The 72,089-nt window shown below is 38.7% G+C and overlaps 2 protein-coding genes, 1 non-coding gene and 1 pseudogene across 3 annotated transcripts in view; 1 reads left to right on the top strand and 3 right to left on the bottom strand.

Annotated features, from left to right (window-relative positions):
* LOC133795459 (uncharacterized) overlaps positions 1-3,733 on the bottom strand; it is a 3,759-nt gene extending 26 nt beyond the window's left edge. The window contains exons 1-4 of the mRNA XM_062232909.1: positions 3,374-3,733; positions 3,219-3,293; positions 2,689-2,750; positions 49-1,971 (exon numbers count right to left, since the gene is read on the bottom strand). Coding sequence (XP_062088893.1) covers positions 49-1,425 — 1,377 coding nt within the window. The 5' untranslated portion in view covers positions 1,426-1,971; positions 2,689-2,750; positions 3,219-3,293; positions 3,374-3,733. The remainder of the gene's footprint in view (positions 1-48; positions 1,972-2,688; positions 2,751-3,218; positions 3,294-3,373) is intronic.
* Positions 3,734-17,042: 13,309 nt separating this feature from the next.
* LOC133797404 (cathecol O-methyltransferase 1-like) lies at positions 17,043-18,751 on the bottom strand. The gene is made up of 4 exons (XM_062235292.1): positions 18,279-18,751; positions 17,877-18,187; positions 17,720-17,784; positions 17,043-17,601 (listed from the first exon to the last, which is right to left on the bottom strand). The coding sequence occupies exons 1-4, from the start codon at positions 18,692-18,694 to the stop codon at positions 17,305-17,307; spliced, it is 1,089 nt and encodes a 362-aa protein (XP_062091276.1). The 5' UTR covers positions 18,695-18,751; the 3' UTR covers positions 17,043-17,304.
* A 2,795-nt stretch (positions 18,752-21,546) lies between these two features.
* LOC133793819 (cathecol O-methyltransferase 1-like) lies at positions 21,547-56,884 on the bottom strand (annotated as a pseudogene).
* On the top strand, positions 51,732-51,838 carry LOC133798816 (small nucleolar RNA R71). Its single transcript, XR_009876034.1, has one exon. It is a non-coding gene; the product is annotated as a small nucleolar RNA R71 (small nucleolar RNA).
* Positions 56,885-72,089: the final 15,205 nt, after the last annotated feature.

Genomic DNA, 72,089 nt, shown 5'->3' with positions numbered 1-72,089 from the left:
ATCAATAGTGGCATTATACTTTGAAAGCCAATCCATACCCAAAATCACCTCATAATCGGCCATCTCTAACATTATTAGATCAGCATATAATTCCCTACCATCAATGCAAATAGGAACCCCCCTCAACCAATGAGTAGAATACAGAATCTCTCCAGATGGTAACATTGTACTAAAAACTTCTGACAATTTTTCACACGATCTACCCAACCTTTTTACATATGTCAATGATGCAAATGAATGCGTGGCACCTGAATCTATTAATGCATGAGTGAGAATACCAGATGCAAAAATATCACCTGACACAACAGAGTTGTTGGTATCAGCATCAGCCTGAGTAATCGTGAACACCCTAGCATTTGTCCTCTGAGGTTCATCCTTCATTTGTTGGTTCTTCATCAATGGACAATCTTTGATAAAATGATCCCCCTTGCCACATTTGAAGCAGCTCTTAGTTAGAAGCATGCACTCCCCGAAATGATTCTTTCCACAAGTTTGACATCGTGGCATTTGTTGGAATCCAGGTTGCCTGTTTTGCTGACCTCCTTTAAATTTCTTATTCTGTCCTTGTCTAAATTGGAAATTTTGGGCCCCTCTTTTGTTGTCATTGTGAAAGCGGCTTTGTTCTTTGTTGAATGGAGTGTCTCTACGAGGCATGCTAGTAGCAGCTTTAGCTTTGGTTATCTTTTCTTCTCTGTGCTCAGCTCTCAAAGCTTTCTCCACAGCCTGAGCATAAGAAAGAGGCCCTGTACGTCCCATATCCACATCTCTAGCCAATTCTGGTTGCAGACCCTCCAGGAAGCGATTCACTCTACTGGTTTCAGTGTTAACCAAGTCTGGTGCAAACTTGGCTAACCGGTCAAATGTCCTGGCGTACTCAGCCACTGAAAGATTCCCCTGTTGCAATCTAGTGAACTCACTTACTTTAGCAGTCAACACAGCTTCATTATAAAACTTTTCGTTGAAGACCAGTTCAAATTCTGCCCAAGTCATCTGATTCACTTCTCTAGTCTGCTTAACCACTTCCCACCAGATCTTAGCATCCTTTTTAAGTGTATGTGCAGCACAAGAAACTTTTTCCCTGTCACTTAGTTGCATGAACTCAAAGATGTCTTCTAAAGAACTCTTCCAGTCTTGTGCGTCAAGTGGGTCAGTGCTACCTTCAAATACTGGTGGGCGTTGTTTTCGGAACCGTTCATATAATGGTTCCATGGGGTGCACTGCAGGTGGAGCTTGTGGAGGTGGAGCTTGTGGAGGTGTTGGAGTTTCAGTAGGTGGTGTTGGTGCTTGCCTTTGTCGTTGTTCTGCTAACAACTTCTCAATTTGTTCAGCCTGTCTATTCACCACCGCTCGAAGTTGAGCCATTTCTTGTTCATATTTATTGCTGCAAGAGCCTTCAGTAGCCCCCATTCCATGTTCATGATCCATCTGTATTATTATATATCTTTTAAGAAAAAATGTCCATAACTTATGTCATTTAGCCAATAAAGCACATGATGCATGCAACCAGCACATAATAAATGCACACATAAAACTTACAGATGAACTGAGCATTATCCTTTCCTCAATGTGTACATATGAACGGTCTACAAGAACATTTTAACCATGGCGCTCTGATACCAACTTGTAACACCCTCACTTATTTTAGTTAAAACCATATTTGAGGTGTTACGTTTTAAAACTATATCATAATTTATTTCTGCGGAAGTCTGGACATTTTTTTTTTTTTTTTTTTTTTAAACTTGAAAACTTATTTCACATTATTTACATTGAACATAAAGTGTGTCTCAAACATATTATACATAAGTATTAAATAACCCAATTTATTTTCAAAACATAACTTCACACTTTATTACAAACATCTCACTGATAACTGAAATAACCCACAAAAAGGTCGATGTGTTCATATGTACAAATCAGGGTCAGGACCATGCTTCAGTTCTCCTCATATCATTCACATATTTCTTTCTCTACCTGCAACACAAGACAACTGTGAGCCTAAATCTCAGTAAGCAAAGTAATGCATGCAATGCTAATGATTACCCAATATCAATGGTCATACACAACTTCTTTTTAAATTTTGGGCCCCTTAATATTGTGCACACTGTTTGAATTGGTCAATGCCTGCAGGGCTTGTTACACATACAATATAAAATCCCATGGGTTCTCCTCCGGCTATCCATCACCACAGTAGGGCACATTAAAAACCTTATTCCATCGTTGTCCCGTCAGGCTCAAGAGTTAAGGCGGCCACACACTGTGGTGTCAATACATATAACAATAACTCATATGGAGGAGAAATAAAAACGGAAATATGGCAAACAATATAATTGGTTCACTAAACCTAGCCCAAATTATTGGGCAGCCACTATAAGCCTACTATAGGCCTCCGTTTACACTTATTAACACTTTCATTTGCCTTTTCAAAACAGTGGCACTGAACTTAAACTTCTTATTACAACTTTCTTTTATGTTGCACAAAACTTGCAAAGGCATCATATAATTAATCATCATAATATCATGCATGGTCTTATATCATATAATAATTTACCATATCACTATTATGCCATGCATACAAATTTATGATGAAGTGTCACTGTATGTTAATACCACTTACTCACAAAATATTCATATAATGCATACTTTCACATAACACATAATTCTTGTGTTGCAGTTGAGTACTTTACTTACCTTTTGTCCACAATATATTTCACCGTGTAACAAGTGATGTCTTAGGTGTTGATATGCTTATCCTGACAATGGCATGGATTTCTCATCACAATGAAGGCAGTAAGACATTGAAATATCATTTAAAAATACCCATAAAACATCATATCAACTTTCATACCCAAAACATGCCTAAAACGCCTTAAACCACCTAGATCGAGCATTAGATTTATCTTAGACATTTGGGGAAATTTTGACAGAGTTTCCCCTTAATTTTAGCTATCCTCAAATATCAAAATCCACCAATAATCAACATCAATTAACCTGCCATAACCATATATCCCAAATACCAACATGATTCATCATAAAGTTATCATATACCGATTTTGATAAAATTCTTATCTCCTAGATCATCATCCAAATTAAATGAGTCTCCACATATATTAAAACCTTTATAAACATATATACTCTCTTATAAACTCAATCAAATAACCAAAAATCATCTTGTACTCCAAGAACCCCAAAAACCTCATAAAACACAAAATTTCACTTACCGAGCAACTTTTCGGCGAAAACAATCTCTTCAAGCTTTTCTAAACCTCAAACCACTTGGAAACGCCAAGAAATATCTTAAAAAGGATAAAACACCATATATAAGCTTTCAGAAAAATTCAAAAACATAGTTTAACTTCCAAGTACAAGAACTTACCATAAAAAGGCTAGAACTAAGCTTAATCTACTTCTTTGGCTTTGATTTCACTTGGATCTCCTTAGAATTTCTTCAAACCAGCCAAGAAATGGTTTTTGGTTTTCTTTTCTCTCTGTTTTTCAGAATAATGGTCGTGCAAAGTGATAAGGTTGATGAAAATTCCTTATTTTCAATGATTTAGCCTTATTGTCAAAAGTTGACACCTTTCATCTCATCATTTCACCTTTTGACTTATGAAAACCTTATCACTTCAATAATTTCGACTTAATCATCTGCTAGGCCTATTATCCTTATGTGTAAAACACTCACACCAAACCTTAGGTCCATATGACTTCATACCCAATAGTTATGCTTACCCGATCGAGCGTAGCGCACTTATGCTAAGCTCGTTTTGACTTTGCATCAATACCACTGATTATGTATACCTCCCATCAAGAATTGATCTAATGGTTCTAAAACCATTTTTACATCATCAATGAGACCTTAATCATACCTCGATTACATTCGGTAAATCCATAAATACTCAATTTTACACCGAAATACTAGTAATCAACATTGTACTATTTTTCACTACTTAACCTATTTTGCCTTCTATATCTCACTTTCATCACTTAATTCCATGCCTTGTCCATATTTTTCATACTTTCTTATATCTTGAGCACATCAAACACCCATAAAAGACAACTCAAATGCCACAAGGTTAATAATATTGAGCATACATATAGACATCACATACACAACTTTTATACTTATACATGAGAACACTTATAAGAATATGCATATGCTCAAATTATACATATTGTATGATATGTAATGCAATGCAATCATGTGATTATTGGCTATATTATATCAAAATAATGTGGGTGCTACATTCTCAGTGCGCCTAGGGACTTTGGATGGCCGATCGGATCTCCGCGAGCTTCTCGGGCGTTTACTCTTTTGAGCTCCCTCATCGTTGAAAAGCACGGCGTCAAGGTCGGGATCCATAGCACCTGCACAGTTCCAATCGAAGTTAAACATAATGCTAACAAACTTGGAAGATAAAAAAAAAAAAAAACAAGTAGAGAAGTACCTAACTGGCACTCTCCCCCGAGCTTGAGCTCGGAGACCATGAGATTCCTCCATCTTTAGAAGAGGCGGGGGGAGTACCTTCCCTATAGGTGGACGTCAACCTCGAAAGGTCCCTATAGTCATTGGTCCCATATTGGATGGCTATTCCGTCCCACACCTCATTCAGGCTGTACATAGTGTCATACTTCCCGAGCCAACTATCAAACCTATGAACCCGATCATCTACCCAAGTCCATATATAGAAATGGTCCCTATCGTTCTTGCATAATAATAACCTATCGGGTTTGTGTTTTAATAGGGTGGGGGACCACATTTTCGAACTTAGGATGACTGTACCTTGATCATCCGAGCCCGAGCTCGAGGCTTCGTCGTTGGCCTCGTTCCTCGACTGCGGGCTCCGTCGGCGAACCGGAGGCGGGGGCCTCACCTCTCTCCTTGGAGGGAGGATGCCTGTTGGCAAAGGCACGAGCTCCCAGAGGTCGTACTTTTTGTTGGACCAATCCGAGGTGGACTGGCCATCTCCCAAAAGCCTGCAAGCTTGGAGCTTACTCTCATGCAAAAGATATGAGAGAGACCTCCTGCCATAAGGGAGTTGGAGCAGAGTTTCTCTATGCTCCCTCATCTCGTCGGTGGGAGTGGAACGGTGATAGTTGGCTGGAAAATAAAACACATTTAAACTAAGTACAAGCCAACAGACAAAAGTCCGAGCACAGAGATAAAGAAGGTTAGGGCACTTACGAATCCGTCTGAATGAATAGTATCGAGACGGGGACAGGCCATCTGTCCAGAAGAAGGCCTTCTTAAAGTCAGGTGGATGGTTGGGAAGGTCCTCGAACACCTTTTTTTATTTGGGGTAGCTCAAAAGATAGTAGAAGCTGTCTCCTCCCCGAGCTCGGGAGGGATTGCTTTTCAGACAGAAGAGATACAAGATCTCCTTTGGTGAAGGTCCTTCCCACTTCAACTCGTGGTATAACGACCTCAGGGCAGACAGAACCCTGTAAGAATTAGTGTTGAGCTGGAATGGAGCCAACCCAACAAAGTCCGTGAAGTCCTTGAAGAATGACTTCAAAGGCAATAACGCTCCTGCCCTCATATGCTCCTGGCTCCAAGCCGCGTGCCTCAGTTTGTTATCAAGATTTCCATCTCCTGGGGCACGACAGCTTCACTCGCTGGAAGTAGGGGCTCGACACCTTAAGGAGCTTGACAGTCTGAGATCATGGAAGGTCAGGATATCAGTTATCTGGCCTAGCGAGGTAACCGAGCTCCAGTAGTGCTCGGCCTCGAAGAAATCCCTCCTCGTTTGCGAGGTAGAAGGCTCCCCCATCAGTGAGAATTGGAGCTCTCCCGGACTATACGCGATGGTCACTTTTAACTTAGGGTCGAGGGGGATCGGCCTGGGCCCTGAATCAGATTCTAGATAAAGAGCCTCTAAAAGGGTTCTCCTCTTCTTTTCTATGACCTCGACGATTTGGCGGCGATAGTGAGCTCGGGTTTCCTCCTGTTCGCACGTGAGATCGTATTCACAAATCAGACGTTGGTTCCGAGCTAACAGCGACTCTGGGCTCGGGGTTTTTGGTGAATACGGAATTGCCAGCAATGACCCCCACCGTCTTTCTAGATTTTGACATCTAGTGAGAAAGAAAAAATGGTGAGGGCCATGCATGCAAGGATTCAAGAATTGCGAGCTTGACAAGACAAACTCGGAGAGTGCTTGGGTATGAAACGAGCTCGATACTAAAAACCCGATTAAGAGTCAAAATGTGTATTCTACGAGAAAAAGGAGGGGAGTGGATAATTTTTTTGAAAATCCCGAAATATCAGGGAAAAAGGGTGATGGTTATTCAGAAATGGTAATCTTGGGTATCGTGCGTTCTTTAAAACCAAGACTTTGTACCCGATATTGTTGACCCACGATTTGGCCAACTGACACGGAGTCAGAATATGCTTGATATGAATGAAAGTAATGAGAAGAACGTAATGACAAAAGTAAATAAGACACAGTATTTTATAGTGGTTCGGCCCCAGGATCTGGTAATGACCTACGTCCACTTAGGTTGATATTGATATAAAAATCAGATGAGTGATCAAAGAACTAGGGTTCAATGAGTTTCACTAATCTCTGAAGAACAATACAATATTACTAGGAGAATTACTATAGTCTCAGATGATTCAAAAGCCAAAAGTCCCTCCCTTGAGCTATCTCTTGCTATTTATAGGCTCAAGGGGGATTACAAAAGATTGTTACATATATTCTTTTCTGAATAATCGGATACTCAGGAGATTGTGTGAGATAAATTCGGGATTCTACAAAGATCTTCCCACTAATGTTGCCTTGTATGCGGAGCTATTGACTAGACTGGTCGCAGGTAAGACTGGTTCGCACTGCTTCTAACGTGTCTTCTGGTCGATACTCTAGCAGAACGTTTCCAGGTGTCAGCCACGTGTCCAGGAATCACTTCCCACATCATCAATGCTAATTTTTTGGATAATAGATATCTTGGTGTGCAAGATATGTCTTTTAAATTTTGAAAACCCAGAAAAAAGAGACCTTGTTCTACATCAAAACTGGATTCGGAACCAGTGACTTAAACCTAGCATAGAGACTTAAACGTGAAAGCCTATCGGTCAGAGCTTCCTAGCGTGTCAAACTAAGAAAATAAACCAGTGCATTCCCAGAAATAAAAGAACAACACAGATAGAAACTGGCATAAAGGAAAACGAAAAGATAATCAGATACTTACACAATGATGGCGATTGCAGAGAAATCGTTGATTGAATGAGAGGCTGCAGGTATAACCTTACGGTCTCGAACAAACTGGCGGTCCTTTGTTTCTTTGGCAAGGAGAACATGCAAAAGCAAAAAGCTCTCTGGGATGGCTTCTGGTTTTGCCTCTTTTCTTTTTTCTCTCTGATGAGTGTAAAATAAGAGGAAGAAGATGACCAGGGCCTTATATATAGATGGTAAAAAGTGGTAAAAAAGGGATTAATCTGAGCCATTGGCCAGAATCCTTATAAAATCCGACGGTCAGAGACTAATGACATGATGGCACCGAAAAGGTGGCAGGCGAACGATCATGGGCGGATTTCCAAGGTAATCGAGTACCTTGGTTGAGCAATACCCGTTGACACGTGTCCACCCTCAAGTATGTGTGACGGTGCGGTTCCCGAAGATAGTAGTTCAAAAGTTCCCTTCTCATAGGATTCGAACAAATACTTTTGAGGGGGCAAAGTGTTACACCCAGATTTCGAGCCTTAAGAATTGTGATCTCGAAAGATGGATTTGTTAGGAATGGGCTCGTAATGTCTGGAACACGTGTCCGCAACCTAGGCACCGGACCTACAAGCAGCGGGCAACCTCGAAGATGGCAGCCTCGAAACCATTACAAGCTTGAAAGACAGACATCAAAGCACGTCTGTTCTTGGATGGCCTCGGATCAGGGGCTCCGAGCCTGACATAAGTATGAGCTCGAAGTCACATGATCTCGGGGAAATGCCATAGCTCGAAAGTCAGTAAGAGACCTGAGTGGGAACAGCACTGACAATGTAGATTGATAACTTTGAATATCCTAGTGAGTCATTTGGGAGAGACGCAGTCTACATTGATTGTTGTAAATCCCCTATAATAAATGGGTATTTATTATTCAGTTATAGGCCCCCTGATCTTCAGGGGACGTTTCCTTGTATATAGGATTACAAGCTTTTAATGCCATTAAATTTATTTGCACATACAGAATAACTTCCCGAAATGTGTGGGATAGTATTCTGAAATCTTCTCTATAAATAGAGAAGTCATGCACCATTGTAGAGGACCGAACTTTTGTAATCTTGAGAGAAAACTCTGGAGAATTCATTCTTGAAGAATTTCCAGAGATCATCTTAAGTTTTAATAACAAAGACTCGTGGACTAGGCAGAGTTAACTGCTGAACCACGTAAAAAATCCCATTTGTTTTATCGTATTTTCCTGGCCATAACTAATTATTGTTTTCGTGCTCTTATTTCACTGTTGACGAAAAACGGCGTCAACAAATATAATACACGATGAGATTAATATATACATTTTGTATTATGAGCGTATAATAATAACATATAATGTTTGCTATTATTATTGTTTTTTCATAATCATCACTATATATATATATAAAGAGAGAGAGAGAGAGAGAGAGAGAGAGAGATTTACGGAATACACTGTATAAAGCAAAAAAATTTAAAATATATGGTTTCCTACTTTTATACGGTTTTTTATACTAAATTTACAGTATTCATCCGTTATTATTTTGAAGCCTTTTTTAAACAAATTTTATATTAAATTAATCCCTGAAGCTTTTCTCCTTCCTTTTTGTCTTTTTTTTCGTTATATTTGATTTTCTTTCTCTCTCATCTCTTCATCTTCCCTTTTTTTCATTTTTCATTCTCTTCATCAAAAAACCTAAGTGGGTTTCTTATATTTTTTTTTCAAAATCATTTGCCATTGATTATTGAAACAATGGTTGTCACTCATGTGGGGTCTGCATCTCCTGCTCGGAGGGGTGGTGCGTTTTCTGGCTCAGGTGCCTCGAAGGAAGCCAAGAATCAAGAGTCTGCCGAGTCGAAGGGAGAAGCATTGAAGAGTAATCCTTCTCCGTTGTCTAAAGACAAAGCTGTTTTGAAGTATTCCTCAGATTCTTCCTTTCCTAATGCGAACAATGGTGATGTTGGTGGTTCAGATAAGTTGAAGGAGGCTGACATGCATGTGAGTGCTGAGTTAATTGGGAAATAGTTGAAGAGAAAATATGTTCCATTGTCAAAGAGCAAAGTTAGTGCAAATAAAGCAAAGAAACTAACGATTAGAGGCTCTAGTCGAGTAAAGTGCAAGGCTAACAAAAGATTTGAAGAAGAATGTTATTTTACTGGATAAACCGAAGGTATTTTTTGTTGTTTCATTTAATTTTTTTTTTGATGTTATCTGTTTTTTTATGGTTATGTAAATACATGTTATAATTTTTTTAATTATTTTCCCAAATTTGCTTGTTATTGTTTTATATAATATAGCAACAATGTGTTTCAGAGTTATTTACATGTTTTGTTGCTCTGTTTAAAACTATTTCAATTTTTTTTTTTAAATTTAATTGCTCTAGTTGGAAGATAATTGTAACGCCCTACTACCCAGGGACCGTTCCGGTGTGCATTTTAAATAGTGTTATACTCGCTAATCGAGTCATTGGGCCATAATCGTGTAACTAAGTATGATTAATGATTTAGGGTTAAAATTTTTGGTTAAGATACAACGTTTCACTAAAACGTTTACTGTATACATTGAGATCCCAAAAATATAATTTCAAGGTTAATTACAACAAAAGATTTACAACCAGTCGACCTAAGCGGCAAAATAGGGTTTAACCCTAGTTCCTCTTTGAACCCTTGGCCGTGGTGGTCGAGCAGCCGCATATGTACACATCGTCACCTAAGCTCTCCAACTCAAGGATGGTCTAGCTTTCTTTTGCCTTTACCTGCACCACATAGCACCCGTGAGAAAAATCTCAGCAAGAAAACTTAATATGCTCATGAACAAGTAATAGCATGTTACTAAGTCATAATTGGCATGTCTAGCAGTAATAACCCTACTCATGCATGCAAACAGGTACAAATAAATGTTTGTGGAGTCCTGCGCTCTAAGTAGATGACTAATAAGTCTCTCACTCTGAGGTAGATGACTAATAAGTCTCTCTGAAGTAAATGACTAATAAGTCTCTCTGAATAGTTGACTAATAAGTCACTTCCTGAGATAGGTGACTAATGAGTCACACTCTGAATAGGTGACTAATGAGTCATGCTTTGGATAGGTGACTAATGAGTCACACTCTGAATAGGTGACTAATGAGTCACACTTTGTATAGGTGACTAATGAGTCACTCTCAAAATAGATGACTGATAAGTCTATCTCTCAGGTCCCATACTCTCCTAGCCATGTGATGTGTAGGTCACCTTAGCCTTTTGGCTCTAGCTCTAAATAACTAGCCTTTAGACTAGACAGGTGCTTTTGTTTTTCATCGAACTTAAGGTCGGTCAAGCATTTCATGCTTATGTCGATTAAATCTAATCTTTTCGGCTTGCGTTAAACACGCTAATACCGTTATTGACTCATAAGCCAATACCATACGACTAGTGCTCAGTACTACAGCTGATCTTGACTGATAAGTCACAGTTTCACAATCAATACTGACACCAATGTCGATCCCTGACTAATAAGTCAGTGCTTCCTCAATGAGGTAATGCAAACAGACATATATCATATTTCAAATTTTCAGATATAAGGCATTTAGCATGCTTAATCAATAATCAGAAGCATAATTATAATCATGCACAAATACAGAGACTCAAGCTCTGATCAATCTCATATTCAACATTCATGCCATGCCCTAATCTCATGTATCTTATGCATCGCATGCATCACATACTGGGTGTAGTTTTCTTACCTTTGGTCCAAGCACATGTTACCAATAAACGAGCCACAAGCACGATCCAGACTCCAAGCCCCAACGATAACCTAGCCACAACCATAAATTGTGTTTCAATGAGTTCAAATTTCAAAAACCCAAATCCCAAGACCAATCTCACACTCTCGAGACCTCCAATTCCACCGAGTCCTCGAGTCAAAACCCCAAAAAATACCAAAAAACCAATTTCTGAAGGCTGTGTAGCGCTACAACGCTACCTTTGGGCGCTACAGCGCTACAAACAGACCCAAATCCCCTAAATCAAAGCACCTAGCATTGTAGCGCTACCACCCTAGCGCTACAGCGCCCAACCCAGAAATTCTGGATTTCAGCTTCGTGTTCTTTGAGCTTCAAAGCTCCAAATCCGACCCTAACCTATCCAAATCTCAAAATTAAAGTTCTCCCAAAACCAATAAAACCCAAGCTTCAATTCATCCAAAAACTCATTAAAACACAAAATCCAATCCAAGCTTAAAAACTTAAATTAGGAACTTAAAACTTGGATTACCTCCGATTATGTCGTTTCCCAGCTAAATTCTCTGGGTAATAAGCTTCTAATCTTCCCTATAATCGTTATGCCTCGATCCTCACTTGAATCCGAGTCCTAAAACTCAAGTTTCCTTCGAAAATACGATCGGGAGACGAAAAGGGAACGGGAGGAAGAGAGAACGTTCTAAACATTCTTTTATAATTTTAACAGGTTACTTAAAGCTTAAGTAACCTCAAGCAAATCCTAGTGCTTGGCGTCTCGAAAATGCCCCCCCGAGGTAAAATAGTCAAAATTCCCAGAATTTCCCCCCTAATCTCACTAACTCCCAATTTATCATCAAATATTTATTCTCATTACCCAATAACCCGGCAATGTACTAAATACCCCTTGACTCACTCCGAGTCAAGAATGAATCATGTTGTGACTTTCCCACTAGCTTGTCTCCTAGGATCGTCTCGTTCTGAGTAACCCTAGCATAACCAAATTAAAATGAAGCACCACACACATACCACATATATGCCAAATATACCCAAAATGACCAAAATATGAAAATCACTCAATTAATCAGAAATGGGTTCACATGCATATTTAATACACCTAAATATGCATATCAAGTCACATTATGATATAACTCACATAATCACATAATGATACACATAAATATCACATAATTCCAAAAAATTTCATTCTGGCCTCCTAATCAAGGCCCTAAGTCTTATTAGGAAATTTGAGTCATTACAATAATGACTCTGTTTGTTTTGATTCTGTTAAGTTTATGTAACAATATGTTACAAGATGTAGATAATAAGTTCTATCTTATTGAAATATGTTTTCAATTTTGTTAATGCTCTGATCTGAGTTATGTTTTCAATTTTGTTAACATTTGTTAAGTTTGTATAACGAAATGTTACAGGGTTGTTAATGTTATTACCGATGTTGTAAACATGTTTTTGTTTTATGTAAATATATGTTACAAATCCTAATTTGGTAGTATATGGTTTTATAGATAATAGGTTCTATAATCTTGAAATATGTTTTCAATTTTGTTAATATTTGTTAAGTTTATGTAACGATATGTTATTGAGTTGTTAATGTTATTATCGATTTTGTAAACATGATTTTGTTTTATGTAAATATATGTTACAGGTCCTAATTTTGTAGTTTATGTTTTTATAGATAATAGTTTCTATATTCTTGAAATATATATATATATATAGGCTCAAGGTGCAGAAAGAGCTTAAGCAACTACCGAAAACAAAGCAAGAAAAAACTACATGGCCAAACAATACTAGCACTTGGCCCATAACAAACAAACATAAAGTTAACAGAAAAGAGCAAATAAAACTAAACAACTAAACTCCAGTGTCCTTAAACATACCAATTTCTTGCTGCCTTAAACTAAACAACTAAACTGCACAAAAGAGCAAATAAAACTAAACAAGCATAAACTGCATGAACTCTTGCCTAATTCTCTCTAGACACGCGACATCCTAGTGGTTCCTTTTGGACGTGGCTTTAACAACATCACTGTATTATACTGAGAATTTACTCATTTAGTACCTTATGCTTTTGCAAAGTATTATTTTGGTACCCTCTATTTTCAATAATGCTCATATAGTATCCTGTATTTTACAACTATACATATTTGATACCCTAGACTCAGATTTGATAGGTAAAATTTTGTCAATATGATTAAACTGTCATGAGTTCTATGTAATTAAGTAATTAAATTTAAATTTAGAACTTACATAATTGACAACAGTTTGATTAAATTGGTAAAATTTTATTAATTAAATTTGAGTTTAGGGTACCAAATATGTACGATTTTAAAATACAGGGTACCATATGAGTATTATTAAAAATAGAGAGTACTAAAATGATACTTTGTAAAAACACAGAGTACCAAATAGTCACCTACCCTACTTAATTTAACGTATATTCTTCATTCAAATAATGGTTAACTTGCCACAAAGCCCAAATTATAAAAATGGATCCTACATCCAATCATTTCCAAATGCATTACCTAAATATAGTGTCAAATTTTGCACATAAATTGAACAAATGTATATTTAACATAAATATTATAATTGTGCTCCAATATAGTAATATTTTTAAATACAAAATGATATAAAATGTAAACTATTATTAGTGATCATTTAAATTTTAAAAAAATCATTATTAATGACAATTAATAATTCATATATAAATAAATAATGATAATATTGCAATCAAAAAATTATTTATTTATTTTTTATGAGAAAAACATTATTTATTATTTTTACATTTTATATAAAAAAATTCAAGATTTTAATACATTATTCCAGAAGCTTCTTTTTACAAATAAAAAATAAAACATTGCATTTCATCATAAATTTGGCATGCAAACAAAAACACCATATTTTATAATCACATAACATCTAGTTCAACAACTCTTTTATCTGATTGAGATCAGATTAATAAAGTAGATTTCGCACACATGAAATATAAGGGTAAATACAATTTTGACTTCTGTGTTTTACAAAAGTTGCTGATCAAACTTTTTGTTTTGTTAAATGATAATTTGGATTCTGTGTTTTACAAAATTGATCAAAATAAATTCCTGAGTCTGATTTTGGTCAAACATTTTTTTAATATGACCAAAATGTCTTCAAAGTTTTTAATTACTGAGTTAAATGAAAAATCAAAAACATATTTTTTAAAATAGAGTTTAAGATTTGGGAAAATACCAGTTTGGCCCCTGTGTTTTTCTCAAATACTCGATTTCCCCTGTATTTTATTAAATGATGACAATTCAAACCCCGTGTTTTACAAAATGGATTAAAAGAGTATTCTGACTTGATTTTGGTCAAAATATTTTCAAATATAATATTTCATTCTTAGCTCCTCAATCACCTTCTCCGCTTATGTGAACTCATCGCATCTCCAACGACTCAAGAATTGATCTTATAATTGAAAATATTTTAACAAAAATTTGGTCTATAGTACTATTTTGATCCATTTTGTAAAACACATAATCTGAATTGTCATTTAATAAAACACAGGGGCTGATCGTGCGCATTCGGAAAAAACACAAGGGTCAACATGGTATTTTCTCTATTCTTGTATTTGGGCGTCAATGAAGGTGTGTTTGGACGTTTAGATTATAATTTTTTGTTGATGAATTTGTGTTTATTTATTCTTGTATGTTTCCGGTGCTTATGAATGAATTTGGTTTGAATGGTTTTTGAACTGATTTTGGAAGAAATTTGGGTTTAAAATGTGGTTTAATTATGTTCATATTTTGATTTTGATGCAAAATTTAGGTTATAATTAAGTGATGTATTTTTTAATTATTTTTTATTTTAACATTATTTTAATTTATTTTTTATTTAAAAATATATTTTAATTATTCAATTAACTTAATAATTAAAAACTTAGGGTATTTTGGTTATATTTTAAAAATTTTTTGGTCAAAATGGATATTATTTTATTCTATTTTGCAAAATATAAGATCTAAATTATTATTTAACAAATTAAATAATTCGATTTGTAACTTTTGTATTTGTAAAATATTGGGGCCAAAATAATATTTACTCGAAATATAATTGTATATTTATGATATATATTCTTCTCTGGCAGGACAGCCTATCTTCCATTACGCATGAAATATAAGATAATATAAATATATGTGATATTTCGTTTTTTTTTCTTCTGTTTGGTTTAGAAAAAGAAAAAAAAAATGTTTTGTGGATCATTACTTTACAAACCCACTAATTAAAGATTGGGATGGGAGTCAACCACTCTCATTATTATTATTATTTGGTAAAACGGTGTCACTCTTCCAAAGATTACAACAAAAGGGTTGGAAGGGATAGACTCAAGGGAGGATCACAAAATTGTTTACATCCATAAATATGTATATATATATACATATAAAATATCACAACCATTACAGTCGTTAGAGACAAAGAACAAAAGAGCAACCCATAGGAAATTGTGTTATATTCCCTTGGACTGAAGCACTACGTACCTCATATACCTTCAATTTCTTGGATTAATGCAACAAAAGTGCATTAATCACCTCTTTGGAGTAGTCACCTCTAATAATGATAAACTTCATACCGAGAGGTTAATTGCATTGATTTGGTAGTATATATATTGAAAATATAGAATAAGTTATAATCTCAATTTTTTTTTTATATGATATTGTATAAATAACAATTTTCTAATTTAATTTTTAAGAAATTTTGAATAATTTATTGTACTAAAAATAGAATTCAAACAACTTATTTCACACACGTGTAATATAATATTTGAATCCTAATTTTGGTAAATGAAATTATTCAAAAATTTTCGAAAACTAGTAAAAGAACAATTATAACTACATTACACATCATTATATAAATTTTTTGAATTATAACTTATCTAGGTAATGAAAATGGACTAGCTTTTCTCATATAAATATATAAAAATCTTTCATTTTTGTTGTTGTTCAAAGCTTAATTTTACTCTATTAAATATAAACTCTAGTCTCTATATAATAACCTCAATTTACTTAAAATTATAAATTTTTCATTAGAATTTTTTTTTAAAATTGCTATTTATTTTCTTTAAAAAAATACTTAAATTTATTTTCTCTTCAAGTTTTAAGCTCCACTGATTGAAAATTTCTAGGTTAGTCCGGGCATTGAGAGAGCAATAAAAGCAGCTTGCTTGGACTGTGCCATGCAAGAGGTTGGTTTACGTATTAGCTTCAGAACTGGTAAAAACTATTTGACCTTTCCCAATCAAAAGGAACGTAAACAATGTTACTTTGAACCGGCTCTGGTTGTTGAAAAACAGTCCAAAAAAATAAAGATGTACTTCTTTGACTACATTGATTTAGTAGACCCAAAAATAGACCGTATATAATTATTAATTTATATTTTATTATATATATAGTTTAGGATTTAACAACTTGTATTAGCTTAGTAAAAGCAAAATATAGAGCAACGAGGACTTAAAAAAATTGCACATTTTCCAAGTTTATTAAATTCGAAAGTACAGCCCCAACTGCTCTCCATTCTTACTAACAAACAAACAATATAGAAGAACAAAGATTCCGTTTTTCCATCTGACTTTTATATATATTAATCATCGTTATAGTAATGATAAAAGTGGGAGGTTTTTTTTTTTTTTTTTTTAAATCTTAAACATATGAAAACGCTATATAGTTATTTTTTTGTAAATGCAACATAATTTGTAATGATTTCTTTCTATAAAGTATATTGTAAAAGAACTTGTGACCATGTGCACTTCTATTACTGCTAAGTGTGTTTGGTATGAGGTAAAGTAAATGTAAGAATGCGAATCTAAATTTTTTTTTATGTTTAGTTTAAATTTTAAGAGGGTAAAGTTAATAATTTGTGTGGGCCTCATATGTATTTTAAAAGTAAAGTGCATTATATTATACACATGAATTTAATATTACATTCATCTTAAGTCCCTCTACATTTTCCAAAGCAACTTAACTACTCAAAAAGATGTGTTTAGAACAAATGAGTTTTCGATCTAAAAACATTAATTAAATATTTATGAAGAAGAAGAAGAAAAAAAGGGATTTAACGAGTTGTCAATTTGAAACTTTAATAATTATATTGATATAATGCGAATAGCTGAAAAGAAAATGCATGAGGTAATCTCATGACAAAATTGTTTATATATCACAAAATACATGATTAAACACAATATATAACAACGCTTTCAAATTGATTTAGTATAGCTGAACTCCCTTGTACATGTTATTGTGAGTAAATTCTTTATTAATCTTTAATCATAGCATGTAAAATATGGTGTGTTCATCATTTCAAATTGAACTACATACAAAAGAAGTATGGACTCAAATTTTTGTTTATGATTTGAAAGAAGCCATATGCATCTACTTGTAGAACTCCATGATCCAAAAGCCGATAACACAACATTCAAATCTGATGCCACTGAATCCTGCACCAGTTGCCAAAGCTTGGAACTCTTGTTGGCTTCGCTCTTTTCCTCCTGGGTTTTGAGTCATCATAAGCACATCCGCTTTGGACAATATGTTATCACCATAGCTATTTTCTGGCACAATTGGGAGAATGCCCTCCACCACTATAACCTTTCCATTCTCCGGCATGGCTTTGTGACAATTCTTCAATAGTTTCAGGCAATGTTCATCACTCCAGTCATGAAGTATCCACTTACAAAATTAAAAAAAAAAAACATTAATCGACATTATTTGATTCATAATATTAATGACGATTAAGATATAATAATAGTCGCAAGTGGGAAAATCTCAGGACTGAGAAAGTACGTACCTTCATAAAAATGGCATCCCCACTTGGAACACTTTCAAACATATCTCCACCCACATGTTCAACCCCTGCAACATTATTAATAAAGCAGTCTTGAAACCAAATACTAAGTGGCAAAGATAGGTATTTGTATAAAAAACTGTAATCTAGCATTAATTACCTGGATAAGAGGGGGCATGTTCTACAACATGAGGCAAATCAAAGTTAATACCCTTGATATGTGGATATTTGGAGGTGATCTCTTTAAGGGTCACTCCTAAACCACCCCCAACATCTACCAGTTGCCCAAGGTTTTCAAAGCCTTTATAAAACTCAAGGATCTGCTTCATAATCATAGTGGTTTGGTTGTGCATTGCGTTATTGAAAACCTGATTAAACCTTGAGTCCAGAGCTGGATACTCGAAGGCGTGCATTCCATGGACTCTGTTAAAGGGAATCCCTCCTTCAAGTATTGCACCTTTAAGTTGGGACCTGCAATTACTCAATCAATATAGCAGGGTTAGCAGCTATATATATTTAGATATGAGGCTAAAATAACATAAGAAAAGCCAAATGAACATACCAGCTATCCGAGAAGACCTTATCTTCTAACATTAACATCAAGGGGCCTAATGAAACACCATCTTCATTAGTGACAAAGCATTTGGAGACATTATTAAGACTGTAAACCCTTTGATCATCGGCCACCACAGAGCATGTGAGCACAGAGTGGCTGGCCAGCATCCTGAGGATGCGGTCCAGCATCATGGGCGCATCGGGGTTGTTGGTTGGCAACTGCGCCACTATCTCACTCGCGGAGAGCTTAGCTCCTTCCCCGGCTTTTGCTATGATATCAAAAATTCCGAGCTCGATTGTGGTTTGCAAGGACTTGGTTATGACATTTGTGTTCACCAGCTGCGCGGCATAACAGAAGCTTTCCTCTTGTTGTTTTCTTTTAAGATCAAGGACCTTTTGGGTGCCTTCCAATTCTGAAGCCATCACAAATTTTCGCAAGAGAAGTGTATGTTTGGAAAACTTTAGAATGTGGTGACCATTTGGAAGAATATGGTGGTTTATAACCACTGCTGAATCATCATCGATTAAAAAAAAGAATTCCACCTACTATGAGCTTGATATTATTGACTAATTTTTTAATAAATATTAAAAAATGTGACACAATAAATGTTTTACACATATTTTAAAAGAAAATAAACTAAGATAATGACATATTTTTGCAGCTTTACATAACGCGGGCATTACTCTATTATAAGTTTATAATAACTAAAGCTTGGCAGTGTAGAAGACAGCATATAGTTGTACATTGTTTTTAACTCTCTCTTTTTGTTATATCACATTTCATACTTTCTGTTTTGTAGAATGGATTAAAATAACTGCTTTTACATTTTTGTATAAATAAAACTAACATAAATTTTAGTATTTTAAATATTAAAATAAATTTAAAAAAATACATTAAACAAATTAAAATAAAACCTACATATAATTATTATAAAAATAAAATAAAATAAATCATAAAAAACATAAAAATCCAAAATTAAAATCAAAACATCAACAATTTAACAATTGCAAGAAGAAACTAAAAAAAAACCTTGTTTCAATAATAACTAAAAGAATGAACAAACTCAAGCCATTTTCAATTGAAGCTCAATTTCATTTTATCACCATTTCACATCAAATTACTATTTTATCTATAATCCACTATTTCAAATTTTACTTCAAAAAATAATAGTTTTCTTTTTATTCTTTTCAATCATCAATAATTAATTTAACTAATAAATAAATAATGATGTTATATAAATAATATTAATAAACATAATTAAGTAATAATAAGTTTATATCAAGTTACAAAAAAACAAAAAAAATTATTAATTTGTATTTAACTAAAATTGTGTGTTATAAAAATTAAACATTACTTTTTTTAATAAAAATTAAACATTACATTTAATATGGCTTCATCATATCGATAAAAAAATAAAATTTTAGGTAAATATTTAAATTTGATAAGTGATTCGATTCTATGTGAGTATTTTCAAAATGAATAAATCAAGATTTTGCAAAGAAAATATCAACTTGGCCAAACATCTCAAAATACTTCTAATAGTATTAGTCATTATTTTAATGATATTAAATTTTCTAATAATGATATCCTAGATAATTAAATAATTTTTCTAGTTTATGTTGATAGAAGTTGTTGATTTCAATATTCTATGTTTTAAATTTTGTAATATTTAAATTTATAATATTATTGTATTTTATTTTTGTTCTTAATTTTTGTGTTGTATATATTTTTTTTATTTTTAAAATATTGGTATAATATTTCAAAACTTAAAAATAAAAAACAATAACAAAAATAAATTAAAGAATACTTAAAAAAATTAAGTATAGGTGTTTTGTCAAAACATTAAACATATGTGTGTATATATATATATATATATATAGATTATTTGAACAACATGTTTAGACCATTTATTTTAAAAAATTAATTTTTAGAGTTCGTATTTTTGTTTAAAATGTTAAAAGTAGGTATATATATAGATATATTATTTGAACCACATGTATTTTGGTGGATTACTTATTTGGACCCTTTATTTTTAAAATGGTAAAATAAATGATTAAAAATTTATTTTATTTTAAAAAATTAACTTTTTGGACCTCGTATTTGATCAAATTGTTAAAATTAAGTATACATACTTATAGATATATTTTTTGAACCACATGTATTCGATTACTTGTTTAAACCATTTATTTTAAAAAATTAATTTTTGGACCTTGTGTTTTGTCAAAATATTAAAAATAGGTGTACATAGATAAACTATTTGAATCATATGAATTTTGGTCGATTACTTATTTGAACCATTTATTTTTAAAATTGTAAAATAAATTATTAAAATAAATATTCTTAAAAAATTGACTTTTGGACCTTGTGTTTTGTCAAAACGTTAAATATAGGTGTATACTAAAAATTCATTTATATATATGCTATATTATATACATACTAAAAATTCATGATAAAATTAATTATCAATTTAGACTTCTAAAATAATTTTGTATATATCCAAGATTATATAAATATGTACATTGTAGCTATACATTTATGTCATTTCCATTTATCAATATTTATATATTAAATTTGACATATTTTATCAACTATTATTTAATTTAAATTTAAATATGTATATTTATAATATTTTATAGATATAATTCTCTAAATTATAACTTCTTCATAATAATAATAAAATATATCGGTCCCAACATTATTACTATAAAGAGGTTTTAATGTATATTAATAAGCTTGGATTGGATTGCAGCACAGTCACAAATGTATATTAATAAGCTTGGATTGGATTGCAGCACAGTCACAGCCAGTCTTGAGTTGTGGGAGACTCTATACAAAATATGTTATTTTATAAAAAATATTATATATAAAGTGACATTTTTCAAAATTTTAGAGCATTTGTATATAAAAAAAAAAAAAATTCCAAAATTTGAAACTATCGCGTGTGCTAGGACCGCCTAGCATAGACCTAACCGCCTGTGCTAGGGCCGGGCCTACGGCACACTTTCCGTCTCCTCGTACGGGTGTCCAAGTCGGATGATCGGATGATATAAAGATGATATAAGATGTTGCATATACTTGGACGGCAAAATAGTCTAAATTTAGTAATATATAAATAATTTGAAAATGAAGTACAACAAGAAAGATTTTATTTTACTCTCTGGAGTTTAGTCAGTATGGTCGTACATCTACTACTGCAAGTATATAAAATTTAAACATAGGCAACAACAGTGAATACATTATCATAGTTTAGTTTGTAAGAAACTAAAATACTATTCTACTTAAAGAACTCCATAATCCAAAAGTTGCACACAAAGCATTCAAATTGTTAGAACATGACTTAATCTCTGATTAGTAGTTAATTGTATTCTGTATGGTTAATTGTATTCTGTATATTTTGGTCATGCTTTGCTGTCATATTTTCGGTTATGCAGTGGTCCCAATTATAACAAATTCTTGTGATGTCAGAGGGTTGTTAGGATTCTTTCTTTTTGTACAAATCATTCCTTTTGCTGTAATTGTACGATGTTCTAGAATATACTGTAAAGCATATATAAAAAGGTCACGCCAGCCTCACTGTTCTTGAGCTGAGCTTTACACAAATTCTGCCTCTTTTCATTTTTGCACTTTCTCTGTTGTTTTTCCTGGTTTTCAAACTTGGTATCAGAGCATTTCGGACGCGTGTCCTCCATGGCAGACCACAGTACTCAAGCCTCTGCTGACAGTGGCACTCCACCGATTGGTGCCAGTCAGCTCACTCAGTCTCCAGTTACCTTCACTCCCCAGGTAGGGAGTACCTTAACACAACCCTTTGCTCTTAAACTTGACCGTAATAATTTCTCTCTGTGGAAGAGTGTTGTCTCAGTTATTGTCCGTGGCCATCGTCTTGATGGGTATTTGACTGGAGCTCGAGTTCGCCCAGATGAGTTCCTCCCTGCAGATGGAGTTGACGGGAACCAAACGCCCATGGTGAATCCAGCATTTGAGGTCTGGATTGTGCAAGACCAGCTACTCCTTGGCTGGCTCTACAGTTCGATGACGGAAGGTATTGCTACGGAGGTTATGGGGTGTGAGTCCTCCGCAGCTCTCTGGCGTGCCCTTGAAACTCTGTTTGGGTCTCACTCCAAGGAAAAAATGGATGAGTACCGTACCAAGATCCAGACCACTCGGAAAGGAAGTATGAATATGGCTGAGTATTTGAGACAAAAACGCCAATGGGCCGATGTGCTCACCCTTGCTGGCGATCCGTATCCTGAAAAATTGCTTGTCTCTAATGTTCTTTCTGGGTTAGATATAGAATACTTACCCATTGTTCTTCAGGTTGAAGCTCGTGGCTCCACCTCCTGGCAGGAATTACAGAATATCCTGCTTAGTTTTGACAGCAAATTTGAGCGGCTCAGTGCTATCTCCGGCACCAACAAGTCTGCTCCTGGTGAACCTCGTCCGTCTCCCTCGGCTAATCTTGCTGCCATCCGCGCATCGGGGTTTCACGGAGGTCGTGGTCCTGGTCAAAATTCCCCTGGCAGTCGTGGAAATTACAGAGGTGGAAATGGCAGTCGTGGTCGAGGACGAGGGGGTCGGAGTGGAAACAATGCAAAACCCACATGCCAAGTCTGTGGTAGATACGGCCATTCCGCGGCGTACTGCTATAATCGGTATGATGAGCAGTATATGGGTACCTCACCACCAAGTAATGGGCCGAGCAACAATCATAGCAACAATTTTTCCAAATCTGCACAGGGACCTTCTGCTTTCGTAGCTACACCAGAAATGGTTGATGATGCTGCTTGGTACGCGGACAGCGGGGCTACAAATCATGTGACATCTGATGCTGGAAACATGACTCAGAAGCAGGAATATCAGGGTAAGGAAAAATTGATTGTTGGTAATGGAAACAAGATCTCGATTCAACATGTGGGTAGAGGTATTTTGAGATATGAAAATGATGATAAATTGGTACTTAATGATGTTTTGCATACTCCTGCTATTGCTAAAAACCTGATCAGTATTTCTAGATTAACCCAAGACAATCATGTCTCAGTTGAATTTTTTCCTACCTGTTGTGTTGTGAAGGACTTGGAAACAAGGAGAGTTCTTCTTCAAGGGACGGTTAAGGAAGGTCTATACCAGCTGGGAAGTCACAAAGCCGAGTCTCAACATTGCAAACTCCCTCAGCTGTCTACTGCAGTTTGTCATTTTTCTGGTCCGTTTTCTGGTTTAGTGTCAAGAACAAAAGAGAGCCAACGTGTTGTTGAGCTTCAGTCTTTGTCAATCAAGGATAAGTGGCATAGGAGACTAGGCCACCCATCCAATCGAGTCTTGCAACTAGTCTTAACTCATGTCATTGTAAAACCATTAATCAATGAGAAAACATCTTTTTGTGAAGCATGTCAATTTGGAAAGGCTCATGCCTTGCCACATTCCTTGAGTACTAGCCGTGCCTTGAATCCACTTGATCTTATACACACAAATGTGTGGGGTCCTGCACCAACATTGTCAAACACTAATTACAGGTTTTACATACATTTTGTAGACGACCATAGCCGATACACATGGATATATCCACTAAAAATCAAAGCTGATGCCATTTCAGCTTTTCACCAATTTAAGACTCTTGTAGAGACACAATTTGACCGAAAAATTAAAGCCCTTAGAACTGATTGGGGGGGAGAATTCCAAGCTTTTCAAAACTGTGTCATTGAAAATGGAATAGTTTTTCAGCATTCTTGTCCACATGACTCGTCCCAAAATGGTAGAGCCGAACGGAAACATCGACACATTGTCGAAATGGGATTAACCTTGCTTGCTCAAGCCTATATGCCACTAAAATATTGGTGGGATGCATTTCAAAATGCTGTTTACCTCATTAACAGATTACCCACGATTGTCCTTCAAAATAAGTCCCCATACGAAATTCTCTACTCAAAGAAACCTGACTACAAATTCCTTAGAGTCTTCGGAGCTGCTTGTTATCCTTGTATTAGGCCCTACCAATCACACAAGTTCCAATTTCATTCGGTTAAATGTACAAATCTGGGTTATAGTGATTCTCATAAAGGTTATAAGTGTCTCAGTACAACAGGAAGACTGTATATCTCAAGAAATGTTATCTTCAATGAAGGTGATTTCCCATTCAAATCAGGTTTCTTAAACACTCATAAAGAAGAACAACGAGTGTCTGTTAGTGTGCCCTTTTGGACAGCTTCATATCTTCCTTTTCATTACCCTCAACGTAAATTTACAGCTCCTATTCCCTCAAACACTTTTCGTGATAACTCAGCTGGTGTGGACTCAACAGCACTGTCTCCTGAAGGAAGCTCTTCGAGGTCACAACAGGTAGATGGTACTGATCTCAATCTATCTCAACATTCCTTGAATACTCTACCACATGTTTCTTTAGACTATGCTGCAGAATCGGGTAGTGACCACAGAGAAGAGGAGACTGAAAGTCCACAACAGAGAAATACCAACTTAGCTCCCACTCACTCGATGGTTACACGAGCAAAATCGGGTATTTTCAAGCCTAAGATCTATTTGGGACAAGCGGCCTGGCATGATAACAGTGAAGAACCAAGTACATTGGAAGAAGCTCTACTACATCCAGGTTGGAACAAGGCCATGAATGATGAGATTGCAGCTTTAAAGAAAAATGGAACATGGGATCTAGTACCAAGAAGGCACGGCATGAACATTGTTGGGAATAAATGGGTACATAAGGTGAAACGAAATCCAGATGGCACAGTGGAACGACTAAAAGCACGGCTGGTTGCAAAAGGGTTCACTCAAAGACCCGGTATCGATTTTGGTGAAACGTTTAGTCCCGTAATTAAACCATCAACAATCAGAATTATTCTCACCATAGCTGTATCAAAAGGTTGGGAGATACGACAGCTAGATATCAATAATGCTTTCCTCAATGGGAAGCTTGAAGAGGATGTTTTCATGAGTCAACCCGAAGGTTTTGTTGACAAATCAAAACCAGATTTTGTGTGTAAACTCAACAAGTCACTGTATGGACTGAGGCAAGCACCTCGAGCCTGGTATGATCAGTTAAAAGCCACTCTTACAAGCTGGAAGTTTCAGAATTCTAGAGCGGATTCCTCACTGTTTTTCCATAAAACACCCACTCTTATTATTATGGTTCTAATTTACGTGGACGATATAATTGTGACAGGAAATGATGCCAAGAAACTGCAAGACTTCATTTCTCATCTTGACACCATGTTCGCTTTGAAGGATTTGGGGCCACTTCACTACTTTCTCGGTATAGAAGTCCACCGAGATGAAACGGGATTATATCTCAGTCAAGCAAAGTACGTGAAGGAGTTACTTACTAGAACTGAGATGCTACATCTTAAGCCGTGTACCACGCCCATGACAGTAGGCAAAGTACTGTCGAAAACAGATGGTGAGTTACTGAAGGAACCCACAGCCTATCGGAGCATAATTGGCGGGCTACAATATTTAACTCATACTCGGCCAGACCTATCTTTTGCTGTAAACAAGTTGAGTCAATACTTGCAAACACCTACAACAGCCCACTGGACAGCTGCGAAGAGAGTACTCAGATACTTGAAGGGAACAATCAACCATGGACTTCATATCAAGTATTCAGATCAGCTCAACATTACAGGTTATTCAGATGCAGATTGGGGCTGTTGTCCTGATGATAGAAAGAGTGTTGCTGGGTACTGTGTTTATCTTGGAGATACCCTTATTTCTTGGTCTTCGAAAAAGCAAGCAGTGGTGTCGCGTTCCAGCACAGAATCGGAGTATAGAGCCTTGGCTCATGTGGCTGCAGAAATCTCGTGGATACAGGCATTATTAAGTGAGTTTAATTTTCCTATACAGAGAACTCCTATTAGTTGGTGTGATAATATTGGAGCCAGTGCATTAGCATCCAACCCTGTCTATCATGCACGCACAAAGCACATCGAATTGGACGTCCATTTTGTAAGAGACAAAGTTCTGAAGAAGAAGCTAGAAGTCAGATATGTACCGTCCCAGGATCAAATTGCTGACCTTCTGACTAAGAGCCTAACGCATCACAGATTTCACTTTCTGAGTGACAAACTTGGAGTGGTAGAAACCCCTCTTAGTTTGAGGGGGAGTGTTAGAACATGACTTAATCTCTGATTAGTAGTTAATTGTATTCTGTATGGTTAATTGTATTCTGTATATTTTGGTCATGCTCTGCTGTCATATTTTCGGTTATGCAGTGGTCCCAATTGTAACAAATTCTTGTGATGTCAGAGGGTTGTTAGGATTCTTTCTTTTTGTACAAATGATTCCTTTTGCTGTAATTGTACGATGTTCTAGAATATACTGTAAAGCATATATAAAAAGGTCACGCCAGCCTCACTGTTCTTGAGCCGAGCTTTACACAAATTCTGCCTCTTTTCATTTTTGCACTTTCTCTGTTGTTTTTCCTGGTTTTCAAACTCAAATCTATGCCGCTGAATCCTGCAGCAGTTGCTAAGGCTAAGAATTGTTTTTGGCTACGCTCTTCACCTCCTGGAGTGTGAATCATCATAAGCACATCCTTATTGAAGTTGTTTATATCAGAAGAAGTAGGCTCCGATACAGTTGGAAGAATGGCATCCATAACTATAACCTTTCCATTGTCTGGAATAGCTTTGTAACAATTCTTCAATAGTTTCAAGCAGTGCTCATTAGTCCAATCATGAAGTATCCGCTAAAATATAAACATTAATGTACATTAGTTGGTCAAGAAACAATGCCTACAAATTAATTGGAAAACTTTCAAACATATCTCCACCAACATGTTCAACCCCCGCAACGGCAACAAGCTTCTTATCTTTTAGTCTGCTATATCATAATTACACTTTTAATGTTTCCAATTATTTGACGTGACTTTCATAAACCAAAAACCACATAAACCTGGATAAGAGGGAGCATTATCTAGAACATGAGGCAAATCAAAATTAACACACTTAATATGAGGGTATTTATAAGTGATCTGGTTGAGGGTCGCTCCTAAACCACCCCCAACATCTGCTACTGTTGTACATTGCTCTGTTGAAAACCTGATTAAATTTTTGGTCCAAGCCCGAATACTCAAAAACATGCATTCCATGAGCCCTGTTAAAGGGTATTCCTCCTTCAAGTATTGCATCTTTAAGTTGGGACCTGCGTTTAATCAGTGTAGCTCACGAGTCAAATTAAGCAGGGTATGTTGATTATTGGAGTGGCAAGTAAACTTAATCTTTTTTTTTCTTTCCCTTTTGACTATTTGTAAAATAACTTTAACTCTTCTCCATTTTCTTGGAAAATTGTTACGTAATGTAATCAAATGCACTCTTTGAGTCAGTGCCAAACTCCCAAAATACAATCAAATTCCACTAATTGCATAAAAATTTCAATACAAACCAGTAGGAGTATATATATGTCCAGTAAAAGAAAATAACCCCAAAGCACCGAAAATGCAAAATGAAAGAACAATAACCAATAAGCAGTAATAGAAATCAGTTGGTTCTTCCCCTTCTCTCAACGTCTTCCCGCGACTACATAGTCCCTCATCCATTTTGGCTCCACGCGCTTACGGAATCCACACTCTGACTTGTGTTCCTATTTATCTTCTTTAGCCTCCCTGGTTACTTCTTTTGCTACCCGACTCCCTTCAGCTGAGTGTGAGGTAGAGACTTCATCTTGGGCCATGTCTTCCTGGGTTGTCATCTCAACCCATTTCCCAGCTTCTTCTTGGATCACTTGGCTGTCCAATGGTATTTGGGCTTGGCTAACAATACCCCCATCCTAAAAAACGACCTTGTCCTCAAGGTCGAGGATACCATAAAGCTTGCTGAAAGAAAGTAAGTCTTCCCATGTCGAATCTTCCGGACTCCTATGGGACCATTGCACTAATACTTGTGTGAGTCGAGTCTGCCCACGCTGCACACAACATCCCGCTAGGATGGCAACGGGAAGGAGTAATGGTCTATTTGCGTGGCTCAATTCTGGCAGCGGATAGCTTAGCTGCGGTGGGGTACCCACAAACGGCTTCAACAAGGAAACGTGGAAGGTAGTATGGATTCGACTAGTCGGCGGAAGAGCCAAGGTATAAGCAACAGGACATGCCTTACCCACAATGGCAAACAGGCCAAAAAATCGGCGAGCTAACTTGTGAATGAGGCGAGTAGCCATTGTTTGTTGGCGGTATGGTTGCAGTTTGACCAAAACCAGATCCCCAATGTTAAATTGAACATCCCTACGCCTTTTATTTGATTGCTGCTTCATCCTATGTTGGGCCTGCAACAAGTGGGTTTTCAAGTGTCGCAAAATGTCATCTCTTGTCAGAAGGTCTTCTTCAACAGCCTGTATGGAGGTCGTGCCGCATGTATATGCTGGAATCGAAGGTGGTAATCGGCCATAGACTACTTGGAAGGGAGTCATGCCAATGGCCGAGTGATGACTAGTGTTGTAATGATATTCGACCCAGTTGAGAAAACGGCTCTATTGCTTGGGGTGGTATGCAGTGAAGGCGCGCAAGTACTGTTCTACATAGCGATTGGCGACTTCCGTCTGACCATCGATTTGTGGATGATATGTTGAACTCATTTTCAATGCGGTGCCCATAAGTTCAAACAGTTTCCGCCAAAACTTGCTGGTGAAAATGGGATCGCTGTCCGACACAATAGAGCGAGGCATACCATGTAATCGAATGACCATGTGGGAAAACAAGTCAGCTACTTTGGTGGTTGTATAATGAGTAGGCAAGGCTCCAAAATGTGCGTACTTGGTAAAGCGATCGATTACCACTAGAATATTAGTAAGACCATGGGAGTTCAGTAAATGGACTATGAAATCTATGGCCAAGTCTTCCCACACTCATTCCGGAATTGTCAGCGGTTGGAGTAAGCCCGACGGTATCTGAGTCGAGTGCTTGACTGTCTGGCAAACTAAGCAGGCAGCGACGAACTGCTGTACTTCTTGGCGCATGTTGACCCAGTAAAAGTTTGCACTAAGGCGTAAATAGGTCCTTTCGACCCCTGCGTGTCCGCCAATGGGAGTGGCGTGGAACTCATGGAGCAAGGCTGGTTTTAATGAGGATTAGGAGCTGATGACCAGGCGATTCTTATAGTACAAAACCCCATTGCGAACCTTGTAACACTGAACAACGGAATTCCCATCCTGGTCTTGCTGGTGGAGTTTAATGAGATCAGCACAAGAACCATTTTCGAGCTGCAATCGTGGCAGGAAATCAAAATTGCTTGTGGAAATGGCAGCTGATAACCGCGTTATCCTCATAACAGCGGGAGAAGGCATCTGCTGCAGAATTATTGCGACCCGCCTTGTATTCAATGGTGAAATTAAATCCCAGCAACTTGCGAAGGCAGAATTGTTGTTCCGGAGTTTACACTACCTGCGTGAGAAACTCCTTGAGGCTTTTGTGGTCGGATCTAGTAATAAAATGGCGTCCAAGTAAATATTGCCGCCATTTCGTGACTGCCTCAACGACGGCATGTAGTTCGCAGACGTATGTGGATGATCCCGCCAATTGAGGACCTAATTTCTTGCTGAAATAGGCCAAAGGATGCCATTCCTGCATCAACACTCCCCTAATGCCCACATTAGAAGCGTCTGTTTCTACCACAAATTCCTTGTTAAAATTCGATAAATGCAGCACAGGGGTCTCGGTCATGGCATGTTTAAGGTGTCCAAATGCTTCTTCTGTGGCAGCTTTCCAACAAAATCTGTCACGCTTGAGTAATTCCGTCAAAGGGGCAGTAATGGTCGCATAGTGTGCCACAAAAAGACAGTAGTATCCCGTGAGACCCAAGAACCCCCGCAATTGCTTAATAGTGCGAGGTTGTGGCCAATCCACCATGGCAGCGACCTTAGAAGAGTCGACCGAAACACCATCATGAGATACAAGATGTCCCAAATACTCAATAGAGGACTTAAAGAAATGGCATTTACTTCCCTTAGCCAAGAACTGGTTGTTGGCCAGGCACCGCAACACGAGACGTAAATGAGTGACATGGTCGTGGACTGTTCGACTGTAGACAAGAATGTCATCAAAGAACACAATGACAAACAACCGTAAATAAGGACGAAAAAGTTAATTCATAGTCGCTTGAAAGGTGGACGGTGCATTTGTCAACCCGAATGGCACGATTTTGCGAAAATTAAGCTACGCAAGTATACGTAATCGCTTTTGTAGTTTATTCCGGTAAGACCGATATCGTTCCCACGGAGACTGAATTATCAATTACCAAATAATTAATTTTTAGTTTTTATTTGACAAATGAAACCTAGATTTGTGAATTTTTAAAACAAGAAAATAGAAATAAATAACAACTGCAGAAATCAAATAATAACAAAAACACAAGATTAAATTCACTGTAAAATAATTAGGAATCCTAATCTTCTCTACTATCCACTCTATTATTCTTGAATTTAATTATTACTGAAATTCTTCTCACTGAAATGATAGGCATGCAAAAGTGTTAACTATTCGAATGAAGAAATAGAAAACTCGACCTAATGTGAATTCCCTATATTTCTCTGGTCAATTCAAACAATAGGAAGCAATGAATACGGCCATAAATCACATAAACCAACTTGATACTCTCATTCTAAATTGAAATCTATGTCTAGTCAATTTTAGCATATTCAAATCTCACTTTTCAGATTTTGATTCAAATTCATAAATCATATGTAAAAGGTGATCAATCAATTACATAAACAATAAACACAAACTGAATAGATTTCAGATGGAGAAGAAATAGATAAATGCATTAAATCATAATAGAGTTTCAAGAGAGTCAATTAGAAATCCTAAACAGAAATTTAGTTCATGTTTATCATTAAGAAATCCATAAACATGAAATTAACATAAACTAAAATTAAAAAGAAAGAAAAGAACTCTAGATGATCAATCCAAAGCCTCCTTAGCCTCCTCTCTCAGTCCAGATATCAAAAAGTGCCTCATTCCCTCTCATTTATCGTCATTTAAACCTAATTAGTGTTTTGTTAAACATGAAAGGACTAAAACGCCCTTAATTAAAATTTTGCGTTTTTCTCTTTTTCAGACATATCCTGCGGTCGCAGGATGCCATTCCTGGGGTCGCAGGAATGCTCTAGAAATACAAAACTCTCTGAAGTTGCGGCCGCAAGACACACTTCCTGCGGTCGCAGGAAGTACTCCGAAACACATTTTCCACCACTTTTTGTCATTTTGTCTATGTTTCCACCATATTTCCACACCTAAGTCACCTAAGTCCTTCGACACCTGAAAAACATACAAAACAAACGTAAAATAGAACAAAACAAAACAAACACCTAATATTTTTCCTAAAAAAACCCATAGATAAATGAGTCTAAAACTCATTCATCAAACTTCTTCAAACTTAACCGTTGCTCACTCTCGAGCAAAGAAAACAAAACTTAAGAAAAACTAAACAAACAGACACAAATACTAAACAAATGAATCAAGATAACCACAACTTTTTTTTAAAGCCTCAAAATTAATGAATGACAAGCATATATAATTTTCGAAAAATAACTGACAAGTAATCAATCCAACCACTTCTTCAACTTACTTTAACCCATTGATCATTTTTGTCTACTCAATCATGAACAGTAAATAAATCATATTTAAAATAATTTACACATGCTGAACTCTCACCATCAATCCATCAAATCCAAAATTTCCATATGCTTGCTAACTTATTATTCTCCACTAATGTAAATCAATGCATGTTCAAGAATCAAAAGGTATTTTAAAGCTTGTATTGAGAGGCTTAGGTAATGGTAGATAAAATAGTCATTTAGGCTCATATATACCATAAGCACATAATCCAAACAACCCAAACTTGATATCTACATTGTAATCCAAACACTTGAATTTCCCTTTATTTTCCAAGATCGAGAAGAATTCACACTAATTGTATTTTTTTTTTCTTCGGAATTTTTTATTTTTTTTTCAAAATTTTTCTCTCAATCTTTTATTTTTCTATTGTCACAACCAAATCAAACAATAACACCCATTACAATTCAATCCCCATTTATATGTTTATATGCTCATGGTATAGATCAAGGGAATGCAAAATTTATAATGAAGTGTTCAATTAGGCTCAACATAAGTGGTTAACAATAAAAAGTTATACTTTTAAGCTCGAAAAAGGGTAACTAAGGATAAATTAATCAATGATGGCTTGAAAGGCTCAAACGTTCCAAAAAAATCGCCTAAATCATTTTCCTAACACAAGCATTGTCTATGATTTCACATCAAATAGTAAGCAAGCAAGTTCTATAATTTGTTCATACATTCTTTCCACATTCAAAATTTAGCAAGTGTAAATTTATTTAAATGCAAGAATTTACCAATCATGATCAAATATTCAGTGTTACAATGAATTAAAGTAATCCAAAGAAGTGGTCAAACCAAGCACACAGATTGTTTTTACAATCAAGCATATTTTTCTCAAATTATATTACAAGTCATTCACGTATTCTCATTGGCTAATCATTGTTATCTTGATTCGACAGACTCTCTAGACACCCTAGCACACAACACAATTAACAATTTAACAAAACACAAAACACCAAACGAAACAGTTACTTGACTCAACTAACTTAACACAAATAAGAAAATCCCCCTTCCCCAAACTTATCAAAAACATTGTCCCCAATGTTTAAATAAAAGCTAAGGAAAGGAAACTTACCTGACTCGACTCAGGATGAAAGACCGGCCTCGTCATCCCCCTCAGGTGGAGGATACGCAAAATTAGGTGGTTGTGGAAATGGTGGAAATCCACTTGTGTCAATGCCAAAATGAGTCAAGTACCTGCACTAGCTTGGTTGTAGGCATATTGGTTTTGCGCCACACTGACACTCCACAAGTGGTGCTGCTGGAACTGTGACACCAAAGTGTCCAACCTTTGGTTGACATTCTGAGGTCTTGGTGGTGGACGAGCAGACTGACTTGAAGTACCTGCACTAGGATCAGTTGAAAAAGTTTTGACCTTGTTAATCTTAACCAAATCATAAACTAGAGGGGGAAATTTCTCCTCTAAGTCATTAATGGGGACCCTTGCTTGCAAACACAAACTAGTGATGAGGCTAGGAAAATAAAGCCCCACATAACCAGTGACACAACACTCATTTAAATTAGCAGCAATAATACTGCCAACATCTATAGATTTCTTGTGTAAAACAGCATACAGCAATACAACTTTACTAGGTGTGACAATAGTAAAGGCTTCGGTGGGTGTCAGATTTGAACAAATAAAATACAACCACACTTCTTTCTCCCTAGTCAATAAATTGAAAGGAAACCCCACTCGATGAGTGCCATTGAAGGTCCATTCAGTACCTAGTGGGGTTAAGGCTTGCAAGATGTTGACCCTCGATTTAGCCAACTGACACGGAGTCAAAATATGAATGATATAGACGAATATGTATAGATAATAACGTAATGACAAAAGTAAAGAAAACACAGTAATTTATAGTGGTTCGGCCCCAGAATCTGGTAACGACCTACGTCCACTTAGAATGATATTGATATGGGAACAAAAGTGTGATCAGAGAGCTTGGGCTCAATGAGTTTCAACACTCCTCATAAACAATACTAGTTTTCACAGATAATTTCTATATTTCTATGATTTCCGGGCTCCAAAAAAGGTCCCTTCCCATGAGCCATCTCCTGCTTTTTATAGGCTCATGGAGGGTTGCCCAATATTGTTACAGATATTATCCCCTGAATTATGGGATATTCAGAAGATTGCATGAAATAAATTCGGGATACATAAGATCTTTCCATAAATGTTGCTTTGCCAGCGGAACCACCGACCAGTCTGGTCGTGGTAAAAACAGGTCTGTCCTGCTTCTGGCGTGTCTCCTGGTCGATACTCTAGCAGACGCTCCAGGTGTCAGCCACGTGTCAAGAGATTATTTGCCACGTCACAAATGCTAATTTATTGGATAACATTTTCCCCCCAAAGTTTATTTACCACGAACAGTAAATAAACTTTGAACGAACGACCCTTCGGTAACCCCTCCTGACGTGTCAGAGCCCTTCGTGCGTTCTTGAAAAAAGCAAACCACTCCTGTCTAATCAAGGCTTTTCAGTTTCCCAGAAACAATTTTGACGGCCATTACGCTTCCCCATACTTCGAAAATGGAAAACTAATGATCACGCCTTTTGAATACCAAAGACAAACTTATATAAGGTTACTTGAGCCATTTCTTTCCTTTTTACGCACGTCATCTCTTTGTCGAAAAACCCTAAAAACCAGAGCTTTACTCTCTTCGGCGAACCTTCCTTTGTGCTGTAGGATCAGATGGTGGGCTCATTGACTTCCGAAACTCTCACTTCCATCTTCACGACCACTTTCCTTGGTAAGCTACTTTGAAACTCCATGCTTCTAGCCTTTCGTGGTGCATGCTTTTAAATGGTGTACTGTTTGAATCTATTGGTTTCTGGTTTTTTGAACGCCTGTAGATAAGATGTCTTTGTACGCAACGTAGGCTTATGAGTAGGTTTAAAACCCAGGATTAGCACTTTTTAGGACGTAGGATCGAAGTAGCATTTCGATTTTTTAATCCAGTTGGAAATAATTTCTTCCCGTTGTGAGGGGAGTCGAAAAAGCTTTTCAGGAAAACTTTTCACTTTCACCCTTTTGGTCCGTTTTTTAAACTGTTTGTGCAGAGAGACTTAGTTAGAATGCTGTTATATAAAGGCTTAGCTTTTATACTTCGACCAGCGTTACTTTAAGAATCTCCTAGATCCCTCTGACCTCGCCTCCCCATTCTTCTGTTTGCAGATTTTAATGCCAGATTTGTGGGGAGGTGAGAGACCCATCGACGACGACCTCCTTGCCCAACTGCTCGAGGGAGAAGAACAACTAGCCGATCGCATCCACCAGATACCCTTCTCACGAGCCTCTTCCAGACCGCACCCTTCTCCTTCTATGGCCCGTTCAAAATCCTCTGGCAAGAAAAGGCCCAAATCTGAAAGTAACCCTTCTCCTTCTGCCCAGCCTGATTCGCCGGCGGGGGCTCCCTCGACCAGTGGTCGAGAGAATCTTACTCCTGACCCCAATATCCAAACTAGGGCTCGTCCTCGTCATCGCAATCCGCCTGATGTCGAGTGGTACACTCCTCCAGCCAGTTCGATGACCCCTCGGATGGTCGCGAACTGCTTCAGAAAATACCCCCTAACGGGGGTAACCATTACACGTCCTACTGCGGAGCAGAGGGCTAACCGTCCAGGAGGGGCAAACAGCGCCTGGTCCCGGTATCACATTGAAGCGGGGGCTTATCTCCCTCTTCATCCTTTCTTTGTGGGGGTGGCCAATTATTTCGGCGTCGCTCCCTTTCAAATAACCCCTAATGGATATAGGATGTTGGCTGCACTCTATGTCCTGTACAAACTTAACAAATGGCCAGAACCTTCACCTCATGAGGTTAATTACCTCTTTGACCTTAAGTCCAATCCTCAACACAACGGGACGGGCTTTTTTCACTTCTGCCATCAGGAAACTGGCCGGACGTTTTTGAGTGGCACCACCCACATATCAAACGTGGGACATTACAACAAGGAGTACTTCTTTACTCCGGATATATCCAACAACAACTTGGCTTTCGCGAGAGGAGGTACAATTTTGTCTTTGCCTTGGTCGATACTTTATCATAGAGTATTTCCTTTCGTCATTTCTCAAACTCGACTTGCTTTTCAGGCCCCTGGTTGCGCCCGACCCCAACACCAGATATGGTGTCGAGGTCTGACACTCTGGCCAAGATGTCTGCCGCTACCAAATGTGTCAAGACCTTGACACAAGAAAAGAATTTGAGGTCGTCTGGCCTTCTGGCTCCTCGCCATGACAATAGAGGATCCGAAACGGACGAACCCACTGCCGGGGGGGTTCCCGAGCAGCAACTTCCTGTGCCCTCTCCAAGGAGGAGGCCAATAGGAGTTACGATCAGGGAACCCACGGGCAGCCCTTATGCAGAAAGGCCTTCTGCTCCCCAAGGCAAGGGGAAAGAAAAGGCCAAAGAACCAGTTGTTGACTTGGAAGAGTCTTCTGATGACAATGGTAACGTTATTTCGCTTTTAAATGGTCTGCCAATCCCCTGTCACATGTTTGACGGGGATGTCAACTTTACATATGCTCCAAATCTAGGGCCAAATTTCTTCATGCCAGAAAATGAGTATATGATTAATAGAGTCAATAGTATAGCGACCAGTAGTTGTAGCTCGGGTATTCACTTTATTATCTTCTTTCTGTTGCATTACTTTTTTCCACCTTTTTCTTCCCTTATTAACCTCTTGTGTTTATTTTCATGCAGATATGTCGACTCCCAATATCTTTGACATGTACCAGGCCGAAGAGGAAGAGGAAGTCCCTCAACTTCAACGGAGGTCAAAGAAACGAACTGGTGAAACCAGTCGAGGCCCTTCAGCCAAGAAGAGTCGACCAGAAGACCTTCCTCAGGGCACTCCAACCGGGCAAAGTCCTGCGCCAACTGGGCGAACTCCTACCCCTCCTCCAGCTCCTTCTGAACAGCAAAACACCCCTGCTCGGTCCAATCCTCCACCTGCGCCTGCTAGGGAGCATCTTTCTCGCGAAGAGGCTCATGAGGCCAGGCTCGTGAGCCATACCATTCGATCCGCTAAGGATCGAATTGAACGGATTGGCAGAGGTGAGCGTGTTGGGGCTGCCATGATCCAAGCTGTAGAGCTACCAGTCGATCAGATCCTGAATAGGACTCTGAACGAGATCTCCAGCGTAAGTATTTCTTTGTTTCTCGAGTCTTTGTTTTTTCAGTTCTCGCGATGAGTCTTGACTTCTTTTTCTTTCGTTTACAGGCCTTACTTTCTGCCATTACTGCTCGTACCCGAGCCCAGGCCTACTTTGAGAAGATTGAGGCTAAAGTTCTCGAGAAACATCAGGTGAAGGCGGCTGAGGAGCTTTCGGCTGCTGAAGCCAAACATGCTAAGGAGTTGGGGACGGTGGTCCGAGAGCGGGATGCAGCGGTGACCAAACTGTTCGCGGCTGAAGCTGCTAAAGATGCAGCAGTTAAGCTGAGGGAAGAGTACCGGTCGTACAATAAAACTCATCTCCGCGAGATCAAGCATCTGGAGGGGGTAGTCAAGTCTAAGGACGAGACTATTGCCACTCTCGAGGGCAAGGTGCAGCAGTCGGAGCTTGACAACTCCAAGAATCTGGAAAAGTATAAGAGGGCGACACTCCGATGTTTCTATAACTTTTGGAAACACAATCAGGGTGCTGACTTTAGCTACCTTTCAGAGGAGGTCAGAGTTGCGGAGTTGGCTCGGTGCGCTGCTCAACTGGCTGAAGAGGAGGCGAGAGCTACGACTCCTGCAACCCCAAGCATCGTTGGTTTGGACGAAGAAACCATCGAGGAAGAGACTGACCAGGTTGTTGCCCAGGATCCTCCTGTCCCCCATGCCTCTTAATTTATTTAGCTGTTCTTCTTTCTTTTTAAACACGCGACCCACGGGTCGCAATGTAAAGACAATAATTTCTTTTTAAACTTTGCTGCACGGGCAGTAATTCTTTTTGTTTGAACAATTACATCCAAGCAGCAATGCTTGCGGTGTAAAAGCTTGACTCTTGGTGTTATAATATTTTTACTTATTATAACGTTTGTCCGTATGACCGAACTTAGCATAGTACTTTTGGCATCATATATTTTGAAAAAATACTTTAAGTACTTGAAGCATGCTTTCACTCATTTTGTTCATGTGTTTACATACCTTGAGAGTATGCTTTGCTATCGATGTGCCTTATATGCCCCCCAAGTGATCGAGGAGCTCTTAGGTCCTTGGTCACTTGCCTTGACCATGGCCTGTCCGAACATTACTGTTAGCGCGGAAAAATGATACTTGTAATACAGCAAAACAACACACGTAATGAACAAATACTTGTAAATGTAAATTCACAAAGTTTGGCAAGAACGACTGGCTGAGCACAGTCCTTTATAATTTCGTATTAAAAATGGACTAATCATGTCTTTACGAATGATTCTGAAACAGAATCTTACATATACGAGCAGTTAGCCATACACCGTGGCTAACCCTCTTTGCAAAACTTGTAAAAATTAATGGGAAAATTTGAACAAGCCAGTCCTTTAAGAAGGGCTGTTTATTGATAATACTTGCGCAGGTGTTCTCCATTCCAGTAACGTGGAACGAGATCTCCGTTTAAGCGTGCAAGTTTGTAGGTGCCTGGGTGAAGGACTTCTTCAATCTGGTAAGGTCCTTCCCAGTTAGGTCCGAGCACGCCAGCAGTGGGGTCGCGGGTATTCAAGAAGACTCGTCGTAACACCAAGTCTCCGACGTTGAATCTTCTTTCTTTAACTTTGGAGTTAAAGTACCGGGCGACTTTTTGTTGATAAGCAGCAACTCGGAGTTGAGACTTTTCTCGTATCTCATCAATTGAGTCTAAGGACTCCAGTATTAGCTGGCTGTTTTTCTCTTGATCATACGTTAAACGCCGATGTGAGGGGGGATCTATCTCGACGGGTATCATGGCCTCATACCCATAGGCTAAGGAAAATGGGATACGCCCTGTGGCTGTTCGATGAGATGTTCTATATGACCAGAGGACTTCCGGTAGTTGTTCTGGCCATGCTCCTTTCGCTTCTTCAAGTCTTTTCTTCAGGGTGTCCTTGAGGGTTTTGTTTACAGCTTCGACTTGCCCATTCGCTTGGGGGTGTGCGACTGAAGAAAAGCTCTTGATTACCCCATGCCTTTCGCAGAAATCGATGAACAGGTCGCTGTCAAATTGGGTTCCGTTGTCTGAAACTATCTTTCTGGGCAAACCATAGCGGCACACAATGTTCTTGATGACAAAGTCGAGAACTTTCTTGGTCGTTATGGTTGCGAGTGGTTCAGCTTCGACCCATTTTGTAAAGTAATCGACTGCCACAACTGCGTACTTTACTCCTCCTTTTCCTGTCGGTAGTGATCCAATTAAATCTATTCCCCATATTGCGAAAGGCCACGGGCTTTGCATCTGCTTTAGCTCGTTTGGAGCTGCTCGTGGGATTTTGGAGAACCTCTGGCATTTATCACACCTTCGTACGTACTCCATTGAATCCTCGTTCATCGTTGCCCAAAAATAGCCCTGTCGAAGAATTTTTTTCACCAAACTCTGCCCCCCAGCGTGATCTCCGCAGAAGCCTTCATGCACCTCTTTCATGAGTTCCTTAGCTTTTTCTGATGTAATGCACCTGAGCAGTGGCATTGAATATCCTCTTCGGTACATAACACCGTCGAGCAGTATGTACCTAGCAGCTTGTCTTTGCAGAGTTCTGGCTTTGTTTCTATCTACTGGCAATGTCCCATTTGTCAGATACTCCAGGTAAGGTGCCATCCATGTATCTTCTACTCGAATTTCCATGCTGGCTTCGGCTGCATCAATGCTTGGTTCATTTAATCTCTCTACTGGGACTATGTTCAAGGTGTCAGCATCTTTGGCACTTGCAAGTTTGGCCAAGGCGTCTGCATTCGAATTTTGGTCTCGCGGAATTTGCTGGAGGGTGTATTTTGTAAACTGTGCTAGCAAATCTTTTGTTTTATTAAGGTATGCCATCATTTTTAACCCTCGCGCTTGATATTCTCCCAGGACTTGATTCACGACCAGCTGAGAGTCGCTGAAAATATCGAGCGCTTTTATGTTCATCTCCCTGGCCATTTTCAGTCCAGCGAGGAGTGCTTCGTATTCCGCTTCATTGTTTGACGCTGCGAAATCAAACCTGATTGCGCAGTGAAATCGATGCCCTTCGGGCGTTATCAATATCACTCCCGCTCCAGCGTGAGATTCATTAGATGATCCATCTGTGAATAGTTTCCACGAAGGAGTCTTGTCTTGAGGCATGGGCGCCTCAGGTTTCTCGCACAACTCGTTGCTGGGGAGTTCGGTGAACTCCGCAATAAAATCGGCTAAGGCTTGCCCTTTTATTGCTGCTCGCGGTGAATAAGTCACGTCGAACTGTCCCAATTCGACCGCCCATTTTAACAGTCGTCCAGCCGCCTCAGGTTTTTGGAGGACCTGCCGAAGGGGCTGGTCGGTCAAAACCGTGATAGGATGGGCTTGGAAGTACGGTCGCAACTTTCGGGAAGCTAGAATTAGGCAATACGCTAATCTTTCGATCGGTGGGTATTTTAATTCTGCACCGATCAGCCTTTTGCTGACGTAGTAAACAGCTTTCTGCACGCCTTCTTCTTCCCGTATCAGTACCGCACTAGCGGCAACTTCGGTAATCGCCAGATAAATATACAAAGTCTCTCCTTCCATTGGTTTTGATAGGATAGGAGGTTGCGACATATGAGCCTTTATTGTCTGGAATGCTTGCTCGCAGTCTTCCGTCCATTCAAACTTTTTATTTCCCCTAAGTAGATTGAAGAATGGAACGCACTTGTCAGTTGATTTTGAGATGAATCTACTAAGGGCAGCTATCCTTCCGGTCAGGCTTTGGACATCCTTAATCTTTTCTGGCGACTTCATATCGATCAGGGCTTTTATCTTGTCGGGGTTGGCCTCGATTCCCCTTGAATTCACTATAAATCACAAAAACTTTCCTGACCCGACTCCAAAGGAACATTTGAGGGGATTCAACTTCATATGGTACTTGTTTAACACATCAAAGCACCTTTGCAAATCCTTCACATGTCCTTCAGCCTTCTTGGACTTTACCAGCATGTCATCCACATATACTTCCATGCTTACTCCGATCAGCTCCTTGAACATGTGGTTGACCAATCGTTGGTAAGTTGCACCTGCGTTTTTCAGTCCAAAGGGCATTACTTTGTAACAATATAAGCCCGTATCGGTCCGAAAGCTGGTATGATCCTCATCAGGGGGATGCATGCTGATCTGATTGTAGCCTGAATACGCATCCATGAACGAAAGGGTCTCATGCCCAGCGGTTGCATCGACTAGCTGGTCGATCCTCGGGAGTGGGAAGCAGTCTTTTGGGCAGGCCTTATTGAGGTTTGTAAAATCCACACAGGTCCGCCATTTTCCGTTAGGCTTGGGGACCAACACCGGATTGGAGACCCATGATGGATAAAACGCCACCCTGATGAACCCATTTTCTTTAAGTCTTTCGACTTCTTCTTTCAAGGCTCTTGATCTGTCTTTATCGAGCAGCCTTCTTTTTTGTTGCACCGGTGGAAAGACTTTGTTTATGTTCAGGACATGGCTGATCACCGCAGGGTCTATTCCGACCATGTCTTTATGTGACCAGGCGAAAACTCCCTGGTTCTCTTGCAAGAATTCCACCAGCGCCTGTTTCGCGGTAGGTTCTAAATTCTTCCCAATCCTTACGATTCGAGTCGGGTCTTTTTCATCGAGATGGACCTCCTCCAGGTCCTCGACGGGTCCAACATTTTCTTCACAATCCCCAAAGCGAGGATCCAAATCTATATCCTCACTTTGGGCAACACCCTATTTGGTGACTTTTCCACCTGATTGGGTTTGTCTGTCTTCCGTCATCTGTAATCGTTCTGGAGTAGCGCTCCTTGATGCTCCACTTTTTGCCTTTGTGATCGAGGCGTTATAGCACTCCCTGGCCTCCCTTTGGTTTCCCAAAACGCATCCTACTCCTGCGTCCGTTGGGAATTTCATGGCTAGATGCCACATGGAGATGATTGCCCTTAGTTCAACCAGTATGGGTCTTCCAATAACGGCGTTATACGCTGAAGGACAATCGACCACTACAAAAGTGGCGAGTAATGTCCTTGAGGCAGGCGCTGTACCCGTTGTTACTGGGAGTTTGATCATTCCGGCTGGTGCGAGTCCTTCTCCAGAGAAGCCGTATATGGTTTGATTGCAGGGCTCCAAGTCCTTCACGGACAGCTTCATGCGTTCCAGCGTTGATTTATACAGGATATTCACTGAACTCCCTGTATCGACCAGTACTCTTTTTACCATCATATTGGCCATTTGGATATCCACGACCAGCGGATCGGAATGTGGGAACCGGACGTGTTGGACATCGCCCTCAGAGAAGGTTATCCCGCACTCCTCTGAGCGGGCCTTTTTCGGCGCTCGGTCCTCCACAGTCATCATCTCGATGTCCTGGTCGTGGCGCAGAGTTCGAGCATATCGTTCTCTAGCCTTTCCGCTATTTCCAGCGAGGTGTGGGCCTCCACAGATGGTTAAAAGTGTTCCGGCTACGGGGGCAGGCTGTAATGGTGGCGAGCGTTGGCGTGTGGACGTCTGCTCGTTGCCACCTGGAGCTTCTCGTTGGGAAGTTCCCGAGGCCCGTACGTATCTTCTCAAGTGTCCTTGTCTAATGAGGAACTCGATTTCATCTTTTAGCTGGTTGCATTCATTAGTGTCATGTCCATAGTCGTTATGGTAACGACAGAATTTGGTAGTGTCTCTTTTCGAAATGTCTTTTCGAATGGGCCCAGGCTTCTTGTAGGGCACACTAGAGCTTGTGGCCTGGTAAACCTCTCCTCGAGACTCAACGAGGGCAGTGTAGTTAGTGAACCTAGGTTCATAATGATTACCCTTGGCTCGTTTATTGTCGGAGGTGGAAGGCTCATTGTGTTGCCGTTTCCCACCATTCTTGCCATTACCGTTGCCGTTTCCGTTGCCCTTGCCGTTGCCATTTGGTTTGGTGCCATTGGCGGCTTTGGCGGGTTCGGCAGCCTTCTTGCCCTTGTTCGAGGATTTTCCATCATCGGCAATGGCTTCTTCGAGTTTGATATATCGATCAGCTCGGTCTAAGAATTCCTGGGTGGTTCTGACCCCATCCTTACGAAGACTTTTCCATAGGGGCGAACGGCGCCTCACTCCCGCGGTTATAGCCATCATTTTTCCTTCGTCCCCGACTGTCTTTGCTCCGGCTGCCGCTCGCATAAAGCGCTGGATGTAATCTTTTAGTGATTCTCCATCTTGCTGGCGGATCTCAACCAGTTGGTTTGCTTCGGTCGGGTGGACACGACCTGCGTAGAACTGTCCGTAGAACTCCCTTACGAACATTTCCCAGGAAACTATGCTTGCAGGTGGGAACTTAAAGAACCATTCCTGCGCGGCTTCAGAAAGTGTTGCAGGAAAGATCCTGCACCGAGCGTCTTCGGACACCTTCTGAATGTCCATCTGGATTTCAAACTTATTCACATGCGAGACGGGATCTCCGTATCCATCAAAGTTCGGGAGCGTGGGCATCTTGAACTTGCTGGGAGTCTCTGCGTTGGCTATTCTTTGGATAAATGGAGTGCCTTTTCTTCTATCGTGGTCAATATAAGAGGTTCTTCCTCCGACCAATTGTTGCACAGCCTGATTTAGTGCGTCTATCTGGGCTTGCAAGGCAGTAGGAATAGCTACGGTCTCTGCTGCTGGGGGGATGTTCTCACCATGCTTCTCTCGACGATCATTGAGTATGTCTCTCAGATCTTCCTCTCTCCTCCGTTGCTCGCTACCTCCGAGCCGGTTGAAGACATTATTTTGCCGGAGTTGCCCCCCAGCATCTTGTCTATTTGGCTGATCATCTTGAGGTATTTGGCTCCTGCTCTTACCTTTATTTCCGTTCCTCCCATCAGCATTGTTCTTGCCTGAGTCAGCCTCATTGTAGCCGTGGCCATCTTTGAACTTTGACTGGCTATGGTAAGACTGGTTGTTCCCTCTATTCCCGTCTCTAGCAGAAACACCCCGAGCGTTAGGGGGTGGCCTGCGCTGGTCGCGATGTCCCCGTGCATTATCATGCTGTTGGGATCCACGGACCGCAGAGCCTAACTCCGAGTCTCTCCTGTTACCAGGAGGGTAGTGACCCCTGTTCGCTTGGTGTGGCCCATCATTCTCGCGGCGTCTAGGACTACGAGGCTGTCGCTCGGCCCTATTCTGCCTTTGCTGCGGGGGATTACCTCGAGCAGCATGGGATGGTGGATCTGCTTCGGGGTCCAGTGGGACGTCGTCATGGGGCATCTGGGGCTGTTCAGGCCTTTGCGGACTTGAAGGATGGACCGGTGGGCTAGGATTGGGACCTCCCTGGGGTGGCCCAGTTTCAGGTTGATTAGGCTGCGAGGCAGGCGCGGCCTGATTTCTGGCCAACAGCAAGGCCGCTTCAAGGGCTGCCATGGCCTCAGTCTGGCGGCGATCCACCTCCGCTTGTCTCTCGCTTAACTCCGCCCTCTGACGATCAAGTTCCTGCTGCTGCCTTGCCATAGCTTCTGCGGCAGTCTCTTGATTGGCTCTCAGACTAGCCAGCTCTTCCTGCAACGTGCCCAAGGTGTTCCTCAAAGTCGCATCGTCCATTTCCTCCTCTTCAAAATCTAGTTGCGGTTCATCTTCCGCCATGCTTGCAGGGGGAGGAGGAGGTGGCGGATTCGACGGTGTAGCGGCGGCGGTCTGAGCAGCTTTCTTCCCTGCTTTCGCCATTAGTTTTATCAACAATGATGAGTCGCCCTCTCAATGAAAGCACCAGAATGTTGACCCTCGATTTAGCCAACTGACACGGAGTCAAAATATGAATGATATAGACGAATATGTATAGATAATAACGTAATGACAAAAGTAAAGAAAACACAGTAATTTATAGTGGTTCGGCCCCAGAATCTGGTAACGACCTACGTCCACTTAGAATGATATTGATATGGGAACAAAAGTGTGATCAGAGAGCTTGGGCTCAATGAGTTTCAACACTCCTCATAAACAATACTAGTTTTCACAGATAATTTCTATATTTCTATGATTTCCGGGCTCCAAAAAAGGTCCCTTCCCATGAGCCATCTCCTGCTTTTTATAGGCTCATGGAGGGTTGCCCAATATTGTTACAGATATTATCCCCTGAATTATGGGATATTCAGAAGATTGCATGAAATAAATTCGGGATACATAAGATCTTTCCATAAATGTTGCTTTGCCAGCGGAACCACCGACCAGTCTGGTCGTGGTAAAAACAGGTCTGTCCTGCTTCTGGCGTGTCTCCTGGTCGATACTCTAGCAGACGCTCCAGGTGTCAGCCACGTGTCAAGAGATTATTTGCCACGTCACAAATGCTAATTTATTGGATAACACAAGATATTGTCCCAAGTACTCTCCTCACAAAGTTGGTCCTGTAAGTCCCTATATTCATCATTTTCGAAGGTAGGCAATTTGAAAATTTTATTGATATCACGTCTGTGAAATTTCACAGTTTTGCCCCTAACAGTTGCTTCCCAGGTATAGTCATGATGAAAAGCATTAGCATAAAATTCTCTAACTACAGGGATAATAGCAGTAATTGGAGGAGCACAGAAAACCTCCCACTTATGGGCTCTAATCACTGATGTATACTCTTCAGGGACAATAAACTCATCTTTCCAATTGGTAGAAAACCCTCTCTCTCGAATGAGGCTACGCTCCTTATCTTGAACGTACCTAGAATTGGCTGTTGGGTTGACAAACCTAGGCACATCCTCAAAATTTAGGTCGTCCTCGTTCTCTATGGGCGGGGGAGGTGGTTGACGTTTTTTAGCTTTTCCTGTGTTAGTGCATTTTCTACTGGTGGACATTATGACTTAAAAACCAAAACTACTCAAAAGAATGCACACTCCACCAACAATTTATTCAAGGGCACCAATTGCAAAAGTGATATCAATGTTCAATTTATAAAATTCCCCACTCTAAACAAGCACAAACAATGAACAATTCCTTCAAATTTCAAAAGCCCCAAATTTACACCTTATAATAAGAAAATGACAAAATTCTCCAAATAAATTGAAGACCCAATGAAATTGAACATAAAAATAAGCAACTATAGTTCTCAATTTCACCAATGTCAATTCAATTTCACAAAATCACAAAGAAAAATTCGGACCCAAAATTAGGTCAAAATTTCCCAATTACAAAATCAAAGAATCTCAATACACATGCAAATCCACCCACATGCAAAATTATTTCAATAATATCTTAAAAATCCAGAAATACCATATATTTATCAAACACTACACAGAATTTCAGATTCAAGAGATTAGCATGACATTTTTTCTTAAGAACACAATGTAGAAATTAAAAGGAGAAAGAGGAATGGGACTTACAATGGTAGATGATAATGGAGAGAGTGAAAATGAGTAGAAGAGAGTGATACTTACAAAACCTTGGATGAATATGGCCTGTTGAAAAAAAATTGAAAGAAATGAAAGAAGGAGAGAATCATAATTTTTTTTTTTTTGGAATGAAAAGAAGAGGAGAATGAGAAAGTGAAGGAGAAGAAATCTGATGAAAATATATTATTATTATTATTATTATGTATTTATTTATTTATTATTATTATTTTTTTATTTGAAGAATACGGGATCCTGTGGCCGTAGAACCCCATTCCTACGGTCGCAGGAATGTCCCCAATTCACATATGCTTCTGGACCTGCGGCCGCAGAACACTCTTCCTGCGATCGCAGGATTGCTCTACTTTTGCCCAGATCTCTGATCCTGCGGCCGCAAAAGGTGATTGATTGCTCTATAAACCACACTTTCATCATTTTTTTTTTCTCTTCTTTTTTTCTTTATTTTTTTCTTCTCTCTTTTTTCTTCTTTTTTTTTTCACGTATTTCACGATGACAAAACCATAATATTTACAATAAAATAAAATAAACCAAAAACTAATAAATAAAATAAAAATTGTCTCAACAAAAATTTCTTAAAAACTAAAAAAAAACTTAAATGAACTTGGGATGCCTCCCAATGGCGCTGTCGTTAACGTCATTTAGCCGGACGCTGACCTCCTCTTCAGAAAGGCTTCAACAAAATAATTGACTTGGCTTGATCAATAGGACCACCCAAATATGGCTTCACACGTTGACCGTTCACCTTGGATGTTTCATTATTTCGATTTTTTAACTCCAACGATCCATAAGGAAACAATGTTACTACTGTGTACGGACCCGACCATCTTGATTTCAATTTTCCTGGAAAAAGTTTCTTCCGTGAAGTGAACAATAATACCTGCTGACCGGGTTGAAATTCTTTTCGAGACAAGTTCTTATCGTGCCATCTCTTGGTGCGTTCCTTGTAAATCTTAGCATTCTCATAGGCTTCATCCCTAAACTCTTCAAGTTCATTCAATTGCATTAGCCTATTTTTCCCAGCTGCATTCCAATCCATATTCAACCTTCGCATTACCCAGTATGCTCGATGTTATAATTCCACCGGTAAATGGCAAGCCTTACCAAAAACCAACCGATAAGGAGGCATGCCAATGGGAATCTTAAAGGCCGTTCTATAAGCCCATAAAGCATCATCAAGCTTTTTAGACCAATCCTTCCTCGAGCTATTAACTGTTTTTTCAAGAATGCTTTTGATCTCCCTATTAGAAATTTCCGCTTGCCCATTAGACTGTGGATGATAAGGCAAAGCAGTTCTATGTCGTACTCCATACCGAGCAAACAAAGCACAAACCATTTATTACAAAAATGACTCCCTTCATCGCTTAAGATAGCTCGAGGAGTTCCAAACCGAGTAAAAATATTCTTGTGCAGAAAATTTAGAACTACTTTACCATCATTCGTAGGAGTCACCGCTGCTTCCACCCATTTAGACACATAGTCCACAGCGAGTAGTATATACTTGTTATTGTTGAGGATGGAAATGGACCCATGAAATCTATCCCCCCACACATCGAACAACTCAACTTCAAGAATAGCATTCAGCGGCATCTCATCTCTTCGTGATATGTTACCGGTGCGTTGACATCTATCACAAGACTTAACAAAAGTATTTGCATCTTTAAATAAAGTAGGCCAAAAGAAACCACATTGCAATACCTTTGCTGCTGTCCTGGTAGCACCAAAATGACCCCCACAATGAAGAGTGTGACAGTGGGTGAGAATAGAGATCATTTCGTCTTCCGGTACACAACGACGAATTATTTGATCAGCACAATGTTTATAGAGCATGGGCTCCTCCCAATAATAATGTTTGATTTCTGAATAGAATTTTTTCAACTGTGCTCTAGAAATCTCAGGAGGCACAACCTTTGCCACTAGGAAATTGACATAATCTGCATACCATGGTGCTTTGGTGTTGTCACTCACCCCAAACAATTGCTCATCTAGAAAATAATCATTGATTTGCACTTTCTTGGTAATTTGATCTTCCTCAACTTCCAGCCTAGACAAATGATCCGCCACAAAATTCTTGGTAGCCTTTTTATCATGGATTTCCATATCGAATTCTTGGAGTAACAAAACCCACCGAATGAGACAGGGCTTAGCATCTTTCTTTGTCATTAGATATTTAATAGCGGAGTGGTCCGTGTACACAATCACCTTATTACCAATTAAATACGAACAGAACTTATCGAAAGCATAAACTATAGCTAGGAGTTCTTTTTCTGGTGTTGCATAATTAAGTTGAGCATCGTTTAAAGTTCGACTAACATAGTATATGGTTCAAAATACCTTGTCCACTCGCTGCCCAAGAACCGCTCCAATTGCATAATCACTAGCATCGCACATAAGCTCAAATGGAAGGTCCCAATTAGGCGCACACATTATAGACGCTGAATTGAGCTTCTCCTTTAGAGTCTTGAAGGCAGTCAAACATTCTTCATTAAAATCAAAAGGGACCCCATTCATTAGCAAGGTGGACAATGGCTTCGAGACCTTGGAAAAATCTTTGATGAATCTCCGATAAAACCCCGCATGGCCCAAGAAACTCCTCACTCCTTTAACTAAAATTGGAGGTGGTAAATTCTCTATAGTAGAAATCTTAGCCCAATCCACTTCAATGCCTTTACTAGAAATTTTGTGTCCCAAGACAATCCCTTCTCTCACCATAAAGTGGCACTTCTCCCAATTAAGTACCAAATTTGATTCTTCACAACGTTTAAGAACTGCTTCTAGGTGATCCAAGCATTCATCAAAATCAGACCTGAACACCGAGAAGTCATCCATAAAAATTTCGATACTTTTTTCAACCATGTCGGAGAAAATAGCCATCATGCACCTTTGAAAAGTGGCGGGTGCATTACAGAGACCAAAAGGCATCCTTCGGAAAGCAAATGTACCATATGGGCAGGTGAATGTTGTCTTCTCTTGATCCTCCGGAGCAATGGAAATTTGGTGGTAACCTGAATACCCGTCTAGGAAACAATAATAACTGTGGCCTACAAGCCTATCAAGCATCTGATCTACAAATGGCAGCGGGAAATGGTCCTTCCACGTTGCCTTATTCAACTTGCGGTAATCAATACAAATCCTCCATCCCGTCACAGTACGCGTAGGGATGAGTTCATTGTTCTCATTTTTTACCACAGTTATTCCTCTTTTTTTTTAGGCACCACTTGAACAGGGCTCACCCAAGCACTGTCAGAAATAGGATAGACTACCCCCACACCCAACCAGTTAAGTATTTGCTTCTGAACAACATCCTTCATAGAGGGATTTAGCCTTCTTTGAGCTTCAATGGAAGGTTTGCTATCTTCTTCCATAAGAATTATGTGCATAATTATTGAAGGGCTAATTCCTCGAATATCAGCTAAAGTCCACCCAATATAGCACGTTTATGAGCCCTCAAAACCCTCAAAAGTTTTTCTACTTCACCTTTTGACAGCAATGAAGATATAATAACCGGCAGCGTTTCTTTCTCCCCCAAGTACACATAACAAAGATGCTTCAGTAAAGACTTCAACTCAAGGATTGGAGGCTTTTCAATAGATGGTATGGGGCGCTCAGGAACCTGCCCCAATTCTTCAAATTTCTTCTTGTAATATGGACCATAAGAATTGATCCATTTCACATACTCATGAGTCTCCAAATCCTCCTCTTCATTATCAACACCCAACGCCAAAGCCAATTCAAGAGGATCATTAGTAATCCTCTTTTTCGAAACCACCTCATCAATCACATCAACATTAAAGCAACTATCACTTGCTCTTGGATAAGACATGGCCTTAAATACATTAAAGACCACTTCTTCCCCTTGAACTCTCAACCTCAACTCACTCTTTTGCACATCAATAAGGGCTTGCCCAGTAGCCAAGAATGGTCTCCCAAGAATAATGGGAACTGTTGTATCCTCCTCCATATCTAGAACAATGAAATCCGCTAGAATAATAAACTTGTCAACCTTGACTAACACATCTTTAATAACTCCCCTTGGGTGCTTGATTGATTGATCCGCGAGTTGTAGAGTAACAGTAGTAGGCTTTGCCTCACCAAGACCAAGCTTCCGAAAAACAGATAGAGGCATGAGATTGATACTTCCTCCTAGATCACAAAGAGCATGTTTGCATTCAAATTTCCCTATAGTACAAGGGATAGTAAAACTCCCCGGATCTTGAAGCTTTTGTGAGAGCTTCCTTTGTAGAATTGCACTGCACTCCTCAGTAAGTGCCACCGTCTCAAAGTCTTCCAACCTTCGCTTCTTCAATAAAATCTCTTTCATGAATTTTACATAACTCGACATTAGTTCCAAAGCCTCAGCAAATGGGATGTTAATGTGAAGCTTTTTAAACACCTCAAGAAACTTTGAGAATTGTTTGTCAAGGGAATTCTTCCAGAGTCGTTGTGGATATGGGATTTTGACATTAGAATTAACAACTACCGGTTGAATCTTTTCCTTGGTTGCAAGGCCTTCAGTAACCTTTTCCTCCACTTGGGGCTCAACTTTTTCATTACTCTCCTCTTCTACAGCCTTTTTTTCTTGAGTCCCTTTTTGAGAAGGACCCTCAATTTCTTTCCTGCTCCTCAGAGTGATAGCTTGGCATTGCTCCTTAGGATTTACCACAGTATTGTTAGGAAAATTCCCTTGAGGCCTAGTATTCAACATATTAGCTAACTGCCCCACTCGCATCTCCAAATTTCTGATGGAGGATCTAGTCTCAGTCATAAACTGAGTTTGAGTGTTGGTGAGAGTCAATAGGGCAACCTGTAATTCACTAGGTTGTTCTGTAGAAGCTGGCGGCTTAGGTTGTTGAGAGGTTGATTCTTGTGGTGGAGCTTGAGTCACAGGCCGCTGATACGGTGGTTGAAACGGTTGTTGTTGTTGGCCTTGATTATTTCTCCAGGAAAAGTTAGGATGGTTTCTCCACCCCAGATTATATGAGTTAGAGTAAGGATTGTTGTAGGGCCTCTGAAAACTACCCACTGCCTGAACTTGAGCTTGATCTAATGGAACATTGTTAGGATCTAAAACAGCTTGGCACTGGTCAAAAGAATGAGACCCCCCACACAATTCACACATTACTTGGGCTTGCACAACCTGGGCAGACATGGTATTTTGTTGCAATTGCTTAGTTAGAGACGCAACTTGAGCAGTTAAGGCTGTGATTGCATCTAATTCGTGAACCCCTGCAACCTTTTTATTACTGCCCGCTCGTTCACTTGGCCATTGGTAATTATTAGTGGCCATTTCCTCTAAGAGTTCATAAGCTTCATTAGCAATTTTACTCATAAACGCTCCTCCCGCTGCTGCATCAATGATTGTGCGAGTGGTACCGCACAAACCATTGTAAAAGTTGTGGACCAACATCCATTTCTCAATACCGTGGTGGGGACATTTTCTGATTAAGTCCTTGAACCTCTCCCAAGCATCATACAAGCATTCTCCCTCAAATTGAGAAAAGTTATTGATCTCCTCTCTCAATTTAGCAGCCTTAGCAGGTGGAAAGAACTTCGCTAAAAACTTCTAAGCTAAAGCATCCTAAGTGGTGATAGTATTGGCCTCAAGTGAATTTAGCCAACTTTTCGCTCGCTCCCGTAGTGAGAATGGGAACAAACGCAATCTAATGGCATCATCACTCACCCCATTCATCTTGAAAGTAGCACACAACTCCAGGAAATTTGCTATGTGCATATTGGGGTCTTCAGTGGGGAGGCCACTAAATTGAACCGCAGTTTGGACCATCTGCAATATAGCAGGTTTGATCTCAAAATTATTTGCCTCTACTGCTGGAGGACGGATGCATGAGTGTACTCCTGTGACAATAGGGAGTACATAGTCCCGTAGAGCTCCTGGACGGGCAGGATTATGATTTTTTTGTGCTTCCCCGCTCATGTTTTCCACGCTGTTGTTATTAATATCTGCTGTAACAACAGTGGAACTTTCAGCCCTCTTGTTTTTTCTGTTTCGCTTGCACTCTTTCTCAATCTCAAGATTAATTGGAATTGGACTGTCAACTCCCCTTCTACTGCGCATATAAGGAAAATACTTGAGATAAAGAACAACCACAGCCAAACAAATTAGAAATTATGTAAAAGAAAACAACCAAATTAGAAATAAAATTAACTATTTTAATATTGATAATTTTTCAGTCCTCGGCAACGGCGCCAAATACTTGTTGCGAAAATTAAGCTACGCAAGTATACGTAATCGCTTTTGTAGTTTATTCCGGTAAGACCGATATCGTTCCCACGGAGACTGAATTATCAATGACCAAATAATTAATTTTTAGTTTCTATTTGACTAATGAAACCTAGATTTGTGAATTTTTAAAACAAGAAAATAGAAATAAATAACAACTGCAGAAATCAAATAATAACAAAAACACAAGATTAAATTCACTGTAAAATAATTAGGAATCCTAATCTTCTCTACTATCCACTCTATTATTCTTGAATTTAATTATTACTGAAATTCTTCTCACTGAAATGATAGGCATGCAAAAGTGTTAACTATTCGAATGAAGAAATAGAAAACTCGACCTAATGTGAATTCCCTATATTTCTCTGGTCAATTCAAACAATAGGAAGCAATGAATACAACCATAAATCACATAAACCAATTTGATACTCTCGTTCTAAATTGAAATCTATGTCTATTCAATTTTAGCATATTCAAATCTCACTTTTCAGATTTTGATTCAAATTCATAAATCATATGTAAAAGGTGATCAGTCAATTACATAAACAATAAACACAAAGTGAATAGATTTCAGATGGAGAAGAAATAGATAAATACATTAAATCATAATAGAGTTTCAAGAGAGTCAATTAGAAATCCTAAACAGAAATTTAGTTCATGTTTATCATTAAGAAATCCATAAACATGAAATTAACATAAACTAAAATTAAAAAGAAAAGAAAAGAAAAGAACTCTAGATGATCAATCCAAAGCCTCCTTAGCCTCCTCTCTCAGTCCAGATATCAAAAAGTGCCTCATTCCCTCTCATTTATCGTCATTTAAACCTAATTAGTGTTTTGTTAAACATGAAATGACTAAAACGCCCTTAATTAAAAATTTGCATTTTTCTCTTTTTCAGACATATCCTGCGGTCGCAGGAATGCTCTAGAAATGCAAAACTCCTCTGAAGTTGCAGCCGCAAGACACACTTCCTGCGGTCGCAGGAAGTACTCCGAAACACATTTTCCACCACCTTTTGTCATTTTGTCTATGTTTCCACCATGTTTCCACACCTAAGTCACATTAGTCCTTCGACACCTGAAAAACATACAAAAACAAACGTAAAATAGAACAAAACAAAACAAACACCTAATATTTTTCCTAAAAAAACCCATAGATAAATGAGTCTAAATCTCATTTATCACACGACGACAAACTCGTAGTGATCATTGTGCATTCGAAATGTTGTCTTATGGATGTCCCGTCGGTCCATTCTGATCTGGTGGTAACCAGCCCGCAAATCTAGCTTAGAAAAAATGGTCGCCCCGCCTAATTCATCTAACAACTCGTCAATGGTGGGGATAGGGAATCGATCTTTGATGGTGATTCCATTTAGAGTGCGGTAATCCATGCAAAAGCGCCATGTGCCATCCTTTTTCTTGACTAATAACACTGGCGACGAGAACGGGCTGGTGCTATGGCGAATAAACCCGCACACAAGCATCTCTTGTACCAACTGTTCCATGACATCCTTTTGAAAATAAGGATAACGGTATGGTCAGACATTGACTGGGGCTGAGCTTGGTGCCAAATGAATGCGGTGGTCCATGGGTCGAATAGGCGGCAGTTGACTCGGCTCAGAAAACACAGCGGCGAACTCACGGAGAACGTTCTGTCCTGCTCGAGGAATTTGCAACATAAGCTGACCCAACTCAGCTCCCATTAGAGTAGAGTCTGAAGTGATCGTCGATAGCTGGAAAAAACAGCTAACCGAATCATCACCGAGTAAGCAACTCAGCTGTGAAAATGATACCTGTCGAGTGTGCATCTTTGTGTTCCCTTCCAAACGCACGGTTCGTCCCGCCCACTGAAACTCCATAGTTAATTCCTTATGGTTATGAATACACGGACCCAATGTTTGTAACCACTGCATGCCGAGAACAACATCCAATCCCAAAATCGGTAAAACGAACAAATCGACAAGGAATTGGTGACCTTGTAACTCTAATGGAACCTGTTGGCACTACTGAGAACAAGTAAGGTAATGACCGCTGCCCATATAAACCCAGAAACATTTGGTGTCCTCGCGAGGAAGACTAAGTTTGATAGCCAAATCCTCCTGGATGAAATTCATATTGTTGCCCGTGTCGATGAGAACCTCTAACTGATTCAGTCCATGAGTGGCCATAAGCCGAAAATTTTTGGGATTAGTAGAATTCGCTAGAGGATGTAGACTGACCTCCTCCCCCGCCTCACTGTCGCTTATTTCCAATGGCAATTCGACACTATCCGGCTCATCCTCCATACCGCACAACACCATCATTCAATTCTTGCATTTGTGGTTGAAATTGAATTTCTCGCCGCAAGTGAAACAAAACCCCTTGTCACGGCGGTCTTTCAATTTTTCCAGAGTGAGTCGCTTAATAGGGAACTTAGGTGCATGGAAGACCTTTGCAGACGAACCAGAAGGTGACAAGGATGGCAGAGCACTAGGCGATTCGTTCCCCGAATACACCCTTGAACGAGGCCCAACCAGAGTGGATCGGTTGGTGAAGGCCATATGGCGATCCTCATACATCTAAGCTTTAGCGATAACATCGGCGAAGTTGGTCGGAGCAGCAAGGAGTAGTTCACGCCTAATATATAGCTTCAATCCCTAGATAAAAAAAATTAAGAAACATGGAGTTGGAAACCCCACTAATCCGAGTTATGAGATTCTCAAATTCCGCCCGGAACTGAGCAATCGTGTCTACCTGTAGCAGTTTAGCAATCCGACCTAGAGGGTCATCGTATAACGAGGAGCCAAATCTTTTCTCAAGCTCCCGAAGAAAAACATCCCAGCTGGTCAGCGTACCCCCACATTCCATCCACTGAAACCAGGTAGAGGGCTCTCCCTCCAAATGAAAAGCGACCACATCAAGGTGCATTTCCGGTTCGATTTGATGAAGATCGAAAAATTTGTTGATCCGATAAATCCAACTTGCAAACTTAGAACCGCAGAAACGGAGCACTTTCACGCAAAGCGTCTTCAGAATCGCAGTGACCTCCCGAGAGGCTGGCCCGCCCATAGAACCCCCGATGGCTTGACTCTAGTCCGAGCCCGGCTCGACCTGTGCTGCAGGTGGAGCAGTTAGCGTAGAGGAGAATTGAGAAAGCTGCTCCTCCGTGCGGAGACGATGTTGCTCCAACAGAGACGTGAAACGATCCAGCTGAGAGTCGGCGTGTTACTTCAAACTGATATCCATGGCCTTCAAGAGCTTGGCAATCTCCTCATTCTTCATGTCTCTGCAACAGAAAAATGAAAGCACCAATTGTTACATAATGTAATCAAACACACTCTTTGAGTCAGTGCCAAACTCCCAAAATACAATCAAATTCCACTAATTGCATAAAAATTTCAATACAAACCAGCAGGAGTATATATATGTCCAGTAAAAGAAAATAACCCCAAAGCACCGAAAATGCAAAATGAAAGAACAATAACCAATAAGCAGTAATAGAAATCAGTTGGTTCTTCCCCTTCTCTCAACGTCTTCCCGCGACTACATAGTCCCTCATCCATTTTGGCTCCACGCGCTTACGGATTCCACGCTCTGACTTGTGTTCCTATTTATCTTCTTCAGCCTCCCTGGTTACTTCTTTTGCTACCCGACTTCCTTCAGCTGAGTGTGAGGTAGAGACTTCATCTTGGGCCATGTCTTCCTGGGCTGTCATCTCAACCCATTTCCCAGCTTCTTCTTGGATCGCTTGGCTGTCCAATGGTATTTGGGCCTGGCTAACAAAAATCCATCCCTTTTCACTTATTAGTCTACGATTAATCGTGTAGTTAAAACTTGAACTAATTAAATAATACTACCTTACTAAGAAGACCCGTAAAAATATTATCCATGCTCTTACTTGTAAGTATAAAAAGAAGAAATAAAGACTGACCAACTATCCAAGAAGACCTTATCTTGTACCAATGACATCAAGGGACCCAATGAAACACCATCTTCATCAGTGACAAAGTACTTAGATACATTTTTAAGACTATAGACCCTTAGATCATCAATCTCCAGAGAAAATGTAAGCAGAGTGGCTAGCTAGCATTTTGAGGATGCAGTCTAGCATTCTAGGCGCATCAGGGTTGCTGGTTGGCATCTGTGCCACGATCTCCGCTGCAAATTGCTTAGCTGCCTCGCCAGCTTTGGCTATGATATCGAAAACTCCAAGCTCAATGGTGGATTGCAAGGACATGGAGAGCACAGTTGAGTTCGCAAGTCGTGCTGCGTATGCGAGGTTCTCTTCTTCTTGTTTTCTTTCATCATTAACAACTTGTGGAGTGTTTACTGATTCTTTTGAGGGAGGCGCCATGAGAGTACTGTCTTTTGGTGCTTGAGATTAATGTTGTGTCGTGACAATGTATAAGAAATGCGTAGTTTTGCTGGTTTATAGTCTCTGAATGGATGAGTCAAACGTAACAGTGTTGTGTATCAGCCTTGTGACTGTTGGTTTTTATTGATCAAATCAGAGATTATACTCAACGGAACAACAATCAAATTGTTAGATTAATCCCATAAGATTTCTAGATCTACTTCTTCACATGCATAAATATATATATATATATATATTGAATCAAGGACATGAACAGAAAAATTACCTCAGGTCCTTCCTTGCTGCTATCTTTTCGTATGGCTAAATCCTCGAGATCTCACACCAAGATCTTCCAAAATGTTCTCAGGCACACAAAGAACGAGTGTGGGCTCGCTATACAAATAATAGGCAATAAACTATTTATCAGATGTTCTCAACACATGAAATCTGAAAAAGTTTGGACCTAGGTTTTTGTGAAGAACAATGACTTTAGTTTTTGTCACTGTTCTCTTTCTCTGAGAGAGATTCCTAGATATTTTTCTATCCCTGAAAAGTTACGTTATGTGAAAAACTGATATCCAATATTTAATAATATCCAATATATTAAAATATTTGTTATGTTAAACAAATTCAAAATAACTGATCAGTTATCAGATTTTGTTTAAATAATAATATTTTAATCATATTAAAATATCTCATTATTTATTTAATATTTAAATAACTAAAATTGTGGAATCAAGAGACTGAGTAAACCCTCTTATGCGTGTAGCACAGTGCCTGTGCACTGTGCCACACATGTACCACATGCCTGTGATGGCATGTGATTTTTCCCAATTTTTATTATTATTTAAATACCAAAAATCCCAAAAATAAATTAATTCAAAATTAATTATATTTTTGTTAAATCAAATAATTAATTAATTACACATATTTAAACAATAATTATGTTTGATACATAGAAAAATATTTTACTTATCACATAAGTCCTTTTTTGCCCATTTTTTGTATTTGCCTTTGACAGTGATTGTTTGAGCCATTTCGGGGACTATGGACCTATAACATTAAGCTTCAATAAATTGAAACTAAATAATTAAACTCTTTAATTATAATAGTTAATTTATTAATTCTTATATTACTCCACTATAAATTCAAAATTGCACTCTTTATGTTATAGATATACTTTTACAGAAATCTTTTTCTTAAGTCGTCCATTGATATAACCATCTTACAATAGTTCAACCCTCTAATTAATTAGTTCATAAATTAGAATGGAAGAATTATCATTTAACTTTTCTAATTTACCTCTTATTCCTTAAGTACCATTAATTCATTGGTGAATAATTAATCTATAATCTAATTATAGATTTGAGCTCAAAATCATTCAGTTCCAGAATTAATCCTTAAGGGAACTAATATACGATCCGTTAGGAAAGATTAGATTTCGTATTGTTGATACATGTTCCCATCCATCCATGATATTAAATATCCAAAACAAAAGTCATTAGCCTCATTCTTTGAAGAGACCTTAACGAATGAATCAAAAGATTTAATAAACATGAACATGAGTTCATGAACACTCAGGATTTAGGTTGATCTATAAATGATCATCAGTTATGATATGAATTACAAGTCTTTATCATTAAATGGTTTTTGGATAAAGACTTTAATTCATATCGGTCCATGTCATATATAATCATATTATATAAAGCACCTTTACCAAGATGTCTTCCCACATCAATAATCTGAATCTAGATTATTTGTATCATTATGATACTCAGTAAACCGTACTTACAACTCCAATTAAAGAATTCTATAACTTTAATTTGTTGTTGTTGACTATTTTTATTCATTCATGTGATCTTAATTCTCTCGTACTAATACAAGATCACACCCTCAATAATGAATATGGAATTTTTCTGATATTTACAAAATTATTCAAACAATAATTTAACAATCTAAATATAACAATAATAATAAACCATTGTATTTATTTATTCACAGAAAAAACAAATATCTTTACATGCTTTTAGGACACACTCCTAACAGTGACCTCAAAATTAATAGATTTTATTATGATATTGCTTTGTGCGTGTTAGAGTATGGTGTATCACTTGTAATAAGTTAAGAATATTGAATCATTAATAAGAATATGTGTAACTTTACTAATCACTAATTGTTTTTTAGATGGAGCTCTATGATTCTTGTCGTGGTATCATGAGTCAATTCCTTAGCAGGCATTCGAACCACACCTTTCCAAAGAGTGAGCCAACTTAAAAAAAACGCTTGAGATCCGCATAGTGCAATAAGACACTTGAGACCCAAATTGTGAGCTAAGTCGCACGAGATCCGCATAGTGCAAAAAGATACTTGAGAACTAAAAAAAAATAAATCAAGCTGAAAAGAGGCCACTTGTGATAAGGTGATTCATGATTGGTGATCGAAAAATCGCCACCATCTTGAGGGGTTATTGGATTATGGTATTCCACATGGAATAAGTGTAAGAATATTGAGCCGCTAATAAGAACATGAGTAACTCCACTAATCACCAATTGGTTTTTAGATGGAGCACTGTAATTTTTGTTCGTGTTGTACAACCTATTTAAAGGGATTTGGATCCTCTGTCATATAACATGGAAATAAAAACTAGCAGAAAGTCAAATACATATAAACATTATTTGAGGACAAAAAATTCACGAAAAAATCTTGAGATGTTTTGATACACTACTAAGAAAATGCCATTTGCTTGGCCCGTTGAGAATTTAAGTGACGAGATTGAAAATAGGGCCTATCTTGGCAGTTCTAGCCTACCAAAATAGGCATCAATCTCGTCGGCATATTTCCCCTATTATATATGTATTTATAGAAGATCCAAATAGCTTACAATAAATAGACAGATTATAGAATATATATATCTTATAACATCCTACTTAAATATTAGCCAAAAACTCATAAAAAATGTATATATATATATTGTGAATTAAATAAAAATCAATTTAACAAATATAGTTTGTAGTTAACCTATCAAGTAAGATATCATATTATAGAGTCATCTCCATTCTTTATTGCAAACCTTATGAAATATTCAAATCCCTCTCTATATTCTTTAGACAATCTATTTTTTTCATCCAATCTCTATCCATTTCAAGCTAAAATCACCTAAAACAATCCAATACTATTATAGGTTAGTATATATATGTTCATACTAACCAACTTTTAAACTAATTAATTGGTTTTAGTAATTAATATGTGAAAATCATATACATACTTAATATGTAATTAATATGTGACCTATTTACCAAGACACTTCCTCCAAAGTCGTTCATGGGTCACGTGCACAATATGGGATTAAGGGAGATGCCTCACTTGCTTTGAGGGCAAGTAGGAGATTGTTAGGATTAATTCCCTAAAAGCATGTAAAGACATTTTATTGGTTTTAAATAAAAGTAAAATTTTATTATATTTGAATATTATAATTATTGTTTGAATTAATTATATATTAATATCAAGAAAATTTCATATTCATTCATGCGAATATGATCTTGTATTAGTACGAGAGAATTAAGATCATATATAATGAATAAAATAGTCAATAACATATTAAAGTAAAGAATCTTTAATGTATGGTTACTAGTACGATTTTCTAAGCATACGAGATGCAAGTAATCTAGATTCGGATTACTAATGTGGATAGACATCTTAGTAAATGTGTTGTATATAATAGAGATTATATATGACAAGACCGATGAGAATTAGTTATCTTTATAAACTTGCCATTTGACGTAAAGATTTAATTCTTATCATAATAGATGATCATTTGTAGATCAGTCTAAATCTTGAGTGTTTGTGACAGTAAGTATCCCGTGATCATTTTTGCTATGCTACTAATACTTGTACTTGCTCCGCTATTCTGCCCCCGCCTGGTTGAGGATGGGGAAAGACCGGGTAAAGTTGTGCAATCCCACACCATCTAGGGAAGGTTAAGTGTGATGATTCTAAGACTGTGTAGGTATGGGACTACACAGTTGAAGATGGTTTAAATGGATTGATGGGTACTACCTATGCCAACAAGATGCATCTTCTTTTCGGTAGCCCATCACTTGAGAACTCCAAAGTTAAGCGTGCTTGACCTGGAGTAATCTCAAGATGGGTGACCTCTTGGGAAGTTTTCCCAGGAAGCGTGCAAGTGAGGACAAAGCACGCTGGAAAGACTCGTGTTGGTTTGTAGGGTCAGTCGTCATTCGAGGAATCAGCCATAGTGACGTGGGGCGTTACAATATTCATGAACTCATGTTTATGATTTTTGGATCTTTTGATTCACTCGTTAAGGTCTCTTAGAATAATGAGGCTAATGACTTTTGTTTTGGAGATTCAATATCATGGATGTCTGGGAACATGAATTATAATAATGGAATCCATGCTTTTCTAACAGATCGAATATTGGTTCCCTTAAGGGTTGATTTTGGAACTGAATAATTATTGAGCTCAAATTTATAATTAGATTATAGATTAATTATTCGCTAGTGAATTAATGGAACTTAAGGATCAAGAGGTAATTACAAGGGTAAACAAGTAATTTTGACCAACTCTAATTAACGAACTAATAATTGAGGACATAACTACATATATTGATTATATCAATGGACTACTAGAGATAACTCTGTAAATATAATTCTATAAATACTTAGAGTGCAATTCCATATTTATAGTGGAGTAATCATGGAATCTATAAATAAGATTATTAGATTAAAGACTTTAATTAATAATCTGGTTTATTAGAGATTCATATTATAGGTTCATGGTCCTCGGATCACCTTTGTCCTGCACCGTCAAGGGTAAGGATGCCAAAAGAAAGATTTGTAAAGAGAAAAGACGAAATTGCAAATAAATTATTTTCCAGGGCAAGGAAATAATTATGGTAATTGATTAATTGTGAATTAATTAATTATTTAACTATATAGTTTTTATTTTGAAAAACTATAGGTTAAAATTAATATTAATCGTGTTTGGATTAATATAAAGAGATAATAATAAATATCTTATTTATAATATGATATTTATATATTTAATTTAAAACTGATATTTAAGATAAAGTTAATTTTGAATTAACTGATATTTATGTTGGGATAACTATATTGTCTTAAAGATTAATTAAACAAGCAAATGAGAAAATCAGGGAAACATAATACAGGCTTGGACGACACACACTGTAATAATTTTTTTTAATTAGTTATTCAATTATTCTTTTTAAATATGATTTAAATAAATAATTAAATGTAAATATCTAATCAGTTTTAATTTTAATTAAATAAAAATTCTTTAATTAGATTAAATATCTTTATAAGTCTGATAGTACGTGACTTTCAAAATAAGACTTCATTATTATTTTTAAGAAATAAAAAATATAGACTCTCTCTCTAAAGCGATAGTTTTCTCTAAACATGAAAACTATTCTAAACATTTTTTCTGTCAAAACTCTCTAGATCTCATGTGTTGAGGACTTCTAGGGAGTCACATAAATCAACATTTTGAATTCTACGTACCCACACACGTCCTTGTGTGTTTGAGGCTTGGTCTGGAAGATCAGGGTGTGAGATATCAGAACACTGGATTGGAAGATTGTTGATTTATACAAAAAGACTCAAGGACACTTGATATACTACAAAAGGTAATCCCTGATCTGTTTGTATGTGATTTAATATTTATATATGTGTATGATCCTGACTGGTATTAAAATTTATTAAAATGGGTCCATATATTCTGTTGCGCACCTCTGATTTGATTATTTGATACCAACAACTTTCTTCAAACTTATCAGTCAAAACAAATTTATGATGTTTCTGAGTCAAATTCGTTAAGGGTGTACTATCTTTGAAAACCCTTTAACGAACCGTCTATAATACCCTACGAAACCTAGAAAACTCTTTACTTCTGTTGCACTCTTGGGCTTTGGCCAATCTCTTACAGCTTATATCTTAGCATGATCTACTTCCACTTAGACACGATATGGCCTAGAAAAGCCACTTTCTCTAGCCAAAATTCACACTTCTTGAACTTGGCATACAACTGGTGCTCTTTAAGTCTATTTAGGGTCAATCGAATGTGCTCCTCATGTTCAGCTATCATCTTAGAGTATACTAGAATATCATCTATAAATACTAGGTAATCCTTGAATACTTAATTCATTAAGTCCATAAACATTATTGGTGCATTAGTTAACTCAAACGACATTACCAAAAACTTGTAGTGTTTGTATCTTGTTCAGAATGTCGTTTAAGGAATATCTTCTTCCCTCACACTCAGTTGGTGATATCATGATCGTAAATCAATCTTAGAAAACATTGTTGACCCTCAAAGGTAATAAAAAAGATCGTATATCTGTGGTAAAGGACACTTATTCTTGTTGAGCTCTCTATAGTCAATGCACATCTGCATACTTCCATCCTTCTTCTTGACGAATAATAATGGCACGCCCCAAGGTGAATAGCTTGGTCTTATGAACCCTTTATCTAAAAACTCTTGTAACTGTGCCTTTAACTCTTTCAGCTCTGTTGGTGCAATGTAGTAGGGAGCCTTCGAGATTGGAGCTGTCTCTAGTGCTAATTCAATCATGAACTCTATCTCTCTGTTTGGAGGCGATCCAGGTAAACCTTCTGGGAACACTTCAAAAAACTCACAAACAATGTGAACATTTTCTGGCTTAGGTTGCAGTTCTCGTGCTTTATCAACTACGCTAGCTAGATACGCCTGGCACCCCTTGCAGATCATATTCTATGCTTTCAGTGCCGAGGTAATGGGTAAACTGACTCCTGTCATATCTCCTTTAAAAGTGAATTGTTCTCCACCTTTCTTTTGCAATCTATCGTAGCCTCATATTTTGCTAGCCAATCCATACCCAAAATCACATCATAATCTTTTATATCCATCTTTATCAGGTCTACTAGAAACTCCATGTCTCCAATCTACCACGCACTCCTCTAAATGATAACATAACCTCTTCCGAGGGTAATTCCGTAACAAACCTATCTCTAAAATATTCACAAGGTTTTTCTAAACTATCTACCATCTTCACAGAGATAAATGAATGTGTAGTTCCATAATCAAATAAGACAGTACATAATTTTCCAAAAATAGTAATCTGACCTGTTACCATAGTGTTGCTGGTTTCAGCCTCTCCTCTTGTAAGAGCAAAAACTCTAGTTGGCATGAGCTTGTCATCCTTCTTTTGCTATTTTAATTTTGGGTAGTCCTTCTTGAGATGTCCATATTGACCACAATTAAAACTGTAACGCCCTACCTCCTTAAAGCCGTTACTAAGTGAGTTTAAAAACATGCTTTCAACTCGCTAATCGAGGTTTTAGGTCAAATAATGTAATTAAACTATAAACAGAGGAAAAACTTTAGAATTAACTCCGTAACATTGAAAATCGTAAAAGTTTGACACCTGGTATCCCAAAATAAAGTTTAGAAATATTTACAACACAAACATAGAACCAAGTCGGTTAAACGACAAAATCTAAGTTCATTTACAAGCATCTCCCAAAATCCTCTGGCTGTGGCAGCCAAGCTGGCCAAACATGTACACGCCGCCTCACGCCTGCTACACTCATGGTTGGTTGGCCTTTTCCTTACCCTTACCTGCACCACATAGCATCTGTGAGTCGAAGCCCAGCAAGAAAACCCACAAACAGATAACATATGCAACACATATATCAAGCATATAAACAGGCCACCAATGGGCTAAACAAATACGACCTATCCATCCCAAGCGTTTACCAAGCCCTGGGTTCGCGGACCACGCCGTGAGGATATCCCAGGTATCCTTCTAGGGACTCGCCCTGGCAACTCGCACTCCACGTGCTCAACGCTGCTCCCGGCCCCTTGCCGTATCCGACCTTGCACTCAACTTGCCTAACGCCGTTCCCGGCCCTTCGCCGTTTCCGGCCCCAGCCGTTCTCGGCCTACATCGCTCCCGGCTATTGCCGATCATTAACATAATAGCATACATAGCATAGCAGGCAAGTACAGAATTCTAGCATATTCAGTTAAAGGGCTACGACCCGCTGTTCAAACACAATGGGCTCAGCCCTGCATATCAGTTCTACTCAAACAAGGGGCTTAGCCTTGCATACAAGCTCTATGGGAACAGGAGTTTTCTTACCTGAGTCCCGAGCTCACCGATCACAGATATCCCGAGCACAGTCCTCTAACTTGAGCCTCGCTGAAACCCCCTTGCTGAATTCAATCCCTGAAGTTGATCCTCAATCCCCAAGCTCCAAGCTCCTAAGTTTTCTCAGCCCAATCCCTTGCTTAAGCTAGCTTACACCAAAATTTCCTTGAGTTGTTTCTTAGAGAATGAAGGAGAGAGAGACATGAATGGTGAGAAGCTATCCTTAGTTCAGAAGAAAGGTGTAAGTCGGTTCCCAAAGCTTCTAATTAATTCCTCCTTTTTGTTTTATTCAGCTTAAGTCTATATGGTTACCTCAAGGCTCGGGGTAACCAAATATTTATTTTCATGTCCCGATATTCTCATAACACACCTAGTACCCAAATTACCCCTCGACTCGCCCCGAGTCAGAATCTCAACCCCGTTGTGACTCTCTGGCTAACTGCTCCCCAGGACTGTCTCAGATCGTGCTGCGCAAACATATCACATATATATAACATTCATCACATTTATCACACTTATGCCCCTAATATCCATATGGGGCCCACATGCACATTTAACTCAACTAAACATGCATCATTATCATATATTCACATAAATCCACATATTAGCATATTAAAACATTTATTGCCCTCCAGGCACACTAATCAAGGCCCTAAGCCCGATTAGCAAATTCGGGTCGTTACAAAAACAATCTTTTGTCTTGAACCTGCATTCGTCTGGATGCTTTTTTTTGCATGTAGGGCATTAGTTGTAATGCCCTAAATTTCCTAATAAGGTTTAGGACCTTGATTAGGAGGCCGGGAGGGCCATAATTGATTTATTATGGTATTTAATGATTATATGCATGTTTACGTGAATTATATTATTATATGATGGTGAATGCATGCATATGGGTTCATATGTTAATTATGAGGGCATTTTGGTAATTTGGTCGCTGTGGGCATAATTGTGTATTTTGGGTGCATGGTTGTGATTAATTAATATAGCCATATTATAAGGTGGATGGGTTCGAGCTATTCGGCATGAGACGATCATGTGATGTAAGTGTTTGGTCTAGTCATAACGGGTTTAAGTTCGGGGCTCGGGGTGAGTCTCGGGGTCATTTTGATGATTAGAGCATTACCGGGAATAAAAGGGTAATGGGATATGATTTATTGGTATTTGAGAATGCTGTGAATAATGGGAATTGGAGATTGTTAATTATAATTAATGTGATAGGCGGCAAAGGACGGTTTTACCCTCGGAAGTCTTTAGAGGGATTTAATTGGCCTAGGGGCATTATGGTCTTTTGACCTTAAGGATTTGTATCAGCCTTAGAGTTTTAGAAGGCTATGGAATAGTTAAAATAGAGCATCATTATCCTCAACCTTCTCCCTCACCCGTACACCATTTCTCCTTCATCTTCCTTTCAAATTTTGAGAGCCATCTTGAAGAGTTAAGTTAGGAGATCAAAGGTGGGAGCTTGGGAACTTGATTCAGCCATTAAAGGGGATTCAAAATCAAGTTTGAGGTGAGTTCCAGTCATGAATTTTATGGTGTGCTCTGTTTTGGGCTTTAGTTTTTAGCTTGTGAATTTCTTGTAGAAAGTTTGGATTAATAGAAGTTTGATTGATGTTTAACTTGGGTTATGATGAGGGTGAGTTGTGGATGATGTTTGGTGGTTAAATTGGGTGTTAGGTTGAGGTTTGGGACAGGTTTGAAGGGCTGGTTTCAAGGAAAAGCGCAGGGGAAGTCGAGCTGGTGCGTGCTGGGTTTTTGGCTAGTCTTGGTTAAGCACCGCGGCATGGCTGTGGTGCGTTGTGGCCCTTGGCGTGTGACAGAGAAGGCTACCTTTGTTTGAGGGGCGCGCCGCAGCGCAGCTGGGGAGGGTCGCGGCCCTTAGTGGCTTTTTGGCCAGAAATGTGTTTTTAGCTTAGGGATTCAAGCCTTAGGCCTCGGGGTCGAACCTATTACCCAGTTGAGTGGTGTTTGATGTCTCGGAGGCTAGGTTTTGGTTTGGGAACTATTTGTTGATCATTTTTATTGATGATATCCTATATTTGGTTATGACTAGGTGACCGCTAAAGGACTAAAAGTTGATCGTTCTCAAGGGTCGTTCTTTTAATCATTCTAGCTCGAATCTGAGGTAAGAAAACTGCACCCTGTGTAAATGTGACATGCATGGCTATTATTGATGCATGTTGGTTGATTACTATATGTGACATGCATGGCTATTATTGATGCATGTTGGTTGATTATTATATGTGACATGCATGGCTATTATTGATGCATGTTGGTTGATTATTATATGTGACATGCATGGCTATTCTTGATGCATGTTGGTTGATTATTAAATGTGACATGCATGGCTATTATTGGTACATGCTGGATTGTTGAATATTATGCATATGATGCATGAGAAACATGTGATTAGGACATGCTTTGTATACTGAGTATGATATCGTTCAGAGCTTGAGCCTCTGTGTTTATGCATGATCCTAATTGTACTAGTATCTGTTTAGTAAGCATGCTGAATACCTTGTTTATGGATATTGAACATGTGATATATGTTTGGTGGCATGGCTTACTTGTGTATGGACCGACCCTAAAGTCGATGAACATGCATTGAATGGCTCTATGGCATTAATGCTGGACCGACCCTAAAGTCGATGAACTTATAAGCGCTTGCCTAGTCTAAGACCAGATGTTCATAGCCAGGGCATATGGCCCCGGTGACTGTTTGTCACATGGCTAGGGGACGCTGTCCATAGTTACGACTCTAGAGTCGGGAGGAAGGTTATGTTGGTGACCATTCACCATGCACCTGTCCTGATCGAACTTATGAAAGGACAACCTACCAGTTAAGCCCTGGTGACCCTATCGTCACATGGCTAAAGGGTGCTGACCCCACATTTGTGACTCTTGTATTAGTCACCTATTTGTTTGGACTGTTGGTCTTGAATAATCAATACAATTACTGTTGATATTATATCATGTTATATTGTGTTTTCTTGCTGGGCTTCGGCTCACGGGTGCTATGTGGTGCAGGTAAAGGAAAAAGGAAGCTGGACCATCCTTGAGTTGGAGAGCTTAGGTGATGACGTGTACATATGCAGCTGCTCGTCCGCCACGGCCGAGGTTTAAAGATGAACTAGGGTTGAACCCTGTTTTGCCGCTTAGAACGGCTTGTTGTAAATACTTTTCTGTAATAGACTTTGAAACTATGTTTTTGGGGATCCCAATATATATATTAAACGTTCTAGTGAAACGTTACATCTTAACCAAAAATTTTAATCCCTAAACCGCTAATCATACTTAGTACACGATTTTGGCCAAATAACTCGATTAGTGAGTTTAGCACTGTTTACAAGGCACACCGTAACGGTCCCTGGAGTTGGGGCGTTACAACTTGGTATCAGAGTGAGCCAAGGTTTATGGTTCCTGAAGACAAGCTGTGCATGTACACACATCACTGAAGATAGCTTCACTCAAGGAATGGTAACTATTTATGTAGTTATGTGCATAGCTGTTTAGATAGAATGTAAATGCTTTACCTGCACATTGTATTAGGGAGCATAAGATTCTGATAGAGCTTGGCTCCTGACTACATGATTATATGCTCCATGAAAATGTTTATGAACATGATCATATGATTACCTGCTCTATGAATATATATAATTGTGATATTGCATGCTGGAGTTGAGGCATGGTGTGAATGTTGGAAGAGCAGGGATTTTGAGTGATGTATGAATGCCATGGGCATGTTTGTGGCACTGCAAGTGGTTTATGATTGTGGTGTGGTAAGATTTATCCCGGGGGGGAAAGCCCTTGACATGCTTATTGTGATTAATGGGTCAAGTTATTAACTACAGATTTAATCAGCAGGTTTATATTCAAGGTAGGTTATGAGGCCTGGTGATAGTTATACAGGGGCTAAGAGTTACAGCCAGGGTATCAATTCTTCGTCTGCACCTATGAATGTTCAACAGACGCTTACAGATTTGCAATTAAGATTGCAGAGGCAGGAGGAAGAGATCAGGTATTTGAAGCAACAGCGGAGTCTGTTGGGTGGTACTTCTTCCTTTGCTATGCCAGGGGTGGCATCAGTTTCAGCTCAGCCCAGGGTTGAGAATAGGTGGGAATTCCTCTGTGGAAGATTCCTGAAGTTTTATCCTCCAGTCTTCGAGGGAGGCCTAGATCCATTCAGAGCTGAGAAATGGATGGGCATGATTAGCTCCATTCTTGATAGTATGAGACTGGTAGGTCACGATAGGGTGATCTGTGCTACATGTGTATTGTGGGATGATGCCCGGACGTGGTGGGAGGTAGTATCCCAGACACAAGATACAGCTGTGATGGACTGGAAAGAATTTAGGCAGCTGTTTAATGAGAGGTATTATTGTGATACAGCTAAGACTGCTAAGATGAATGAGTTTCTGAATCTTGTTCAGGGTAATGCATCAGTGACCGAGTATGTTACTAAATTTGATGGGTTGGCCAAGTTTGCCTTTGATATGGTACCCACAGATATAGCTCAGAAGGAAAGGTTTATTCAAGGGTTGAATCCTGGTATAACTCAGGGCATTAGAGTTTCCCCAGTGCATGAAGTCTCTACCTATGCTCAGGTGGTAGGGTAGGCTCTTGCTATTGAGAGCACAAGACATCAGATTGGGCAGCAGTGTGCTGGAGAGCACGGAACTCAGATAGTGGTATCTCCACTTATGGGAGTAAGCAAGAAGAAAAGTTGGAAGCCATACCCAGAATGCGCTCGGTGTAAGAAGCATCATTTTGGAGAAAGCCGAGCAAAGGCATGCTTCTTTTGTGGGATGTTTGGACATCGTAAGAAGAATTTCCCAAGGCTAAGAGAGCTTGAACAAAGGAGGATAGACAGCTCGATTCCAACTCGAGTGTTTATTCCAGGGCAATCAGAGTCTGAGACCGAGACTAGTTCCTCGGAGGTGACAAGTCAGTTAACAAGTTCTGAGTTTGGGTTATGTTGTCTGGCTTTGGTGCTATGCTATTCTTTTGATGGTATATATAGATCACATGGTTATGTTGTGATGGGAAATTTAATATGGTATTGGCAACCTAAGAGATGAGTTGGGTTATGGAAATGACTCATCAGGGATTTTGATAAAGCTGGTTATGACAGGCTTTGGTTTGATCCAGGGTATGGATTGGTTAAGTAATTAAAGAGCAATCTTGGATGGCAAAGAAAGTACCTATGCCAACAAGATGCATCTTCTTTTCGGTAGCCCATCACTTGAGAGCTCCAAAGTTAAGTGTGTTTGACCTGGAGTAGTCTCATGATGGGTGACATCTAGGGAAGTTTTCCTAGGAAGTGTTCGAGTGAGGACAAAGCACGCTGGAAAGACTCGTGTTGGTTTGCAAGGTCAGTCGTCATTCTAGGAAGTAGCCATAGTGACATGGGGCGTTATAGCAACTGCTCCTCGTCCCCTACCTCATCCACAACGATGACCATTAAGACGTTTTGACATTCTTGGTGGCATAATTTCCAATTAATCTCTAGTTTTTTATCTTCCAAAAAGAGAGATGAAGACGTTAAGAAAAGAAAACCCTAACAGTAGCTAAGAAAACATGATTAAATAAAACACAAATACAATAAAATAAATTTTATTCAAAAGATAAATTTCATTCTTGTTTAAAAGAATAACAAACTAAAGGAGTTATACTAAAACTCCAAAATTTAAGTTCTGAGTTTCATAAGAGTTCTACTAAAACTCCAACAATTATTTAAATTCTAAAGCTCAAAACACTAAACATAAAAAAAAAAAAAGGTCTAATCTTCCACATTAGACCCTTCTTCTAACATGTCCAATGTTAACTCTATGTAGTCTTCATCTAGGTAGATCATAACAGGGGTAAAAGGTACGTATTGGAGGAATTCTCGCCTATAATTCATATCTAATTCATGTAGTACCTCCTCTATAATTTCCTAGTCACCTTCACGCTGGACTATCTTTTCATTCATGGTGAAACGGTTAGCAAATCGATCCATCAAATAATCATATTTGTAGTGTTCTGGAACTTGTTCAGACCTTAGTTGGTTCCATATAACCCTCAAAACTTGCTTCTGCTATTGGTATTTTGAGTCCATGCATTAGGGCTATGTATTTCTCACGTGACCTTAATAACACATTATTAGTTTCATTTAGGTGCCATATGTGTGCATTTATTTTCCTAATTCTCTCAACTACTTTGGTAATTTCAGATCCCTCAATCTCAAGCGGGATTCTCTTAAAATCTTTAATCTTTCTAATTATGTTTTGGTCCATAGGTTCTATTTTTTGACGAAAACTTTGACTCTGAAACAAAATAGAAAACTCAAAATTACTAACACAAAAATTGTCATAAATCAAAATACTTACTTGGTAACGAGTTAGGTCCCATTTCCAGCTTTTATGTGTATTTCATGAGAACGTTCAGGACCAATATAGTCGTGACTCTGGTACCACTTGTAACACCATTATTTTCTCATAAAAATAATACAAAGAACCAACATAAAAACATAAACGTTACTTTTTATTGAAAATAAAATAATTCAGACAAGATCCCAGTCTTGAAAAGTGCAACATAATAGATGTCTTGAAAATAATAACAAAATCCAACAACATTTACTTTAAAAATAAAACACGAATTAAAACAACTAAATAAAAACATTAAATCTTCCAGCAGCTATATGGCCCTCACGAATACACATGTATCTATATAGGTACAACTCGCCATCGGCTATCTATTTCTTTACTTGTTCTGATCTGCACAAACTAAGCTCAGTAAGGAAAATACAAACATAACAAAACATACAGAACATAATCACAAATATCACTGTTATCCCCATTTCCTGTCGTGGGCCCGGGACGATGGTCCAGGCCCATGGTCTGGGCATTCGAATATGGGCCCGGCCCAAGCCCGCTTGTTACAGGAGTAACCAAGGGCTACGGCCCAAGTGTGATTCTGGACCCGGATGGTGTCCGGGATGGTGATCTAGGACAGTCGTCCAGGAGACATATGGACAGTTGGGATTACAGTTGTAGTATA

The sequence above is a fragment of the Humulus lupulus genome, chromosome 8 (assembly GCF_963169125.1).
Source record: "Humulus lupulus chromosome 8, drHumLupu1.1, whole genome shotgun sequence".
NCBI classification, from domain to species: Eukaryota; Viridiplantae; Streptophyta; class Magnoliopsida; order Rosales; family Cannabaceae; genus Humulus; species Humulus lupulus.
This window is presented reverse-complemented; position numbering and strand designations above follow the sequence as displayed.

Excerpts from the sequence above, each read along its gene's own strand:
- LOC133797404 (XM_062235292.1), bottom strand. The coding sequence starts at position 18,694 with ATGGCTTCAGAATTGGAAGGCACCCAAAAGGTCCTTGATCTTAAAAGA. Across the intron at positions 17,785-17,876 it reads ACATGCCCCCTCTTATCCAG|GGGTTGAACATGTGGGTGGA; the intron begins GTAATTAATGCT and ends ATAATGTTGCAG. Across the intron at positions 17,602-17,719 it reads GGGATGCCATTTTTATGAAG|TGGATACTTCATGACTGGAG; the intron begins GTACGTACTTTC and ends TAATTTTGTAAG.